Source organism: Salmo salar, chromosome ssa04 (genome assembly GCF_905237065.1).
Source record: "Salmo salar chromosome ssa04, Ssal_v3.1, whole genome shotgun sequence".
In the NCBI taxonomy this organism is placed as follows: Eukaryota; Metazoa; Chordata; class Actinopteri; order Salmoniformes; family Salmonidae; genus Salmo; species Salmo salar.
In genome coordinates this window covers 59,169,562-59,241,650 of record NC_059445.1, presented here as the reverse complement: position 1 = coordinate 59,241,650, position 72,089 = coordinate 59,169,562, and the positions used below count along the sequence as shown (strand labels likewise).

Below are 72,089 nucleotides of genomic sequence, written 5' to 3'. Positions count from 1 at the left end.
CAGTACACTGTTCGGATGCTGGCATTATTTTTGATGAACATGCAAAGGTAAGCTAGATTTTGAAGTGATTTGTTTGACAATCAGATTAAAACATCATGACTGGTTGTGTTCATGGCATATTAAAAGGTAATACATTTCTACAGTTAAATTCCATCTTTACAATAAATCCCATTAAAAAATGATTCTCACATCGGAGGTCCTGTGAAAAAACGTGCCCCCCTACGGAAATCAAATGGCTGTCTACACAAACACACACACAGAGCAGTGTCCATCTAATTACTCGTGCATCTAAGTACTCCCCATTCATTCCCGGCAGCACAGAGGCTCCCATCAGGGTGTGTGTGTGTGTGTGTGTGTGTGTGTGTGTGTGTGTGTGTGTGTGTGTGTGTGTGTGTGTGTGTGTGTGTGTGTGTGTGTGTGTGTGTGTGTGTGTGTGTGTGTGTGTGTGTGGACAAGCAGGAAGTGTCTAAGCCCTAGACAAGCCGTGCCTGTTAGAATGATGTGTCAGTGACATGCGCTAAGGTCACAATAATCTGTCAGGGTGAATGATTGCAGTGCTCTCTCTTCTTCTCACATAGTCCATCTGTTGTGTGTGTGTGTGTGTGTGTGTGTGTGTGTGTGTGTGTGTGTGTGTGTGTGTGTGTGTGTGTGTGTGTGTGTGTGTGTGTGTGTGTGAGACAAGCCCCTGCTGGAGGAAAATGGGGCCTTACTGCACAAAGCACGCTTTCAGAGCGGGGCACTCCGCTTCTTCAGCTCTGTCTCCCCTCTAGAACCTCCCCCTTCCCTTCTTCCCTCCTTCCTTCTCTCCCAATCCGGCGTGCCCTCCTCCTTCTCCTTAAGAGAGGGACGAGGTATATTTTCAGGGACGCCCTTGTGGAGGAAGAAGAGGGGGGTCTGGAAGGGGGGCGCCAGAAGAGTAAGATGTCTGAGTGTAATTTACAGGCCTAATAAATCCCCTCGCTTTACCCTCTAACCACTATATCTGCGAGGCAGCTCCCTAAAAACGTAATCACTCCCCAGCCGGCCCATTGGCCGTTGCCCTCGCAGCGCCGCAGCAGGGGCAGGATGGGAGCTCTGCGGCCATATTACTCCACTGTTAAAGCAAACGGGTTCCTCATTATCACCTACCCGGCCTGGACAGCCAGCCTGCCTTCCTCCATGGCCCGGGGCCACTGAGCCCACCCTGCAGCCACTAAACCTAAACCTCTGGAACCCTTATACATGGAAGCCCAGGCAAAACTCCAGAACAGTGTATAGCCCCATAAGCTTTACTCACAAGTCCCTAAACCCAGAGGCCCTGACAGAAGCCCAGCCACACTCCAGAGAACCAGTTCCAGAACTCCAGGAGAGCCCCTGAATCCAGAACCCATGGCCCACTTCAGACTGAGCTCCCAGCTCCAGCTCCAACCTCGGATCCCTTACTGCAGAGCCCCTAAAACATCAGCCACGCTCCACAGCCACCATCACCCTTACCCCAGCCCCATATCCAGACCCCGTCCCAAAGCCTCTACTATAGATCTAACCCTGGGCCCATAGCTCTTACTCCAACCCAGACCTCCGATGTAGTGAATACTCTAGCCCTAGCTCCAGACCCTTCTGCCCTGTTTGGCTGGCTGAAGTTTGTGACCACGAGATACATAATTATTACTCATTTCCAGGCTCACAACAACAATCGTAAACCAGGAAGACAGCCTTGTAGCTGGGCAGAGGAGAGAGGGACTCTGGGGCGCCTCTCCTCAGGTAGCCCCCACTGAACCGGCCCTGTTGCTCCTCTCTCCCCCTCCCTGGTTCTTTATCTGAGAGCTGTTAAGTGGAGAGGAAAGGTTTTAATTATGGTCTGAGCCATTGGCGCTCCAGAGGGAAGTCATAAAGGAAACACTCATTTAGGAGGGTGGGCCGTGGTGTGCTGCACATCTCGACTGACTCTGATGGTACTCAGGGACAGAGTCATCCTGACTGTCAGAGAAGATTTATACATCTTCCCCCAATAAAAAAGGGGGAATGGGATAATCTCTCTCTTTTTCTTTCTTTCTTTCTTTCTTTCTTTCTTTCTTTCTTTCTTTCTTTCTTTCTTTCTTTCTTTCTTTCTTTCTTTCTTTCTTTCTTTCTTTCTTTCTTTTTGTCTTTCTTTCTTTCTTTCTTTCTTTCTTTCTTTCTTTCTTTCTTTATCTCTCTCTCTATGACTCAAGCAACTAATTTGTTGATTTGATTTGATTTGTCCTAGTGTTAGTGTTAAATGTGCACTTGATTACAGCATAATGCATTTGGATCTATGCCCTGAATGTATTTTATTTTATTTCAGAAGCCTCTTAATAGAAGATGCACCAGGTGGTGGTATAAGAATAAGATGCATCACTTTGTCACAATGTAAGCTTGCGGGTCACTGGGTTTATGTTCAGAACAACCAAGGACAAAACCCACAAGACAAAGGCCAGCAATGGAGAACAGAGCAGGCCAGGGCAGTGGGGTTGGTTACTGGGAGACAGTCAGTCGTGGGGAAACCAACTCCAGCTGCAAAGACAAAAGATGAAGCAGAGGACATAAATCACTAGAAGACCAACATTCACACCCCTATTCTCAACACTTCAAGACAACCACGACTTTCCAAACAAGCCAGAGAGTGCAATTTAAAGTGTGGGCACAAAAAGGCGATTACTTTAACTTGACATTATGATTTTCATCTGACATTTACATTTAGAATGTCTCTGTGGTCTACAAGGCCTGTAATTGTTTTTGGAAAGAGGACCCAGGGAATTTACTTTAGTTGGACACCATTAAGTCTAAAGTGCGTCAATGGGCCATATGAGTGTAAAAGGAGCGCTTGTTCATTCAAACTCTACACTTTCCTTCAGTCTTTCCTTAATGACCGTAGTCCAAGGTGCAGTTCGAACCTCTGATGTTTAGGTGTTTCCTACTGTAATCTATGAGCTCTATAACACCCTCATGTACGTACTGTAAGCCCCACTCCTAACTCAAACTTCTAAGCCCCCACGTATCTAACTTTACAGTCTCCTTGCGTGTCTGTGTCTCACGGCAGCACCTCTTCCAGTCTCGTTAGCTCTGATAGGGGAACACTGGGGAAACGGCCTGTATCTGCTCTCCAGGCAGAGTGGAGATAGGATACAGGGAGACAGGCAGCACTCTGACTGGGCCTTATTCCCTCTACATCCTATCTCCTCTCATGGCAGTCATAAAAACGCTATGGGTCTGATACCACCATGCTACTGGTTTACACATCTATTCACTACTACACTACTACACAATTATACAGCCATTTTTTGCATTATCAACAGTGAAATACTCTAAAAAGTTTTACTGCAGCATACTGTAAATTATGGTAAATTATGGGAAAATGTTGTGGGCGGGGAAAAAATTGCTGTATTTTGAATGGTACTGTAATTCCACCCCACAGAATACAGTACAATACCGTGTCTTTGGAGCACCAAAAACCTTTTGATCATTAGTGTGTGCATGGCATTGTTGTTTCTGGTCTCATTAAGATATATTGAGGCTTGCCTTGTAAGAGGCTATTTTTGTTGCACCCATGAGTGAGAATGCTGTACCAATTTAACTCCTATGTTGTTAAAGTGCCCCACCAATTTAAGATGTATAGGGGACAGATTGGAGCCTTCAACCTTTTTTAAATTAACATTTTAAATGTAACCTTTATTTAACTAGGCAAGTCAGTTAAGAACAAATTCTTATTTACAATGATGGCCTACACCGGCCAAACCCGGACGACGCTGGGCCAATTGCGCGCCGCCTTATGGGACTCCCAATCACGGACGGTTGTGATACAGCCTGGATGGTTGAGCAATTTGCCATGTCCTTTTGGTCTGTTTTGCCCTGTAGTCACTGCCAGTTTGGAAGCCTTTGTTAAGGCCTGTAGATGTGCAAGTGATATAAAGCACAAAATATTCATTAATATGCTGTAATGTTTGTAAAACCTTTACCTTGCAGCCAACTTGCTTGCATCAGTCCCTTGTAATTACAAAAAAATACTGTGAAATACAACACCCTCCTCTCAACGAATTTCCCTAATTAATTTATCCATTCATTCATTCATTCATTCAGATTACGGTAGAATTAACTTTATTACAATATAATACAGTACGTTTTATGGTATTGTGCTGTGTGTCATTAAACAATACTTGGTTTGATATCGTATTTATATTACAGTAGGTGTACTGTAATATGATATACAACATTTTACTTAACACTGAGCTGCCTGTAAGCTACCGTCAAATTCACGGTAACCCCTTTACAGTGTAGTACTGCTACTACATACAGTAAGTAGTAGTTGTACTGCTGGACAAAAAAATAAGAAATAAAATACGGTTGGTTATTGTTTCTCTTTTTTCGAGTGTTTGGTCCTTCCTGTGGATTTGACCACCATAACATATTGAAATGTTAAAGCAAGAGTTTGACATACATATCATTGACTGAATGTACAGTAAAAAACATGTTCACAGAGCATGGTCAACCATCCAAGTCCTGAAGATGGTTTACAAAACATCTCCAAAAATGTCCTATGATTTATGGAAAATTGTATCTTTATCCCCTCCATTGCAATTACAGAGATCAGGGGTTGACTTGAAGGAGGTTAAGTAAAGACTTGGTGGTTTGGATGAACTTTACACTTCTCTAACCATCCTCTCATTTCTGAGATGCGGTCAAAACATATTGTTCTGCAGAAGCTATATTTTACAGAGCGAATAAAAGGATGAGGGAAGGAGCAAATAAAGATGGAAAGAGAGAGGAAGAGAGTGGCACCTTTGGACTATGCATCTTCCCTCACCTGTGAATTGCATTCGCAACGTCTACATGGGTATCATATAGGAGCTGTGTTCTCCCTGTGCCATACAGGGGCCTGTGTGTAGCCAAGCCTGTTCAGTACATCTGTAGGCCTACAACTCTGTGTGTGACAGTGTGTGCTGCATCTGGAGACTGTGTCATACAGTATGAGGCCTCATGGGGTTTGATGTTGTACTGGGCCCGGAGAGGGCTGTATCAGGGCCTGTGGTCGGGGTGTTCTCTCTGGGAGACAGCCTGACTGCGACCCTTTACATGTGGGATTTCCAAGTCAGATTCCTTCCCACTATAAAACTGACTCCACCACGGTAGCCGCCAGTACTCTCTCTCTCTCTCTCTCTCTCTCTCTCACTCTCTCTCTCTCTCTCTCTCGCTCTCTCTCTCTCTCCTTTCTTATTCATTCTCTCTCTCATTCCCTTGTTCTAATTCTCTTTCAGTCTCTCTTTCTCTCTCCTCCCCCCAATTCCCTCCCTCCCTTCCTCTGTGCCGAGGAGAGGAGAGGAGGATGAATGAAATGATCCATAACCCACAGACTGATTGAAGAGTAGGGCACAACCAGCACACCCTACCACTAGTGGTGTTCAGTACGTCAGAGGAGAGAGGAAAAGGAGGTCTGGACATTTTAACTCCTTTAACTAACACTCCCGTCTCACCCGTCTCCCTATACTTCTCTACCCTCTCAGTCTCAACTCAGATTCTGGTGCCAGCTGCCATCGCTCACCACTGTCAGCTAGCATTTGTAAAAAACCTATCTGCTTATTACTGTCAAACATAGTTGATTGCACTGCAAAATCTTTCTCTCCCTCTCCCTCTCCCCCAGTGGAGATGAATTAGATACCCAGAGTTGGATCTAACTCTGACTGTAGTGACCACAGGTTATTCCAGCCAGCCAGGCCTGATTGCTGTAACATTTACATTATAGTGGCTAAGACATGCATTGCCATTAGTTGGAAGACGGATTATTCTCCCACAATGTCATAATGGATGGTAGAAATGTCAAGCTATGTACCATTATATTTGATTTATTACAAGATTGAGGGTATACCGGGCAACTTTCATAAGTGAGTGTAAGAGAAAGAGTCGATATTAAAAACAATATCTACCATCCTTTGGATTGTCACTCTGGCCCTGGCCTAGTTTAACAACACAACCCAGATGCAGACACGGGAGGCAGATGGTTTGAGGGATAGACAAAAGGCAGGTCGGGGACAGGCAAGAGTTCATAGACAGGCAGAGTCCAAAACGGCACAGGGTGGCAGGCAAGCTCGAGGTCAGGGGCAGGCAGAGTGGTCAGGCAGGCGGGCTCAGAGTCAGGACAGGCAAGGGTCAAAACCAGGAGGACGAGAAAAAGAGAGACTGGGGAAAAACAGGAGCTGAGAGAAAAACGCTGGTTGACTTGGCAAACAAGATGAACTGGCACAAAAGACAGAAAACACAGGTATAAATACCCAGGGTATAATGGGGAAGATTGGCAACACCTGGAGGAGGGTTGAGACAAGCACAAGGACAGGTGAAACAGATCAGGGTGTGACAGTACCTCCCCTCTATGGGTGCCAACTGGCGTTCTACCTGGGCGCATACCTGGTTGACCGGGGTGCTGGCGGTGGAAGTCGGCAAAGAGGGCTGGGTCCAGGGTGTCTCTAGCAGAGACCCAGCACCTCTCCTCTGGGCCATAACCCTCCCAGTCAACCAGGTACTAGAAGCCCCTGCCCCGCAGTCGAACACTCAGGAGGCGTCTCACCTTGTACTCTGGATGGCCCTCGATGGCGGAGGGGTGGGCCTGGAAACAGAAGACAAAGGGCTGTGAGACAGGCTTAATCCTAGACACATGGAACGTTGGGTGAATACGGAGAGTACGGGGTAACAAAAGACGAATAGCAGTGGAACTAAGGATTCTAGAGATGGGGAAAGGGCCAAAGAAACAGGGGAAAGTTTGCTGTGTGGATAGCCATACCCTCTGCCCAATGCGATAGCGAGGAGCTGGAGTCCGGCGGCGGTCCGATTGTCGACGATATTTGTAGTTGGTCTTGAGAAGCGCTGCCCGAGCTCTTCTCCAGGTACGCCGACAGCGGCGGACGAACATCTGGGTCGAGGGTATGTTGACTTCCTGCTCTTGTTCTGGGAAGAGTGGAGGCTGATACCCCATGGAGCACTCAAAAGGGGAGAGTCCCATGGCCAAACAGGGAAGAGTGTTCCGGGCATACTCCACCCAGACCAGTTGTCGGCTCCAGGTAGTGGGGTTGGTCGAGACGAGGCATCTTAACCTGTCTGGGCTAGGGGACAGTATTTTCACGGCCGGATAAAAAAACGTACCCGATTTAAACTGGTTACTACTCTTGCCCAGAAACGAGAATATGCATATAATTAGTAGATTTGGATAGAAAACACTCTAAAGTTTCTAAAACTGATTGAATGGTGTCTGTGAGTATAACAGAACTCATATGGTAGGCAAAAACCTGAGAAGATTCCATGCAGGAAGTGGCCTGTCTGACAATTTGTAGTCCTTCTGTTGAATCTCTATCGAAATTACAGCATCTGTGCTGTTACATGACACTTTCTAAGGCTTCCATTGGCTCTCTAAAGCGTTCAGAAAGCGGAATGACGCGTCTCCTGTCTCTGGGCAAAGTACTGCAGCAGAGTTTGTAAGTGGACTGCCTGGGGACAGTGAGACTGAGATGCGCGTGCACGAGACATCGCCATTTTTTTATTTTCCTCTTTGAATGAATACAACGTTGTCCGGTTGGAATATTATCGCTATTTTATGAGAAAAATAGCATAAAAATTGATTTTAAACAGCGTTTGACATGCTTCTAAGTACGGTAAAGGAATATTTAGAAAGATTTTGTCACGAAATGCGCTCGCGCGTTACCCTTCGGATAGTGACCTGAACGCACGAACAAAACGGAGGTATTTGGATATAACTATGGATTATTTGGAACCAAAACAACATTTGTTGTTGAAGTAGAAGTCCTGGGAGTGCATTCTGACGAAGAACAGCAAAGGTAATCCAATTTTTCTAATAGTAAATCTGATTTTGGTGAGGGCCAAACTTGGTGGGTGTCAAATTAGCTAGCCGTGATGGCCGGGCTATCTACTCAGAATATTGCAAAATGTGCTTTCGCCGAAAAGCTATTTTAAAATCTGACACCGCGATTGCATAAAGGAGTTCTGTATCTATAATTCTTTAAATAATTGTTATGTATTTTGTGAATGTTAATCGTGAGTAATTAAGTAAATTCACCGGAAGTTTGCGGTGGGTATGCTAGTTCTGAACATCACATGCTAATGTAAAAAGCTGGTTTTTGATATAAATATGAACTTGATTGAACAAAACATGCATGTATTGTATAACATAATGTCCTAGGAGTGAACGTCCCACCTTGCCCAGGGAGGTTAACACTTAGAACTTCAATAATATTCCAACCGGACAATTCCATTGTCTAGAAAAATGTTTTTGGAACACAGCTAACTTTCACGTGAATGCGCGCCAATGAACTGATGTCCTTCCCTGGGTCACCAACTTCCCCACCTTCTTGTTCGCTCTCTGTTCATCATAGACGCCTCAAACAACTTTCTAAAGACTGTAGACATCTAGTGGAAGCCTTAGGAAGTGCAAAATTAACCTCTTACATCTAGATGTTCCGCTAGCGGAACACCTGCTCCAATATCCAATGATGGGCGTGGCGCGAAATACAAACTCCTCGAAAATCCGAAAACTTCCATTTTTCAAACATATGACTATTTTACAGCATTTTAAAGACAAGACTCTCCTTTATCTAACCACACTGTCCGATTTTAAAAAGGCTTTACAACAAAAGCAAAACATTAGATTATGTCAGCAGAGTACCCAGCCAGAAATAATCAGACACCCATTTTTCAAGCTAGCATATAATGTCACAAAAAACAAAACCACAGCTAAATGCAGCACTAACCTTTGATGAGCTTCATCAGATGACACTCCTAGGACATTATGTTATACAATACATGCATGTTTTGTTCAATCAAGTTCATATTTATATCAAAAAACAGCTTTTTACATTAGCATGTGACGTTCAGAACTAGCATTCCCACCGAACACTTCCGGTGAATTTATTAAATTACTCACGATAAACGTTCACAAAAAACATTACAATTATTTTAAGAATTATGGATACAGAACTCCTTTATGCAATCGCGGTGTCCGGTTTTAAAATAGCTTTTCGGTGAAAGCACATTTCGCAATATTCTGAGTAGATAGCTCGCCATCATGGGCTAGCTATTTTGACACCCACCGAGTTTGGTACTCACCAAACTCAGATTTACTATAAGAAAAATTGGATTACCTTTGCTGTTCTTCATCAGAATGCACTCCCAGGACTTCTACTTCAACAACAAATGTTGGTTTGGTTCCAAATAATCCATAGTTATATCCAAATAGCGGCGTTTTGTTCGTGCGTTCAAGACACTATCCGAAGGGTAACGCGGACGCGTATCGTGACAAAAAATGTCAAAATATTCCATTACCATACTTCGAAGCATGTCAAACGCTGTTTAAAATAAATTTTTATGCAATTTTTCTCGTAAAATAGCGATAATATTCCGACCGGGAGTCGTTGTTTTCGTTCAAAGACTGATAATCTAAAATGGACTCTTCACGTGCGCCCGTCTCATTGTTCTCAGATCGACCACTTACCAAATGCGCTACTGTTTTTCAGCCATGGGCTGCAAAGTCATCATTCAACGTTCTGGCGCCTTCTGAGAGCCTATGGGAGCCTTAGAAAATGTCACGTTACAGCAGAGATCCTTTGTTTTGGATAGAGATGACAAAGAAGGCCAAGAAATGGTCAGACAGGGTACTTCCTGTACAGAATCTTCTCAGGTTTTTGCTTGCCATATGAGTTCTGTTATACTCACAGACATCATTCAAACAGTTTTAGAAACTTTAGAGTGTTTTCTATCAAAATCAACTAATTATATGCATATTGTAGTTTCTGGGCAGGAGTAGTAACCAGATTAAATCGGGTACGTTTTTTATCCGGACGTAAAAATACTGCCCCCTATCCCAAACAGGTTAAACAGTGATAGACCATCACCAAAATGACATTCTGAAATCAACACCAACGAGCGATGGAGAGGAACCAGAATCACTGCCCGGCCATCCCGAATTCATCGGGCCAGTCAATTTCGCATTCCTGCAGTTTCTTTGAGCATGTCAAATTTGTGATGGGAAATGCCCATTGAAACATATTGCAAATGGACAGCCGTGCACCTGGTGATTGGAATGGGTTATCAGAAGCACTTAATTTTTTTTTTTTTATTCCTTTAGGGGGGAGCAAGGGGTCTACGGTTGGGTAGGGAGCACCCCCCCACCCATGCCCATCCAATAGGGGGCGCCCCTGGTCATTTTGGATGTTTTTCAAAAAATCATTAAAAAACAACAGAGTCCCACTTCTCCCTCATCATACATGACAAATAGACCATCTAGGTTGATTCATGGCTTAACCTCTATGGGCTAGGTGGGACGCTAGCGTGCCACCCGTGGTGCACTCCATCAACAGCAGGTGCATTTCAAGAGCGGCAAATTTGAATCCAAATAAATGTCAAAATTCAAATTTTTCAAACATACAACTATTTTACACCCTTTGAAAGATAAACATCTCCTTAATCTAACCACGTTTTACGATTTCAAAAAGGTTTTACGGCGAAAGCATAAATTTAGAGTATGTTAGGACAGTACATTTACAAGAGTTGTGTGTAATGTTTTGTCAAGTCAAAGACAGGGTCACCAAAACCATAAAACCAGCTAAAATGATGCACTAACCTTTTACAATCTCCATCAGATGACACTCCTAGGACATTATGTTAGACAATGCATGCATTTTTAGTTCTATCAAGTTCATATTTATATCCAAAAACAGCGTTTTACTATGGCATTGATGTTGAGGAAATCGTTTCCCTCCAATAACCGGCAGTCAAGTCAGCGTCACAAATTAAATAATTAAAATTAGAAAACATTAGTAAAATATTATATTGTCATTTAAAGAATTATAGATTTACATCTCTTGAACGCAATCAACTTGCCAGATTTAAAAATAACCTTACTGGGAAATCACACTTTGCAATAATCTGAGCACTGCGCCCAGAAAAATACGCGTTGCGATACAGACTAGACGTCATGTTGGGGAGATCTAAAATCGAAAATACTATGTAAATAATCCATTACCTTTGATTCTCTTCATCAGATGTCACTTCCAGGTATCACAGGTCCATAACGAATGTAGTTTTGTTCAAAAAAGCTCATCATTTATGTCCAAAAATCTCCGTCTTGTTAGCACATGATCTAAGCCAGCCGGACTTCTCGTCATGAACGAGGGGAAAAAATATATTTACGTTCGTTCAAACATGTCAAACGTTGTATAGCATAAATCATTAGGGCCTTTTTTAACCAGAACATGAATAATATTCAAGGTGGACGAATGCATACTCTTTTATAACGTATTGGAACGAGGGTACCCAACATGAACTCGCGCGCCAGGTGTCTAATGGGACATCATCGTTCCATGGCTCTTGTTCGGTCAGATCTCCCTCCAGAAGACTCAAAACACTTTGTAAAGGCTGGTGACATCTAGTGGAAGCAATAGGAAGTGCCAAAATATTCCTCAGCCCCTGTGTTTTTCAATGGGATAGGTTTAAAGTCAATACAACACATCAGGTATCCACTTCCTGTCAGAAAATGTCTCAGGGTTTTGCCTGCCAAATGAGTTCTGTTATACTCACAGACACCATTCAAACAGTTTTAGAAACTTTAGAGTGTTTTCTATCCATATATAATAAGTATATGCATATTCTAGTTACTGGGTAGGATTAGTAACCAGATTAAATCGGGTACATTTTTTTATCCAGACGTGCAAATGCTGCCCCCTAGCCCTAACAGGTTAACATAGGGCTATATATCATTTAGGCAGTATAAATGCCATTTAGACATGGTTCACTGACTTTTGGGTTTGGAAACCGACTTCCTATGATTGTACATGGCAAATGGACAAACATCCTGATTTGGCACATTCCATACTTTCATATTGCATTTGGACATTTCTTATGGCATTTGGCAAAAACAAAGAAAAAAAAGTGACTTTTGGCTTCGAAATTTTGACTTCCATTACGAAATCATATTGAAATCCATTACGAAACCATTATGAAATCATATTGCAAATGGACAAAACATATGCCTTATGGACAAGCAAAAAAATAAATAATAATTATGTCAATAAAATATGACAAAAGTATGTTCATACAGTTCTTATACATGTGTAATTGACCAAAGAAATTGAAAGAATTTAGAAAAACGGTCCAGAAAGCACTTTTTTAAGGGGGTGATAAGTTTTCAAAAAAAATCACATTTTCACATTTTTACTCTTGGGTCTTGACTTGTGTTACATTTGCAATACGAAAATTCATGGTGGAGCGCACTCGCCCTCTATTGGATTTCTGCTGTGTGACACTTGGCATTTGCCATATGACATTTGCAATATGTTTTGAATGAAACCGCGTCCAAATGAGTGGTATTGTACATCGTGTATATGTTTCGTACGGTGCCAATATGTTCCCATTCATTTTTGTCCATTTCATGGGGGTCTTCCCTTACTGGAGTTAAGGCGCTTGGCAGTGCGGAGATATTCCAAGTTCTTATGTTCGGTCCAAACCAAAAACAGTGTCTCCACTCCTCCAGTGTCATCTTGACCACCAGACGTTCTTGGTTACCTATGTCGTAGTTTCTTTCTGTGGAGAGACGATGGGACCGGAAGGCACAGGGATGGAGCTCTTGGTCCTGGGCGGATGGCTGGTACAGGATAGCCCCTACTCCAATGTCAGAAGCATCGACCTCAACCACAAACTGACGGTACGGGTCTGGATGGATGAGGATGGGGGTTGTAGTGAACCGATGCTTCAGGTCCACAAAGGCTCTGTCAACAGCTGGGGACCCTGTGAACAGTACCTTGGGAGACGGGGGGCGCCAGGGTGCTGTAGCCTCAAATGAAACGGCGGTAGAAATTGGCAAACCTCAGGAAACATTGTAGCTGCACCCTGGACATAGGTTGGGGCCAATCCTCTACTGCTTTCACCTTTTCCGGGTCCACCTGGACATTTCCTTCAGCGGTGACATATCCCAGAAAGGAGAGGGTAGAATGGTGGAACTCACACTTCTCCGCTTTCTCAAATAACTGATTCTCCAGGAGGCGCTGAAGGACTTGTCGAACATGGAGGACGTGTTCTTGGGCAGAATGGGAAAAAACAGGATGTTGTCAAGGTAGACGAACACGAAACGATTTAACATGTCCTGGAGCACATAATTTACCAGGGCCTGGAAGACAGCAGGGGCATTGGTGAGTCCAAACGGCATGACCAGGTACTCATAATGTCCACTGGCAGTGTTGAAGACTGTCTTCCACTCATCTCCTTCGCATATCCGAACCCGGTGGTAGGCATTCCAAAGGTCCAGCTTGGAGAAGATGGTAGACCCCTGGAGAGGTTCGAAAGCCGAGGGGAGGAGCGGTAGGGGGTAACGATTCTTGATCGTTATGTCATTAACCTCTATGGGCTAGGTGGGACGCTAGCGTCCCCCCCGTGGTGCACTCCATCAACAGCAGGTGCATTTCAAGAGCGGCAAATTTGAATCCAAATAAATGTCAAAATTCAAATTTTTCAAACATACAACTATTTTACACCCTTTGAAAGATAAACATCTCCTTAATCTAACCACGTTTTACGATTTCAAAAAGGTTTTACGGCGAAAGCATAAATTTAGAGTATGTTAGGACAGTACATTTACAAGAGTTGAGTGTAATGTTTTGTCAATTCAAAGACAGGGTCACCAAAACCATAAAACCAGCTAAAATGATGCACTAACCTTTTACAATCTCCATCAGATGACACTCCTAGGACATTATGTTAGACAATGCATGCATTTTTAGTTCTATCAAGTTCATATTTATATCCAAAAACAGCGTTTTACTATGGCATTGATGTTGAGGAAATCGTTTCCCTCCAATAACCGGCAGTCAAGTCAGCATCACAAATTAAATAATTAAAATTAGAAAACATTGGTAAAATATTATATTGTCATTTAAAGAATTATAGATTTACATCTCTTGAACGCAATCAACTTGCCAGATTTAAAAATAACCTTACTGGGAAATCACACTTTGCAATAATCTGAGCACTGCGCCCAGAAAAATACGCGTTGCGATACAGACTAGTCGTCATGTTGGGGAGATCTAAAATCGAAAATACTATGTAAATAATCCATTACCTTTGATTCTCTTCATCAGATGTCACTTCCAGGTATCACAGGTCCATAACGAATGTAGTTTTGTTCAAAAAAGCTCATCATTTATGTCCAAAAATCTCCGTCTTGATAGCACATGATCTAAGCCCGCCGGACTTCACTTCATGAACGAGGGGAAAAAATATATTTACGTTCGTTCAAACATGTCAAACGTTGTATAGCATAAATCATTAGGGCCTTTTTTAACCAGAACATTAATAATATTCAAGGTGGACGAATGCATACTCTTTTATAACGTATTGGAACGAGGGTACCCAACATGAACTTGTAATTTGAATGAATTCATTGAAATGAATTTGTAAGTCGCTCTGGATAAGAGCGTCTGCTAAATGACTTAAATGTAAATGTAAATGTAAATGTAAAATGAACTCGCGCGCCAGGTGTCTAATGGGCCATCATCGTTCCATGGCTCTTGTTCGGTCAGATCTCCCTCCAGAAGACTCAAAACACTTTGTAAAGGCTGGTGACATCTAGTGGAAGCAATAGGAAGTGCCAAAATATTCCTCAGCCCCTGTGTTTTTTCAATGGCATAGGTTTAAAGGTAATACAACACATCAGGTATCCACTTCCTGTCAGAAAATGTCTCAGGGTTTTGCCTGCCAAATGAGTTCTGTTATACTCACAGACACCATTCAACCAGTTTTAGAAACTTTAGAGTGTTTTCTATCCATATATAATAAGTATATGCATATTCTAGTTACTGGGTAGGATTAGTAACCAGATTTAATCGGGTACATTTTTTTTATCCAGCCGTGCAAATACTGCCCCCTAGCCCTAACAGGTTAAGACCCCGATAGTCAATGCACGGATGCAGAGTCTTGTCCTTCTTTTCCACAAAGAAAAACCGTGCGCCGGCAGGGGATGCAGAAGGATGGATGCCTCCAGCAGCCAGAGAGTCCTCAATATACACCTCCATGGCCTTGGTCTCCGGGCCGGATAGGGAATATAGTCGACCACGAGGCTGTGTGGTGCATGGGAGAAGGTCAATGGCACAATCATAGGGACGATAAGAGAAGAGAAGTAGCCCGTGCCTTGCTGAAGGCCTCCAGGTGGTCATGGTACTCTGCAGGAACGGCAGAGAAATCTGAGGCTTTACTTAAGCCCTGAGGAGGACGTCTCAGGGAAGGCTGCGCCTTTGAGGCAATGGAAATTACAGAACGGACTCCAACCCAGGATTGAACTCATGGTCCTGTCAATAACTGGGTTGTGTTTTTGGAGCCAAGAAAATCCAAAACAACAGGAACATGGGGGGAATCAATGAGGGAGGAGAAGTTGTATAGCCTCACTGTGATTTCCTGAAACCCGCAGATTAACCTCTCTAGGGTCGGCGGGACGAAATCGTCCCACCTACGTAACAGCCAGTGGAATCCTGTGGCGCGTTATTCAAATACCTTAGAAATGCTATTACTTCAATTTCTCAAACATATGACTATTTTACACCATTTTAAAGACAAGACTCTCGTTAATCTAACCACACTGTCCGATTTCAAAAAGGCTTTACAACGAAAGCAAAACATTAGATTATGTCAGCAGAGTACCCAGCCAGAAATAATCAGACACTCATTTTTCAAGCTAGCATATAATGTCACAAAAACCCAGAAGACAGCTAAATGCAGCACTAACCTTTGATGATCTTCATCAGATGACACACCTAGGACATTATGTTATACAATACATGCATGTTTTGTTCAATCAAGTTCATATTTATATCAAAAACCAGCTTTTTACATTAGCATGTGACGTTCAAGCATACTTCCGGTGAATTTACTAATAATTTACTAAATTACTCACGATAAACGTTCACAAAAAGCATAACAATTATTTTAAGAATTATAGACACAGAACTTCTCTATGCACTCGATATGTCCGATTTTAAAATAGCTTTTCGGTGAAAGCACATTTTGCAATATTCTAAGTAGATAGCCCGGCATCACAGGGCTAGCTATTTAGACACCCAGCAAGTTTAGCACTCACCAAAGTCAGATTTACTATAAGAAAAATTGGATTACCTTTGCTGTTCTTCGTCAGAATGCACTCCCAGGACTTCTACTTCAATAACAAATGTTGGTTTGGTCCCAAATAATCCATAGTTATATCCAAACAGCGGCGTTTTGTTCGTGCGTTCAAGACACTATCCGAAAGGGTAAAGAAGGGTGACGAGCACGACGCATTTCGTGACAAAAAATGTCTAAATATTCCATTACCGTACTTCGAAGCATGTCAACCGCTGTTTAAAATAAATTTTTATGCCATTTTTCACATAAAAAAGCGATAATATTCCGACCGGGAATCTGCGTTTAGGTAAAAAGACGAAAGAAAATAAAGCATTGGGTCGACTCGTGCACGCGCCTAAGCCCATTGTCCTCTGATCGGCCACTTGCCAAAAGCGCAAATGTGTTTCAGCCTGGGGCTGCCTCGATATCATTCAGCTTTTTCCCTGGCTCTGAGAGCCTATGGGAGCCGTAGGAAGTGTCACATTACAGCAAAGATCCTCAGTCTTCAATAAACAGAGACAAGAAGAACAAGATCTTGTCAGAGAGGGCACTTCCTGTAAGGAATCTTCTCAGGTTTTTGCCTGCCATATGAGTTCTGTTATACTCACAGACACCATTCAAACAGTTTTAGAAACTTTAGGGTGTTTTCTATCGAAAGCCAATAATTATATGCATATTCTAGTTACTGGGCAGGAGTAGTAACCAGATTAAATCGGGTACGTTTTTTATCCGGCCGTGTCAATACTGCCCCCTACCCCCAACAGGTTAACTGTGGGTAACTCTTCCAATGGAGCGGCTGTACAGTGCTCTTGTGTCCATGGGAACAGTAAGGAGTTGAGTGGGGATACCTAATTCAGAAACTAGGGGAGTGTTCATAAAACTCCCATCTGACCCAGAGTCTATGAGCACCCGGAGAGACTTAGACGGGTCTCCCCACAGCAGTATCACAAAAAAGGGAGTGCGGGTGATGGGAATTAGAGGATTCCCAGTCTTGCTCACCAGAGTACTTGTACCTACTAAAGAAATGGGTCTCTTAACCGGGCAGGTTAATGTCCTGCGACCCCACAGTTAGACAACAGTTGGAGCTCAGCCTACGGGAACATTCCCTAGGCGATAGTCCAGCTCTGCCCAGTTGCATAAGCTCAGGAGTAACCGACTCACTCATCGCCGATGATTCTCGAGGGAACTCGGGTGGCTTCGACTCTCCTCGGAAGTACACACTTCGGGGACTTCCAGATTCCTTCAGAGGTGAGCAAGCAGCAGAGGATGAATGAATATTCCTGAAACCCGACCTCCTCTCACTCCAGCATTCTTGTAGATGCCCATCAATCCTAATCGTGAGGGCATCGAAGTCCAATGGTAACTCCCGCGCTGCAAGCCCGTCTTTTATTTCCTCCGACAGTCCGTGATGGAAGAGAGCCTCCGGATTCTAGGCACTCTCGGCGGCCAATGTGTGAAAACTCTACCGCGTAGTCTGCCACACTACGGGAGTTCTGATGTACCTTCAGTAGTTTTCGGGCCACCTCTCTCCCGGGCACCGGAGAGTCGAATACCTTCCTCACCTCCGCCATGAAATCTTCCAGGTTATGGCAAACGGCGGAGTGTTGCTCCCAAATGGCCGTCGCCCAAGAGTGTGCCCTTCCGTACTTAGATACGCTATCTTCGATCGATCCGGAGGAAACGAGGATGGCTGTAGTTCAAAAATGATGGAGCACTGGGAAAGAAACGCCCGGCAGGTTCCAGGATCACCAGCATATCGTTGGAGGTAAGTGGGGTTCTCGGGGAGCCGGGGTAAGCTGGACAAACCCACCACTAGTAGGGAAGTTACTGAGTGGCTGGGAGATCTCAGATGTCGTGTGCTGCTTGCGAGCTAATTCACGGAATTGCTCCGTTAACGCCTTGAACGCCAGGTCGTGGCGTTCTGTCAGAGATCGGAACCCCTCCATCAGGTTCTGAAGTAGCTCCTCCTGTCTCTTAATGGTAGCTCCCTGCAGGGAGACAGCGTGATGGAGCGGGTCCAAGTCTGCTGGGTCAGTCATGGCCAGTTCGTACTATAACGACACAAGGCGAGACCCAGATGTAGACACTGGAGGCAGATGGTTTGAGCTCTGATATTTATTATAGTCCAAGGGATAGACAAAAGGCAGGTCAGGGACAGGCAAGAGTTCATAGCCAGGGCAGAGTCCAAAACGACACAGTGCGGCAGGCAGGCTCAAGGTCAGGGGCAGGCAGAGTGGTCAGGCTGGCGGCCTCAGAGTCAGGACAGGCAAGGGTCAATACCAGGAGGACGGGAAAAAGAGAGACTGTGGAAAAACAGGAGCTGAGAAAAAAAATGCTGGTTGACTTGGCAAACAAGACGAACTGGCACAGACAGACAGAAAACACAGGTATAAATACCCAGGGTATAACGGGGGAAATCGGCGACACCTGGAGAAGGACAGGTGAAACAGATCCGGGTATGAAACCTCGTGCACACAAAGCCAATAATGAATGTTTCACTAAGATCCTGAAGCTGAGTGGGTGTGTTGTGTTGGGGCGCTGTAGGGCGGTGGACCCCTGGGGTCAGGACGGGGCGACCAAATTAGATTATGTGCAGAACAAGGTTCAAATACATGCGTATTTGAGTATATGTTATTTTAAATACTTTTTCTGTGTATTTGAGTATTTCAAGTACACAGCCCAAAACAGGTGATTTTGCTTGAAGGGCTTTCTGTAAAAGCCAGGTGGTCTTCCAAGTTGTATTTGCAGGTTTTTTGTATGCCTGTTTCAATACCTTTTTCCGATGCCTGGGTTGAATGCATGGGAGTGCATTTGAGTCAGTGTATTTGAGTATTTCAAATACCTTCAAGGTGTAATTTCAGGTATATATTCAATTATTTGTCTTTTCAAGTGGAAGATGTCTGAATACTTGCTTTGAATTTATGTGAAAGTGGTTGGGATATTTGGAATAGTACTTGAACACAAGACTGTGTGGAAGTAAAGAGAGCTCTACATTATTATTAAATAGATTATATGGAGGCTGTGCTGTTGCTGTGTGTATATGTATATGTGGAGATGTACTGTATGTGTGTTTCTTAAAATTGTTGTTTCCAAACCTTTTTGGAACATAATTATTTCAAACCTTGCTTATGGTCACATATACACTACATAGCCAAAAGTATGTGGACACCTGCTCGTCGAACATCTCGTTCCAAAATCATGTGCATTAATATGGAGTTGGTCCCCCCTTTGCTGCTGTAACATCCTCCACTCTTCGGGGAAGGCTTCCACTAGATGTTGGAACATTGCTGCGGGGACTTGCTTCCATTCAGCCATAAGAGCATTAGTGAGGTCTGGCACTGATGCTGGTCGATTAGTCAGTGTTCCAATTTATCTCAAAGGTGTTCAATGGGGTTGAGGTCAGGGCTCTGTGCAGGCCAGTCAAGTTCTTCCACACTGATCTCGACAAACCATTTCTGTATGGACCTTGCTTTGTGCAAGGGGGCATTGTCATGCTGAAACCAGAAAAGGCCTTCCCCAAACTGCTGCCACAAAGTTGGAAGCACAGAATCATCTAGGATGTCATTGTATTTCACTCTACATCCTGCATCCTTCAGATTAACAAACACAGTATGCAGGTACTGTAGATCATCAAGGACCTCAGCCACCCAAGCCGCGGCCTGTTCACCCCTCTACCATCTAGAAGGCGGAGACAGTACAGGTGCATCAACGCTGGGACAGAAAGACTGAAAAACAGCTTCTATCTCCAGGCCATCAGACTGTTAAATAGTCACCATTAGCTGGCCTCCGCCCAGTACCCTGCCCTGAACGTTAGTCACTGTTACCAGCCGGCTACCACACGGTACTCTACCTTGCTGCCCTATGTACATAATCATTGAACACTGATCACTTTAATAATGTTTACATACTGTTTTACCCTCTTCCGATGTATATACTGTATTCTAGTCAAGGCTCATCCTATCAAGGACATTCAGAGACTTGTCCCGAAGCCACTCCTGCATTGTCTTGGATGTGTGCTTAGGGTCGTTGTCCTGTTGGAAGGTGAATCTTCACCCCAGTCTGATGTCCTGAGCACTCTGGAGCAGGTTTTTATCAAGGCTCGCTCTATACTTTGCTACGTTCATCTTTGCCTCGATCCTGCCTCGATTCTGACTTCATCTTTGCCTCGATTCCCTCCCAGTACCTGCCACTGAAAAACATCCCCAAATCACCATGCTTCACAATAGGGATGGAGCCAGGTTTGCTCCAGACGTGATGCTTGGCATTCAGGCTAAAGAGTTCAATCTTGGTTTCATCAGACCAGAGAATCTTGTTTCTCATGGTCTGAGTCTTTAGGTGCCCTTTGGCAAACTCCAAGTGGGCTGTCATGTGTCTTTTACTAAGGAGAGGCTTCCGTCTGGCCACTCTACCATAAAGGCCTGATTGGTGGAGTGCTGCAGAGATGGTTGTCCTTCTGGAAGGTTCTCCCATCTCCACAGAGGAACTCTAGAGCTCTGTCAGAGTGACCATTGGGTTCTTGGTCACCTCCCTGACCAAGGACCTTGTCCCCCGATTGCTCAGTTTGGCCGGGTAGCCAGCTCTAGGAAGAGTCTTGGTGGGTCCAAACTTCTTCCATCCACTTAAGAATGATGGAGGCCACTGTGTTTTTGGGTACCTTCAATGCTGCAGAAATGTTTTGGTACCCTATCCAAGATCTGTGCCTCGACACAATCCTGTCTCGAAGCTCTATGGACAATTCCTTTGACCTTATGGCTTGGTTTTTGCTCTGACATGCACTGTCAACTGTGGGCCGTTGTGTGCCTTTCCAAATCATGTCCAATCAATTGAATTTACCACAGGTGGACTCCAATCAAGTTGTAGAAACATCTCAAGGATGATAAGTGGAAACAGGACGCACCTGAGCTCAATTTCGAGTCTCATAGCAAAGGGTCTGAATATTTATGTAAATAAGGTATTTCTGTCAAGCAATCTGAATACACTGAATACACGAAGGCACTGTAACTACTGCAGTACACACCTTTTCTATTAATACACTGTCCGTAATGTCTATACACACCATCATATACACATATATTTATATTCCGGACATTGCTCGTTCTGATTTTTCTACATTTCTTAATTGCTTTCTTTAAATTCTTTGGATTTGCGTGTATTATGTTGTATTGTTAGCTAGTACTGCACTGTTGGAGCTAGGAACATAAGCATTTCTCTAAACCCACGATAACATTTGCAAAATAAAATTGGATTTTATTAGATGTGTGTGTTCGCCATAGGCACAAGGGCCTCTGTGTAGTGTCTCCACTTGGTGTGCCACTTGTCTAGAGCAACACCAAGTTTAACCATAATCGTGCCATAGAGACTCATTTGAATTCCCCACCAAGAGCTTAGGGGGAAAGGAAAACGAATTAAGAGTCTTAAATTAAGATTTTTACATTTACAAAAAGTACTTTTCAATTGACTGTACTGCACATTGTGAGAGCTTCTAGGTTGCGTGAGAGTGCGGCCCATTTCTGTTTTCGTTCCACTGATGTAAAGAATAATAACACATTCAAAGAAAGAACTCATTCAGGCTTTTATGACATTGTGTGAATAAATGAAAGTATTTTTATGGGTTCACTTTACAACATGAATACAAGCATTAAAAAGAGAGAGAGAGTGTGAGGAGGGTGTTGCCACAAACTGGGCTCTGCTGAGCACATGGAAAGAAAGAAAGAACAATATGATCCCCCATCCTTCATCCCTCCATCCCTCCCTCCATCCCTCAGCCATCCTTGGAATATGTAATTATGAGTATGTAATTATGAATTTACAATTATCCCCTTTCCCTTCCGTGGTTGTGTTTGTTTTCTCAGGCTCCCCAGAATGTGTTCTAGCCCTCTTCTCCCCACACATCCAGTTACCTCTAATCCCTGAGCCTTGCCTCATTTGACTCTGATGGTGAAATGACTCTGTAGAAACACATCACCGCCACAACCACCACACCCACACCCACAGAGAGAGACAACCCATTGCAAAACTCAATAGGCCACCACTGGGATGAAGAGTACAGATTGTTTATGACATTTTGCTCGCCACCCATACCTCCCGGAAAGCAAACCCAATGCTGGGACAACAGAATAGCCTGCCTCTGGGTTGACCACCGCAATGAACTGTAATTGACTCCGCCGTACCTCATCAAGGACACTTCCAAACATTGGACTGAAGTAACTCCAGAGTAATAACACTAAAGCACTGATAGTCTTTACACTTGCTTAGTGGAACAGGACTGCCATTTCATGATGTGCTGTTATCGTACTGTTATATAAGCAGAACATGCTGTGCAGGGATGGGACTGAGGCCCATGTTTGGAGGAGAAGCAGCCAGTCACTCCATCATGGTCATACCTCTGTCAGTCTGGCTGTGTATCCATTCCCCCTGGGTCGCCCTCCCCTCATGTCCGGCCATGACTCTTTCTTTCCTCTCCCCTCTCTCCTCTTTCCATTGCCCCTTCTCCTTTCCTATACCTTCTTTTGTTTTACTTTCCTGTCTGTTCTTCCTTCTGTTCTCTTCTCGTCTCTCCTCTCTGGTCAGATGGGCAGCATAGACCAATACGACAGGAAACCATCGCTGGGGACGCCCCTCTCACAATCACTATTCCACCGCTTGCTACTCACTACTCGCTACTCATAGCTCTGAGCTCTGCCTCCATCTACCCCACTCTAACTCTTCTGTCCCCCTCTAAACCCTGTTGCCCCACACCCTCTCTCTAAATCCTCACTACTATAGCTGTCCTCCTCTCCAGCCCTCTCTCAACTACTCCCCTCTCTCTATATCCTCACCACTATAACTGTCCTCCTCTCCAGCCCTCTCTCAACTACTCCCCTCTCTCTACATCCTCACCACTATAACTGTCCTCCTCTCCAGCCCTCTCTCAACTACTCCCCTCTCTCTACATCCTCACCACTATAACTGTCCTCCTCTCCAGCCCTCTCTCAACTACTCCCCTCTCTCTACATCCTCACCACTATAACTGTCCTCCTCTCCAGCCCTCTCTCAACTACTCCCCTCTCTCTACATCCTCACCACTATAACTGTCCTCCTCTCCAGCCCTCTCTCAACTACTCCCCTCTCTCTATATCCTCACCACTATAACTGTCCTCCTCTCAGCCCTCTCTCAACTACTCCCCCTCTCTCTACATCCTCACCACTATAACTGTCCTCCTCTCAGCCCTCTCTCAACTACTCCCCTCTCTCTACATCCTCACCACTATAACTGTCCTCCTCTCCAGCCCTCTCTCAACTACTCCCCTCTCTCTATATCCTCACCACTATAACTGTCCTCCTCTCCAGCCCTCTCTCAACTACTCCCCTCTCTCTACATCCTCACCACTATAACTGTCCTCCTCTCCAGCCCTCTCTCAACTACTCCCCTCTCTCTATATCCTCACCACTATAACTGTCCTCCTCTCCAGCCCTCTCTCAACTACTCCCCTCTCTCTACATCCTCACCACTATAACTGTCCTCCTCTCCAGCCCTCTCTCAACGACTCCCCTCTCTCTACATCCTCACCACTATAACTGTCCTCCTCTCAGCCCTCTCTCAACTACTCCCCTCTCTCTACATCTTCACCACTATAACTGTCCACCTCTCCAGCCCTCTCCCTACAAATCCCTACCCTCTAGCCCCCACACCACTACCACTACCCGACCCTAACTCTATAACCTTAAGCTGGCTAATGATTGAAAAGTAGAACCATTTTTCATTTCTGTATCTCTGTAATGTGTCTATCTATGTAACTGTATATGTATCTATGTAGAAAATAGGGACCACAATGTAAATTAGTCCCTGATATTTTGCAATTTCGGTCACATTTAAAAAATCTGTGAACTGTGTACATATGTATTTTTCTTAAACAAATAAAATGAATCAATCAACCAACTATATAGCCACCCTCCACCCCTGGCTCCCTCTCTCAGGGACTGTTAGGAGAAGCGCCTCTGGCTCGTACGGCACTGATGGACCCACCGGCCGTCAGACCAACCGACTGGGCCCCAGACCAGCCTGCCTGCCAGCCAGCCAGCCAGCCAGCTGAGGCTCCCAGTGACCCCAAAGTCTGTGGCTTTAAGTGTGCCCTATAAATAAGTGGACACTGTGGTGCCTCTCAGTCTGTGCTATCCACTACCCAACCATGGCGGCCAAGACCACTTTCCTTTACTGCTCAGACCATAACCATGTTATTGGGACTGGGGCTGGGAGGGGAGATAAAAACAGACAGACCCAGGAACCTACCGCTCATCTTCAGTATGTCTGTCACACAACAACCTCAAGTGACTGTCTGTGGGGAAAGGGGGAAAGAGCATCTAGGTCTAAGACATCCTCTATGCTTGCCCAACCATGACTTTTTGTTGACATTTGTAAGTACTGACAATGCACAATCTACTAACAATATGATTTGGCAGAGATCCCAAAATGACATAGCAGTAGTTATCTCCAATTATGCTGTTATACTTCTATTATAATTCTTCTTCCATATTCCAGTTAGCCAATATGTCTTCATTTCAGACAGAAAAATCTGTGTAACACTAACAATCACTCTGGAAAAATACGTCTTAATTCACAGATGAACCCCTTGACTTTTCCCACATTTTGTTGTGTTACAGCCTGAATTTAAAGTAGATTAAATTACGATTTTGTGTCACTGGCCTACACTACCCCATAATGTCAAAGTAGAATTATGTTTTTAGAAATGTTTACAAATTAATTAAAAATTAAAAGCTGAAATGTATTCAATCCGTTGTTATGGCAAGCTTAAATAAGTTCAGGTGTAAAAATGTGCTTGGGAGTATGGCTAGACTGTCCTTCTGTCCTTCTCTCAGCACATATCCAAGCTACAGGCTAAGGTTGAATCTAGACTTGGTTTCCTCTATCATAATCGCTCCTATTTCACCCCAGCTGCCAAACAAACCCTGATTCAGATGACCATCCTTCCCATGCTAGATTACGGAGACGTCATTTATAGATCGGCAGGTAAGGATGCTCTCGAGCGGCTAGATGTTCTTTACTATTCGCCATCAGATTTGCCACCAATGCTCCTTATAGGACACATCACTTTACTCTATACTCCTCTGTAAACTGGTCCTCTCTGTATACCCATTGGTTGATGCTTATTTTTAAAACCTTCTTAGGCCTCACTCCCCCCTATCTGAGATACCTACTGCAGCCCTCATCCTCCACATACAACACCCGTTCTGCCAGTCACATTCTGTTAAAGGTCCCCAAAGCACACACATCCCTGGGTCGCTCCTCTTTTCAGTTGCTGGAGCTAGCGACTGGAACGAGCAGCTAAAAAAACTCAAACTGGACAGTTCTATCTCCATCTCTTCATTCAAAGACACGCTTGCTGACACTTGTGGCTGCTTTTCGTGATGTATTGTTGTCTCTCCCTTCTTGCCTTTTGTGCTGTTGTCTGTGCCCAATAATGTTTGTACCATGTTTTGTGCTGCTACCATGTTGTGCTGCTGCCATGTTGTGTTGCTACCATGCTCTGTTGTCATGTGTTGCTGCCATGCTGTGTTATTGTCTTAGGTCTCTCTTTATGTAGTGTTGTGGTGTCTCTCTTGTCGTGATCTGTGTTTTGTCCTATATTTTTATTTTTAATCCAAGCCCCCGTCCCCGCAGGAGGCCTTTTGCCTTTTGGTAGGCCGTCATTGTAAATTAGAATTTGTTCTTAGCTGACTTGTCTAAACAAATCACATAATAAGTTGCATGGACTCACTCTGTGTGCAATAATATGATTTTTTAATCATCTCTGTACCCACACATACAATTATCAGTCGAGCAGCGAATTTCAAACACAGACTCAACCACAAAGACCTATGAGGTTTTCCAATGCCTCGCAAAGAAGGGCACCTACCGGTAGATGTGTAAACATTAAAAAGCAGACATTGAATATCCATTTGAGCATGGTGAAGTTATTAATTACACTTTGGATGATGTATCAATATACCCAATCACTACAACGATGCAGGTGTCTTTCCTAACTCAGTTGCCGGAGAGGAAGGAAAACGCTCAGGGATTTCACCATGAGGCCAATGGTGACTTTAAAACACTTACATTTTAACGGCTGTGATAGGAAAAAACTGCGTATGGATCAACAACATTGTAGTTACTCCACAATACTAACCTAAACTACAGAGTGAAAAGAAGGAAGCCTTTACAGAATAAAAATGTTCAAAAACACACATTCTGTTTGCCATAAGGCACTAAAGTAAAACTGCAAACAATGTGGCAAAGAAATTGACTTTATGTCCTGAATACAAAGCATTATGTTTGGGGCAAATCCAACGCAAAACACCACTGAGTTTTATTTATTTTATTTCACCTTTATTTAACCAGGTAGGCTAGTTGAGAAGAAGTTATCATTTGCAACTGCGACCTGGCCAAGATAAAGCATAGCAATTCGACACATACAACAACACAGAGTTACACATGGAATAAACAAAACATACAGTCAATAATACAGTAGAAAAAAAAACCAAAAAGTCTATATAAAGTGAGTGCAACTGAGGTAAGATAAGGGAGGTAAGGCAATAAATAGGCCATGGTGGCGAAGTAATTACAATATAGCAATTAAACATTGGAATGGTAGATGTGCAGAAGATGAATGTGCAAGTAGAGATACTGGGGTGAAAAGGAGCAGGATAAATAAATAAATACAGTATGGGGATGAGGTAGATAGATGGGCTGTTTACAGATGGGCTATGTATAGGTGCAGTGATCTGTGAGATGCTCTGACAGCTGGTGCTTAAAGGTAATGCAGAAGATGAATGTGCAAGTAGAGATACTGGGGTGAAAAGGAGCAGGATAAATAAATAAATACATAATTTTTGCAGTTCAGTACCACTCTTCATATTTTCAAGCATGGTGTTGGCTGCATCATGCTATTGATATGCTTGTCATCAGCAAGGACTAGGCAGTTTTTTGTTTGTTGATAAAAAATTAATGGAATAGAGCTAAACACAGGCAAAATCCTAGAGGAAAACCTGGTTTAGTCTGCTTTCCAACAGACAATGGGAGACAAATTCACCTTTCAACAGGACAATAACCTAAAACAAAAGGCGAAATATACAATGGAGTTGCTTACCATGACGACATTATATACTCCTGAGTGGCCAAGTTAAAGTGTTGACTTAAATGGGCTTGAAAATCTATGGCAAGACTTGAAAATGGCTGTCTAGCAAGGATCAACAACCAACTTGACAGAGCTTGAAGAATTTTTAAAAGAATAATGTACAAATATTGTACAATCCAGGTGTGCAAAGCTCTTAGAAACTTTCCAAGAAGGACCCACAGCTGTAATCGCTGCCAAAGGTGATTCTAACATGTATTGACTCAAGGGTGTGAATACGTATGTAAATGACATATTTCTGTATTTCATTTTCCGTACATTTGTGAAAATGTCTAAAAACATGTTTTCACTTTTTCATTATGGGGTATTGTGTGTAGATGGATGAGGGAAAACATCTATTTAATCCATTTTGAATTCAGGCTGTAACACAACAAAATGTGGAATAAGTCAAGGGGTATGAATATTTTCTGAAGGCACTGTAACAAGGTTATCCTCTGGATTCAGTGTTGGTTAGAGCATGAGGCAGCGGTGAAATGTTATTATCACCAGTCTCTGTGCCTCTCTCTTCCGTGTGGAGAGCATAGAGCAACAAGGAGAAGGAGAACAAAAATCACATTGATGGGAGCAGAGGGAGAGACAGATATCTCCTACCGTCCCTGCCGCTGGGATGGAAGCACCAAGAGGAAGTGGAATTAAATCAAGTGCCTTCAAGGTCAGTTTGAGATGAACGGAGCCTCCACCTGGTCCTTTCTCCTAGCAGAGGATGCATTCTTACACACAGAGAGCATGCTGGGAAAGACTGGGCTAGACTCACTCAGACGCAAACTTGCAAAGGCCTTGTGTTCACTATCCCCAAAGCAACCCCCACCATCTCATTCATCCAAGACCAATCCCTGTTTATACATCACTTCTATACACTCACACAGATCCATTCATTCATTCAAACCTGCAGCCCGATACGTTTTTATCTGTCCTATCTATACAGCCTCCTCACTTACCGCTATTCATTCAAATCTCACTCCTAATTTACAATGTCTTCTTTTGAGACAATTTTGACTTGCTGTGGGAGCAACCAACTCTCTGATGGGATTCAACATAACCGCAGGGGTTCCAGGATTATCTCCATCAACATAGCGAACTGCTTAAGAGACTGACAGTCTGTGTTTTGTAGCGCTCCAGTTCTCCCTGTCAAAATAAGCAACAAAGGACTTCGAAATCGTATTATATCCCAAAGAAATAGAAATGCAGTAAATGTAAGTAACCTAATCTATGTTCCTTTAACTGTTAGCTCCGACGGTATTATCTGCAATAATCATATGCACATAGAATTGAATTCCACTGTTTGCACCCAAACTGTTTGCCTTAGGAAGAAGCCCACTGTGGGCAGACCACTCAGTACTATTGACTCAAATGTTAATGTGACTGACATGTCTACCTCGATCAGCCTCTCAGAATAGCACTAAAAACATTCAAGCAACCAGAAAAGGAAAAAATAGCCCATATTAACATATGTATCCTGAGAAACAAGGTTCATGAAATTAACAACTTATTATTAATATCAGAAAACATTCATATTCTAGCCATCTGTCACACTCTGATCTGTTTCACCTGTCTTTGTGATTGTCTCCACCCCCCCTCCAGGTGTCGCCCATCTTCCCCATTATCCCCTGTGTATTTATACCTGTGTTCTCTGTTTGTCTGTTGCCAGTTCATCTTGTTTGTTCAAGCCTGCCAGTGTTGTTTGTATCAGTGCCTGCTTTTCCCCAGTCTCTATTTTCTCGTCCTCCTGGTTCTAACCCCTGCCTGGCCTGACGCTGAGCCCGCCCGCCTGTTCACTCTGCCTGACCCTGAGCCTCCCTGCTGTCCTGTACCTGTACCCCACCTCTGGATTACCTACCTCTGCCTGACCTGACCCTGAGCCTGCCTGCCGTCCTGTACTTTTGCCCCTGTTGCTCTAATAAACATTATATCTTCTACAGGGTCTGCATCTGGGTCTTACCTGATTCCTGATAGTGCAGACCCAGACCAGCTGCGCAACACCATCTTCTTGCAAGGAACCTCCATTGATAGGCACGTGGAATTGCTTCGTGGGCTGATGGAGGGGGTCCAAACGTTGGCTGAGCTCCATGACTGGGCGTTGGACCTACTGCAGGAGCAATTCCGCGGGTTGTCTGGAGATCAGCCTGCCACGGTTGTGACCCCACCGTCCCCCAGTAACTCGGCGGTTAGCAACGCCGCCCCACCGGCCACTCCACCTTCCTCTAGCCCCGTTTACCTCCCCCAGAACGCTTTAATGGAGAGCCGAGCACCTATCGGGCATTTTTAGCTCAGTGTGCCCTCATTTTCGAGCTTCAGCCGTCCTCCTTCACCTCGATTCGCAACAAAATAGCCTACCTCATCACGCTGATGTCTAGTAGGGCTATCACTTGGGCTACCACCATATGGGCTGGCCATATGTGTGAGCCTGGAGAGGTTCGTGGGAGAGGAGAGGAAGGTTTTCGATGCCCCGTTCTCCGGGTGAGAAGCTGACGGAAGCTAATCCAGCTCTGGCAGGATGCCCGCATCGCAGGCGACTATGCGGTGGATTTCCACACATTGGCAGCAGAGAGTGCATGGAACCCGGAAGCATTGTTCGACATGTCCCTGCACGGCATCTCGGAGGAGGTTAAGGACGAGCTTGCGGCTCGGGAGTTACCCACGGACTCCCTCATCGCTTTGACCATCTGCATCGATGGGCGATTGCGGGAACGACAGATGGAGAGGGAATTCGATGTCGCTCGCACGTCCAGGGATTCCACCAGGGATTCCACCTGGGCCACTCAAGGACATTCAGAGACTTGTCCCGAAGCCACTCCTGCATTGTCTTGGCTGTTTGCTTAGGGTTGTTGTCCTGTTGGAAGGTGAACCTTTACCCCAGTCTGAGGTCCTAAGTGCTCTGGAGCAGGTTTTCATCAAGGATCTCTCTGTACTTTGCTCTGTTCATCTTTCACTTGGTCCTGACTAGTTTCCCAGTCCATGCCACTGAAAAACAGTGATGATGGTTGTCCTTCTGGAAGGTTCTCCCATCTCCACAGAGGAACTCTGGAGCTCTGTCAGAGTGACCATTGGGTTCTTGGTCACCTCCCTGACCGAGGCCCTTGTCCCCCGATTGCTCAGTTTGGCCGGGCAGCCAGCTCTAGGAAGAGTCTTGGTGGTTCCAAACTTCTTCTATTTAAGAATGATGGAGGCCACTGTGAAAGCAAATTACAGACTCCTCTTTAAATCTGCGTATTCCTCCAAAGCTCCATTGTCCTGAGTCTGCACAACTCTGCCAGGACCTAGGATCAAGGGAGACACTAAAGTGTTTTAGTATTATATCTCTTGACACAATAATGAAAATAATCATGGCCTCTAAGCCTTCAAGCTGCATACTGGACCCTGCTTCCTGTGCTTGGCCCTCCTATGTTGAACATAATAAACGGCTCTCTATCCACCGGATGTGTACCAAACTCACTAAAAGTGGCAGTAATAAAGCCTCTCTTGAAAAAGCCAAATCTTGACCCAGAAAATATAAAAAAAACTATCGGCCTATATCGAATCTTCCATTCCTCTCCAAAAAAATTGAAAAAGCTGTTGCACAACTCACTGCCTTCCTGAGGACAAACAATGTATACGAAACGCTTCAGTCTGGTTTTAGACCCCATCATAGCTGTCACGTCCTGGCCAGTATAAGGTTAATTGTTATTGTAGTTTGGTCAGGACGTGGCAGAGGGTATTCGTTTTATGTGGTTCGGGGTGGTGTGTTTGTTGAAGGGAACATTTGATTTAAGCATTCCGGGGTTTTTGGGCACTGTTTGGTTTTCATGTATTCTATGTTTAGTCTAGTGTGTCTGTTTCTATGTTTTGGTTAATTGGGGTTGGGACTCTCAGTTGAAGGCAGGTGTTGTCTATTTGCCTTTGATTGAGAGTCCCATATATTAGGGTGTGTTTGTGTTTGTCATTTGTGGGGAATTGTTGTGAGCACTGCTTTTTTTGGTTTAGTCTGCTGCACTGTCATGTTGTGAGTCCTGTTCATGGTTTTGTTTTTGGTTTTCCAGTGGATACTTTACTTGTTTTGTTAATTAAAGAAACATGAGTGTCCACACTTCCGCTGCGCCTTGGTCCGTCTCTCTCATGTATGACATTTTCAACGATGAGTACGACTTATTTTATGACAATAGCACTGAGACTGCACTTGTGAAGGTGGTAAATTACCTTTTAATGGCATCAGACCGAGGCTCTGCATCTGTCCTCGTGCTCCTAGATCTTAGTGCTGCTTTTGATACCATCGATCACCACATTCTTTTGGAGAGATTGGAAACCCAAATTGGTCTACACGGACAAGTTCTGGCCTGGTTTAGAACTTATCTGTCGGAAAGATATCAGTTTGTCTCTGTGAATGGTTTGTCCTCTGACAAATCAACTGTAAATTTCGGTGTTCCTCAAGGTTACGTTTTAGGACCACTATTGTTTTCACTATATATTTTTCCTCTTGGGGATGTCATTTGAAAACATAATGTTAAATTTCACTGCTATGCGGATGACACACAGCTGTACATTTCAATGAAACATGGTGAAGCCCCAAAATTGCCCTCGCTAGAAGCCTGTGTGTCACGTCCTGACCAGTGAAAGAGGTCATTTGCCATAGTAGTATGGTCAGGGCGTGGCAGGGGGGTTTGTTTTGTATGTATTTTGGGTTTTCTGTTTCAATGTGGGTTTGTTCTAGTTGTCTATTTCTATGTGTTGGTTTACATGTTCGGCCGGGTATGGTTTCCAATCAGAGGCAGGTGTCTTTCGTTGTCTCTGATTGGAAGCCCTCCGGCTACCCAGATAAAGCACTAAATAAACTTCAGTTAGTGCTAAATACGGCTGCTAGAATCCTGACTAGAACCAAAAATGTTGATCATATTACTCCAGTGTTAGCCTCCCTACACTGGCTTCTTGTTAAGGCAAGGGCTGATTTCAAGGTTTTACTGCTATCCTACAAAGCATTACATGGGCTTGCTCCTACCTATCTTTCTGATTTGGTCCTGCTGTACATACCTACACGTACGCTACGGTCACAAGACGCAGGCCTCCTAATTGTCCCTAGAATTTCTAAGCAAACAGCTGGAGGCATGGCTTTCTCCTATAGAGCTAAATTTTTATGGAATGGTCTGCCTACCCATGTGAGAGACGCAGACTCGGTCTCAACCTTTAAGTCTTTACTGAAGACTAATTTCTTCAGTAGGTCCTATGATTGAGTGTAGTCTGGCCCAGGAGTGTGAAGGTGAATGGAAAGGCTCTGGAGCAACGAACCGCCCTTGCTGTCTCTGCCTGGCCGGTTCCCCTATCTCCACTGGGATTCTCTGCCTCTAACCCTATTACAGGGGCTGAGTCACTGGCTTACTGGTGTTCTTCCATGCCGTCCCTAGGAGGGGTGTGTCACTTGAGTGGGTTGAGTCACTGACGTGGTCTTCATCTCTGGGTTGGCGCCCCCCCTTGGGTTGTGCCGTGGCGGAGATCGTTCTGGGCTATACTCGGCCTTGTCTCAGGATGGTATGTTGGGGGTTGAAGGTATCCCTCTAGTGGTGTGGGGGCTGTGCTTTGGCAAAGTGGGTGGGGTTATATCCTGCCTGTTTGGCCCTGTCCGGGGGTATCATCGGATGGGGCCACAGTGTCTCCTGACCCCTCCTGCCTCAGCTTCTAGTATTTATGCTGCAGTAGTTTACGTGTCGGGGGGCTAGGGTCAGTCTGTTATATCTGGAGTATTTCTCCTGTCTTATCCGGTGTCCTGTGTGAATTTAAGTATGCTCTCTCTAATTCTCTCTCTCTTTCTCTCTTTCTTTCTTTCTCTCTCTCATAGGACCTGAGCCATGGGACCATGCCTCAGGACTACCTGGCATGATGACTCCTTGCTGTCCCCAGTCCACCTGGCTGTGCTGCTGCTCCAGTTTCAACTGTTCTGCCTGCGGCTATGGAACCCTGACCTGTTCAACCTGCATGTTAACCTCTCCTGGCCCATAGTTGAGGAGAGATTGACTGCATCACTATTGGTCTTCTTGCAAGGTATTGATCTGTTAAAGGTACCGAACTGTCTGTTCAAGCAGTTAGCACACAGTTCAGACACTCATCGGTACAACACAAGACATGCAACCAGAGGTCTCTTCACATTCCCCAGGTCCAGAACAGAGGCTGGGAAACGCACAGTATTAAACAGAGCCATGACGACATGGAACTCTCTGCCACCCCAGGTAACTCAAGCTAGCAATAAAACTAGATTTAAAAAAACAGATAAAAGAACACCTTACTGCACATAGGGGACTGTGAAGAGACACAGCCATTGTATATATATTGTATTGTAATTTGCACTGTAGTATGTATTAGACCTAGATATTGTGTGTATGTACTGATATGTAGGCCATGTGAGACATTTAAAATGTATGTATTTCAGTCTGACTAATATTGTTCTGTACTATGTATTATGTCATGTTTCATAATGATCCCAGGAAGAGCAGCTGATGCTTTTGCAGCGGCTAATAGGGATCCTAATAAATACCAATACCAGTCCCTCACACACCTCTCCACCTCATTCACACTCCCCAACCCCCATAGGCTCTTCACTCTCCCTGTTTTACCACTCACCATCAGCATCACTTATGCCCACCCCTGCCCTTAAAACCCCAACCCACACATACATCCACATAGACCCCCAAACACTGGGACATTTGAACCCCATTTACTCACACCCCCTCATCCCCATACCCCCCTGGCCCACATACACTCAAACACATTTCACCAGATTCATTCACACCTTTCAGTCAATATTTCACTCGGGCCAAGCATAGGACTACAAATAAATATCCCTTCACATCCATTACCACCCCAAACCAAGCTGGCAACTCGTCTCACTAACCCCAAGTCTCCCTCCACTCTCTCACCTCTTCCCTAGTCTCTCCTCTCCAACCCTCAGCCCTGTCCTTTCTCTCACTCCTCTCACCCCACTTCATTTGTTTCAGATCTTTCACCCACCCCCGTCATGTGATCCGGGTGGATCGACTGGAACAATCTGATTTGCCATTTAAAACAGGGAGGCCTCTCCTCTGCCATCACCCCAGCCACGAGCCCCGGACAGGTTTACTCCTGGACACATGTGCAGCTTTCCCTGGGTAAGTGAGTGGCTCCAAACCAAACACACTGCTGGCTGCCTCAACACATTAGCCTCGCTTGGCCTTTTCTCAACCAGTACCAGCAGTCATTTCACAGATAATTAATGTACATAATGACTCTTAATTGGAGGAAAAGGCGGGTGCATTGGGCATAAACACAAACAGCCATATGGGGACACACGCACAGGCCCACATACACACACACAAACACACACACACCCCTAATGAAAACGTAGGCAGCACCCAGTGCTTCTCTGGCACCAGGGAAGCAGTAAGGAGGCTGTGTTGACATTGATACAACATTATTGTACTGGGTTGTTGTGTTATTTAGATGCAAGTGGGGTCAGAGTCACACACATATGCATATGTGCGCATGGACACACACACAAAACATATGCATACATGCACTCACGCACACACTCTCTCACAAACATGCACGCGCACGCACACGCACACGCACACGCACACGCACACACACACACACACACACACACGCAGGAAAACACACACGCAGGCAAGCACACCAGCACAGACTCCCTGACTCCCCCCTGACTGTCTCGGGGTTGCTGCGACTGACTGGATTTGCGTCACAGCACAGAGAGAAGCCTGGAATCACTTATGTCGCCACGCATCCGTAAACCAACACAGAAAGACGTGTGGCACCCAGAACTACATGGTTCGTAGCTCAGGCAAGATCGCAAACTACCTCCATAAAATGTGCTACTCAAGGCAATTTCTGAGCCCACAATTAAAAAGATAAAGTGTGTGTGTGTGTGTGTGTGTGTTTGAGAGAGCGAGAGAGAGAGTGCATGTTTGAGGTGGGGGTAGGAGGAGGGTCCGGGTCATCCTTTTTGACATGAGTGAAAGGTCCTGCATCCGGCACCCTGCACACTCCCAGAGGGCCTGTTATCCAGCCTGCAGCTATGGGCCTGTCCGGCCTGTCAACAGCACATCACACGCACATCACACACACTCTCACCCTCTGTCAGTCAGTCAGGCCACACAGAGCAGGCTGGTAAACACACTTGTATACACTGAAAGCAGAATGAACCCCTGGCCCCGCCCAATCTGATTCCTGACCCTTGACCTGTCTCCCAGGACAGCTCACCTGGACATCTGACCACCTGCCCCTAGTTACGGCCTGTCCACAGCACTCAGAGAAAACCCACACAAACTCACAGAGACACACATAGAGGCACACGCAATGCACAAACACACACACACACAATTACATATGCGTACATCTGTCCTGCTCCCCGGACTCTGGCCTGTCTGACAGGTGAGTGAGCTGTGAGGGCAGGTAGAGAGGGGTCCCCGAGGATTACAGAGGTCAGATCTTGTCTTAATGAGCCGTTACATGACCTCACATGACCTTACATCCCTGAGCAACAAAATGTGTAATTACAGTGCATTACCTCCATTGTGGCCTCAACATACACTTGTCATTACACACACATTTACTATCCCTTTCTTTGTCACTGTCACTGGGTCTGACTCTGGCTCCGTAGTGTTTGTGTTTGTGTGTGCGTGTGTGCGCACGTGTGTGTGTGTGTGCGTGTGGGTGCGTGCGTGTGTGCGCGTGCGTACGTGTTTGTGTGTGTGTCTGTGTGTGTGTGTTGTTGTGAGAGTTTATGTGTGTGTTTGTCAAAGCCAGGGCCAAGCGGTGGGGCTGGGGGGGGGGCTCTAAATGAAGGTGTAGTGTGTGAGTCAGTCAGAGCCAGCCAGTGGAGCTGCTGCCATAAACCAGCGACAATATAGCAGTGCCTAATTGTTGAGTTTAACGCCTAGCGATTACAGGAGCTCATAAAATGTCCCCCCTTCCCCCCTGAGAGACAGGACCACACAGGAGACAGACCGTAGCCCATTTGACACCGTTTTCATTTTACAAGGCAGGGGGAGGAGAAGTAAATGCTCATATATCTAAGGAGACCTATAAAGACTCAGGATTTGAATTAATTAACCATTTAAATTAGGGTGACGAATTAGCCGTCTGCACTTGGTAAACTTTGGCACCTTTCTCTGATGAGGAACAGGCACCACTCTACTATTGTGCTGGACCAGGGATGTCAGGCTAGAAATACTTCTTCAAGTTTGTAGCACAGGAGGTTGGTGGCACCTTAATTGGGGAGGACGGGCTTGTGGTAATGGCTGTAGCGGAATAGGTGGAATGGTATCAAATACATCAAACACATGGTTTAAATGTGTTTGCAATTCCATTTGCTTCATTCCAGCCATTATTTTTGAGCCATCCTCCCCTTAGAAGCCTCCACTGGTTTGTAGTACGTTGGTAGCTATCTTAGTAAAATAAAATACATTGTGGAGAATTCAAGAATAGTAGTGTGCTGGAGTTTATTTTTTAAATATTGAGTTTCCTCCTCAATAGCTTTCTTGAGTGGAATCTAATGGTTAAAAAAATGTAGAAATGTATTTCTGGTTGAAATTCCAGTCTTGATAATAGTGACATTTACCTTCAACTTATACTTTCACCAAAGTGTCAGTTGACGGGAAAAAACAATGTAGTTTTGCTCCCTTTAAAAATAAATACATCTTGCTGTGTACTTCATGGTAGGATAAGAGGGGGCTGTAGACTTCACTCTGCTCAAGTCTGTAATCTTGAACTCAAGTAAAAAGGAGACGGGCAGTTTAGTTTAGATAGACAGCTCCCCTGTGATGCTCCCTGCTCTGTTAGCCCATACCAGCCAAACAAAAATGGCCTCTGTGTTTGTTCATCGCTGTCCAGCTGAGTCCACACACTCCACAAAGGTCCTGTCATTGTGGTCCTACCCCGACAGAGAACTGCACTATCCAGCATAGCTCCATCCTATGTTTACCAAGAATTATAGGAGCTACAGGTATAGGCCTAAATTAAATGGGTAAATGGTGTAACAGATGGGAAAGCCTCTAGCCAGGAGAGTTTTTTAAACTGAGAGTCAGAGCTGACATGCGAGTGAACAAACTGCGGGGGAATTGTGGGGCGGCTTTGTTTTTGCCTGGGTCCTTGAGCCCGGCTTGGAGGATGTTTCATTTAAGGAAAATACCACCAAAAAAATGTAACTAGACAACGTGTCACAGTATGATGCATCATACTGTGACACTTTTTCTATTTTGAAAGTTCTATATGTTGAAAACTTGTTTGCTGACATGCAAAACATTTTGGGACTGTATCAACAGTAGACTAATGAAACAAATACCAATAGATAAGGTGGCAGGTAGCCTAGTGGTTAAGTGTGTTGGGCCAGTAAACGAAAGGACTCTGGTTCAAATCCCTGTGAAGACTAGGTGAAAACTCTGTCGATATGCCCTTTGTTATGTAAAAATATTCCCAGTGTGAAATCGTTCCCAATCATTGTGAATGTTACGTCATGTTGTATAATTTCTCACAGCGTGAAAATACTCCCAGTTCTATACTTGAATGTGCCTTTCTTAATGTGGATGGCTGAGCTCCTGCGGATGTTTCACTCAAACCCTCTCTTGCCCTTGATTTAGTTAACTAACTAATACATGCACTGTCAATCAAAAAAGTAGCGCCCAAGTCCTTGCAATTGCAAAAAATCTACCCTCAGCACATTGATGTGCGAGTCCGGGTATTTATATGCTGACCTCATGCCTCAACAAGCTTCTGATTGGTCAGTGTCAATACTCCTAGCCACCATTGATTGGCAGATGTGTGAAGCATATGCGCGCGCCCACAGAATAGTTTTTCGAGGTCGAGGGAGGGTGTGAGAGGGAGGCATCCGCACAAGCTCAGCCATCCACATAAAGAGATGCACGTGCAATTATTAAAACTGGGAACATTTCCACTCTGGGAGAAATTTTACAGCATGACGTCACAATCAGAACACAATCAGAACGATCAGGAACTATTTCACGCTAGGACGACTTTTACATGACACCCTTGAGCAAGGCACTTAAATTGCTCCTGTAAGTGGCTTTGGAAAACGAGCGTCTAGTAAAATAGTTTTTGGGTGGAATTTTCCTTTAAGGTGGAAGGCGCTGAGCTTCATTGTTTTGTTAATCAAGCACAAATGTGGACACCCCAACTCCGTAAAATCATCCCGGAGTAGGGTTGAGGCGGACGCTTATTGAGTAATCCTTAGGGAGCCGTTGTAATTTTTTGGGACGGGATTCCTATCAAAATATAGATATCTGGAAATTGGATCAAGCATCTGCCTGTCAACACTGTGGGTATTCTAATAGAGTGATTATATTAGCATGAGAATGGAATAAATTACTTTTTTTTTTTATATGGAAGACTGGTGTTTTCCCGGCAGGGAATATGAGGTTTGGTTATTTATATTTAATAATTTAGCTGATGCTTATGGAGAGCATCTTACAATAAGTGCAACCCCCTTTCATGATCATTGCAAGTATAACCTTCTTTATAACTATCTTCTAAGGTAGCAACCATAGTGCCAGTTCAACACCAAGGGTTTTTCCCTCGCACAACACAGCTGATTCAAATAATCAACTCAATATCAAGCATTGATGATTTTAATCAGCTGTGTAGCCTAGTACTAGAACAAAAAACTAAATTTGCACCCTTTGGGGTCCCTAGGACTGAGTTTCGGAAGAAAAAAAACTCACCTTTATTTAACCAAGTCGGCTAGCTGAGAACAAGTTATCATTTGCAAATGCGACCTGGCCAAGATAAAGCAAAGCAGTTCGACACAAACAACAACACAGAGTTACACATGGAATAAACAAACATACAGTCAATAATACAGTATTTAAAGTCTATATACAGTATTTGCAAATGAAGTAGGATAAGGGAGGTAAGGCAATAAATAGGCCATGGTGGCGAAGTAATTACAATATAGCAATTAAACACTGGAATGGTAGATGTGCAGAAGATGAATGTGCAAGTAGAGATACTGGGGTGCAAAGGAGCAAGATAAATAAGTAAATAAATACAGTATGGGGATGAGGTAGTTGGATGGGCTATTTACAGATGGGCTATGTATAGGTACAGTGATCTGTGAGCTGCTCTGACAGCTGGTGCTTAAAGCTAGTGAGGGAGATAAGTGTTTCCAGTTACAGAGACTTTTGTAGTTCATTCCAGTCATTGGCAGCAGAGAACTGGAAGGAAAGGCGGCCAAAGGAAGAATTGGCTTTGGGGGTGACCAGTGAGATATACCTGCTGGAGCGCATGCTACGGGTGGGTGCTGCTATGGTGACCAGTGAGCTGAGATAAGGCGGGGCTTTACCTAGCAGAGACTTGTAGATAACCTGGAGCCAGTGGGTTTGGCTACGAGTATGAAGCGAGGGCCAGCCAACAAGAGCGTACAGGCCGCAGTGGTGGGTAGTATATGGGGCTTTGGTGACAAAACAGATGGCACTGTGATAGACTGCATCCAATTTATTGAGTAGGGTGTTGGAGGCTATTTTGTAAATGACATCGCTGAAGTCGAGGTTCGGTAGGATGGTCAGTTTTACGTGGGTATGTTTGGCAGCATGAGTGAAGGATGCTTTGTTGCGAAATAGGAAGCCGATTCTAGATTTAATTTTGGATTGGAGATGCTTAATGTGAGTCTGGAAGGAGAGTTTACAGTCTAACCTGACACCTAGGTATTTGTAGTTGTCCAAATATTCTAAGTCAGAACCGTCCAGAGTAGTGATGCTGGACGGGCGGGCAGGTGCGGGCAGCGATCGGTTGAAGAGCATGCATTTAGTTTTACTTGCATTAAAGAGCAGTTGGAGGCCACACAAGGAGAGTTGTATGGCATTGAAGCTCGTCTGGAGGTTAGTTAACACAGTGTCCAAAGAAGGGCCAGAGGTATACAGAATGGTGTCGTCTGCGTAGAGGTGGATCAGAGAATCACCAGCAGCAAGAGCGACATCATTGATGTATACAGAGAAGAGAGTCGGCTCGAGAATTGAACCCTGTGGCACCCCCATAGAGACTGCCAGAGGTCCGGACAACAGGCCCTCCGATTTAACACACTGAACTCTGTCAGAGAAGTAGTTGTTGAACCAGGCGAGGCAATCATTTGAGAAACTAAGGCTGTTGAGTCTGCCGATAAGAATGTGGTGATTGACAGAGTCAAAAGCCTTGGCCAGGTTGATGAGTACGGCTGCACAGTACTGTCTCTTATCAATGGCGGTTATGATGTCGTTTAGGACCTTGAGCGTGGCTGTGCAAGGTGAAAATGCCCAGTCCCAATGAACAGAGACCAACGGTGTAGCAAGTTCAACACCTCCTGACAGAGGAGATCCTATCCTCACCCATCCCCTGCCTCACCTTGTCTCCCTCCTCCCGCTGTGGGCCAGGTGGTTAGCCAGAGTGAGGTGCTTTAATAAATTGTGCGATTGAAGGTCTCTGATCCGTGCTGTCAGACACCTTGCACACCTGCTGACAGGGCCATAACAACACTAACTTGCCCTTCCCAAACACACACACACACCACACACACACACACACACACACACACACACACACACACACACACACACACACAATTTTTTTATTTTATTTAACCTTTATTTAACTAAGCAAGTCAGTTAAGAACAAATTCTTATTTACAATGATGGCCTACTCCGGCCAAACCCGGACAACGCTGGACCAATTGCGTGCCGCCCTGTGGGACTCCCAATCATGGCCAGATGTGATGCAGCATGGATCCAAACCAGGGACTGCAGTGCCGCCTCTTGCACTGAGATGCAGTGCCTTAGACTGCTGCGACACTTGGGAGCCCAAAACACACACACACATGCATGCATGCACATAAACACACACGCACATGCACACAGGCGTCATGGTTCATTTGAGAGACACCAAGTCAGTGTGTATACAAAATGACTCCCTTTTGAACTGAGCCCTGTTGGAAATCTTAAAATGCTTTGCATACCCAAATACAAAACTCCACATCTTGAAATACCTCCAATCATTTCAGCATGAACAACTTAATTAAGCATTTCTATTCATCGTGACATGAAAATACACTAAAGAGGGCTGAGAGTGTGGCAGAGATAGAGATGACAGAAGGGATTTAGTTTAATAATAGAAAGACTAGGATTAGGATTATCCCCCCAGGTGATGGATGAGACATGAAGGAATGGGAATAACCACGCTCGGATTAACTGGACCGTTTGCTTTTCCCACAATCTCCAGAATGCTCTGACAGTCGATTCAGTTCAATGTCTTTCTCTTGGAAAAAGATAGTTCCTCCGAGATTGGGTCCTTTTCCAAGCCACTTGCATTCCATATTCTGATAGTCATTGGGAATTTCTGTTTAACTGCACTGACACATTACCCCATCAGTCTGAAACTGCCTGGCCTATCAGGCCTGTCTTTTCTAAACACTATCTTAACTGTTGTCAGTGAATTTCTGCTTGCCAAGGAGTTTTGATTCAAACTCATTTAGGGTATATTGAGATGTTTCTTAATTCTCTTTTGTGACAGTTGGGATTCAAACCCTCTGAAGGGGAATTTCTCTAAAAGACAGACATTATTTCAGAAGGAAGAAGAAAGGCTCAGGATAAAACCTAATCTGACCACATCCTATTGTTTACACTTCAACCACCTTTAACAGAAGCCTCCTCAAGGTCCAGCAACAATGTAACCAATAAGACCCCCTGAAAAAGAAGAAAAGAAAGAAGAAAAGAAAGAAAGGAGAAACCTATAGGCTCAGCTCCATCTCTTCTTCTCTCCCTAAAGCCCTGGTACTCCCTGTGAGAAGCTCTTAATCAGGGGCCAAACAATGTGGCCCTAGATTTCTACTCTTTCACAGGGGTCTGATCTAATAAGCAGAGGGACTTGGGCCTGATCTGGGGAATTACTGCCAGAGATCCACCCTGGTTGGGAAGCCAGGGGGAGGATAAGAGGGGAGGGTTGGGGGCTAACGGGGGGAGGCAGGGTCCAGTGATTTAAAACAGGGGGCATCAGGCTTCTTTTGATGCCCCTTCCCCAACTTCAGAAGTGGTTAGATGGAGGGGGTTGTTCCATTAACAGAGGCTACTGTGACGTTCTAAACCCAGGACTTTGATGTCTTCATAGGACGGGAGGGCCTGGTGGGCTGGCCTGGTGGGCTAGCATGGTGAGGAGATGGTGGAAGCGTAGTCAGATACTGTCATATAATTAGAGACTAATGATGAAACGATATTAACTAACACTTCAAACTCTGACCAATGCGTCAAAAACAGGTCACCCAATCAGTTGGTTGGGGTCAATTCCATCAGGATACAAAAAATGTTATGTTATCAGTGATAACAGGCTGACAGAGATGGCCGCCTCGCTTTGCGTTCTTAGGAAACTATGCTGTATTTTGTTTTTTTATGTATTATTTCTTACACTGTTACCCCAGGAAATCTTACAACTTTCCCGAAGCGGATCCTCTGTTTGGTCCACCACCCAGGACAATGGATCGGATCCCAAATCAAATCAAATCAAATCAAATGTATTTATATAGCCCTTCTTACATCAGCTGATATCTCAAAGTGCTGTACAGAAACCCAGCCTAAAACCCCAAACAGCAAGCAATGCAGGTGTAGAAGCACGGTGGCTAGGAAAAACTCCCTAAAAAGGCCAAAACCTAGGAAAAAACCTAGAGAGGAACCAGGCTATGAGGGGTGGCCAGTCCTCTTCTGGCTGTGCCGGGTGGAGATTATAACAGCACATGGCCTAGATGTTCAAATGTTCATAAATGACCAGCATTGTCAAATAATAATAATCATAGTAGTTGTCGAGGGTGCAACAAGTCAGTAACACAAGAGTAAGTGTCAGTTGGCTTCTTCATAGCCGATCTTTGAGAGTATCTCTACCGCTCCTGCTGTCTCTAGAGAGTTGAAAACAGCAGGTCTGGGACAGGTAGCACGTCCGGTGAATAGGTCAGGGTTCCAGCAGGTCTGGGACAACAGGTCTGGGACAGGTAGCACGTCTGGTGAACAGGTCAGGGTTCCATAGCTGCAGGCAGAACAGTTGGAACTGGAGCAGCAGCATGGCCAGGTGAACTGGGGACAGCAAGGAGTCATCAAGCCAGGTAGTCCTGAGGCATGGTCCTAGGGCTCAGGTCCTCTGAGAGAGAGAAAAAAAGAAAGAGAAAGAGAGAATTAGATAGAGCATATTTAAATTCACACAGGACACCGGAAAAGACAAGAGAAATACTCCAGATGTGACAGACTGACCCTAGCCCCCCGACACATAAACTACGGCAGCATAAATACTGGAGGCTGAGACAGGAGGGGTCAGGAGACACTGTGGCCCCATCCGATGAAACCCCCGGACAGGGCCAAACAGGTAGGATATAACCCCACCCACTTTGCCAAAGCACAGCCTCCACACCACTGGAGGGATATCTCCAACCTCCAACCACCAGCAGGCGACCCAAAACAACAGCGCCGCAGAAGGGGCAGACGGAGCGGTCTTCTGGTCAGGCTCCGTAGACGGGCATATCGCCCACCACTCCCGAGTATACTACTAGCCAACGTCCAGTCTCTTGACAACAAGGTAGACGAAATCCGAGCAAGGGTTGCCTTCCAGAGAGACATCAGAGATTGTAACATTCTATGTTTCACGGAAACATGGCTCACTCGGGATATGTTATCAGAGTCGGTACAGCCACCTGGTTTCTTCACACATCGCGCCGACAGAAACAAACATCTCTCTGGTAAGAAGAAGGGCATTGGTGTTTGCCTTATGATTAATGAGTCGTGGTGTGATCATAACAACATACAGGAAATCAAGTCCTTTTGTCCACCTGACCTAGAATTCCTTACAATCAAATGCCGACCACATTATCTACCAAGAAAATTCTCTTCGATTCTAATCACAGTCGTGTACATCCCCCCCCCAAGCAGACACCTCGACGGCCCTGAAAGAACTTCATTGGACTCTATGTAAACTGGAAACCACATATCCTGAGGCTGCATTTATTGTAGCAGGGGATTTTAACAAGGCTAATCTGAAAACAAGGCTCCCTAAATTTTATTAGCATATTGAACACGACCCGGGCTGGGAAAATTCTGGATCATTGTTACTCTAACTTCCGCGATGCATACAATGCCATCCCTCGCCCTTCTTTCGGGCAAATCTGACCACGACTCCATTTTGTTGCTCCCAGCCAAAAGACAGAAACTAAAACAGGAAACACCCGTGCTCAGGTCTGTTCAACGCTGGTCCGACCAATCTGATTCCACGCTTCAAGATTGCTTCGATCACGTGGAATTGGAATATGTTCCGGATAGCACCGAACAACAACATTGATGTATACGCTGATTCGGTGAGCGAGTTTATTAGCAAGTGCATCAGTGATGTTGTACCAACAGCGACTATTAAAATTTTCCCCAACCAGAAACCGTGGATTGATGGCAGCATTCGCGCAAAACTGAAAGCGCGAACCACTGCTTTTAATCAGGGCAAGGCAACCGGAAACATGACCGGAAACATGACCGAATACAAACAGTGTAGTTATTCCCTCCGCAAGGCAATCAAACAAGCTATGCGTCAGTATAGAGACAAAGTAGAGACGCAATTCAACGGCTCAGACACGAGAGGAATGTTGCAGTCAATCACGGACTACAAAAAGAAAACCAGCCCCGTCGCGGACCCCGATGTCTTGCTCCCAGACAAACTAAAGAGCATGCGCAGACCAGCTGGCTGGTATGTTTATGGACATATTCAATCAATCCCTATCTCAGTCTGCTGTTCCCACATGCTTCAAGATGGCCACCATTGTTCCTGTTCCCAAGAAAGCTAAGGTAACTGAACTAAATGACTATCGCCCCATAGCACTCACTTCCGTCATCATGAAGTGCTTTGAGAGACTAGTCAAGGATCATATCACCTCCACCCTACCTGACACTCTAGACCCACTCCAATTTGCTTACCGCCCCAATAGGTCCACAGACGACGCAATCGCAATCACACTACACACTGCCCTAACCCATCTGGACAAGAGGAATACCTATGTGTAACGGCTGTCTTCAGAAATGGACCAAAATGCGGCGGAGTCAGGGTTCGTCATATTTAATCACACGAACACTTTACAATTTAAGAAAACAAGAAAACTGACAGCCAACACAGTCCTGTCAGGTGCAACCACTATGACAAGAACAATTACCCACGAAACACAAAGGAAACGTAGGCAACTTATGTGTGACTCCCAATCAACCACAACCCTCTACAGCTGTGCCTGATTGGAAGTCACACGGCCAAAATCAACGAAGCAATAAAAAACACACAGTCCCTTCTGCCACGTCCTGACCCAACTACACCCTCTACTGGTCAGGACGTGACAGTACCCCCCCCAACCCCCCCCCTCAAAGGTGTATACCCCGAAATGCACCTACACAAAACACGGAAGAAAAAATAAAAAATAAACGACAAGAAACAAAACAAAATCCCCTAAACAAAAAGAGAGGGAAGGGAGGGTGGCTGCCGTCAACGACGGCACAGTGCTAACCCTCCCTCCCCCAACCCACCTATCCTGGAGGTGGCTCAGGTGCGGGATGTAAACCTTGCTCCACCTTCGGCGTCGTCCACTTTGGTGGCGCCGATAGCTGCGCCGGGCAGACGGGCCACTCGAGCTGACCCTGGCAGACAGACCACTCGGGCTGGGCCGGAGGACAGGCGGGCCACTCGGGCTGGGCCGGAGGACAGGCGGGCCACTCGGGCTGGGCCGGAGGACAGGCGGGCCACTCGGGCTGGGCCGGAGGACAGGCGGGCCACTCGGGCTGGACCGGAGGACAGGCGGGCTACTCTGGCAGATCCGGCACGGCGGGCCACTCTGGCAGATCCGGCACGGCGAGCCACTCTGGCAGATCCGGCACAGCGGGCCACTCTGGCAGATCCGGCACGGCGGACCACTCTGGCAGATCCGGCACGGCGGGTCACTCTGGCAGATCCGGCTCAGGATTCACCAGGCTGGGGAGACAAGAAGGAGGCCTGGCTCTGGGCGCAGGCCCTGGACTCACCAGTCTGGGAAGACCCGCTGGAGGCCTGGTTTGAGGAGGTGGCACAGGAGAGACCAGGGTGGAGAGACCCACTGGAGGACTGGTCCGTGGAGGAGGCACGGGTTTGACCAGGATGGGGAGACCCACTGGAGGACTGGTCCGTGGAGGAGACACAGGCTTGACCAGGATAGGGAGACCCACTGGAGGACTGGTCCGTGGAGAAGGCACGGGTTTGACCAGGATGGGAAGACATGCAGGAGGCCTGGTTCTGGGCGCAGGCACAGTCTTTACCAGACAACCAGCACGCACCTCAGGATGAGTATGGAGAGCTGCCTCAGGTGACATCATTCCCACGACATGCTCATTAGGGCAAATGCCGTACTTTATGCACCACACTAGCAGCTCTCTCATCTCTCTCTCCTTTAATTTACCCATTAACTCTGTCACAGTCTCTGCCTCGTAATCCTCGCTCACCTCCCATGTCAGCCCGACTGGCTCTGGTTCCGACCTCCGCTCCACCGACTGTCCCGTGTGCCCCCCCCAAAAAAGTTATTGGGGCTGCCTCTCGCGCTTGTTGCGCTCTCTCTCCTCGTAATAGCGCCTCTCCGCTCTCGCCGCTTCAATCTCCCACTGTGGGAGGCGATAATCCCCAGCCTGAGTCCATGGTCCCTCTCCGTCCAGGATTTGTTCCCAAGTCCATTGGTCCATCACGCTGTACTCCTGCTGCTCCTTCCTCTTCAGCCGCTTGGTCCTGGTTTGGTGGGTAATTCTGTAACGGCTGTCTTCAGAAACACAAAGGAAACGTAGGCAACTTATGTGTGACTCCCAATCAACCACAACCCTCTACAGCTGTGCCTGATTGGAAGTCACACGGCCAAAATCAACGAACCAATAAAAAACACACAGTCCCTTCTGCCACGTCCTGACCCAACTACACCCTCTACTGGTCAGGACGTGACACTATGTAAGAATGCTGTTCATCGACTACAGCTCAGCATTTAACACCATAGAACCCTCCAAACACGTCATTAAGCTCGAGACCCTAGGTCTCAACCCCGCCCTGTGCAACTGGGTCCTGGACTTTCTGATGGGCCGCCCGCAGGTGGTGAGGGTAGGAAACAACATCTCCACCCCGCTGATCCTCAACACTGGGGCCCCACAAGGGTGCGTTCTCAGCCCTCTCCTGTACTACCTGTTCACCCATGACTGCGTGGCCATGCACGCCTCCAACTCAATCATCAAGTTTGCAGACGACATTACAGTGGTAGGCTTGATTACCAACAACGACGAGACGGCTTATAGGGAGGAGGTGAGGGCCCTCGGAGTGTGGCGTCAGGTCAACAACCTCACACTCAACGTCAACAAAACAAAGGAGATGATTGTGTACTTCAGGAAACAGCAGAGGGAGCACCCCCCATACACATCGACGGGATCATAGTGGAGAAGGTGGAAAGTTTTAAGTTCCTCGCCGTACACATCACGGACAAACTGAAATGGTCCACCCACACAGACAGCGTGGTGAAGAAGGCGTAACAGCACCTCTTCAACCTCAGGAGGCTGAAGAAATTTGGCTTGTCACCAAAAACACTCACAAACTTTTACAGATGCACAATCGCTAGCATCCTGTCAGGCTGTATCACCGCCTGGTACGGCAACTGCTCCGCCCACAACCACAAGGCTCTCCAGAGGGTAGTGAGGTCTGCACAACGCGTCACAGGGGGCAAACTACCTGCCCTCCAAGACACCTACACCATCCGATGTCACAGGAAGGCCAAAAAGATCATCAAGGACAACAACCACCCGAGCCACTGCCTGTTCACCCCGTTATAATCTAGAAGGCGAGGTCAGTACAGGTGCATCAAAGCTGGGACCGAGAGACTGAAAAACAGCTTCTATCTCGAGGCCATCAGACTGTTAAACAGCATAACTAACATTGAGTGGCTGCTGCCAACATACTGACTCAAATCTCTAGCCACTTTAATAATTAACAATTGGATGTAATAAATGGATCACTAGTCACTTTAAACAATGCCACTTTATATAATGTTTACATACCCTACATTACTCATCTCATATGTATATACTGTACTCTATACCATCTACTGCATCTTGCCTATGCCGTTCGGCCATCGCTCATCCATATATTTGTATGTACATATTCTTATTCATTCCTTTACACTTGTGTGTATAAGGTAGTTGTTGTGAAATTGTTAGATTACTTGTTAGATATTACTGCATGGTCGGAACTAGAAGCACAAGCACTTCGCTACACTTGCATTAACATCTGCTAACCATGTGTATGTGACCAATAAAATTTGATTTGATATTTGAACTGATTAATCAAACATTGGAAGAACATTCATTGATGAGCAGATATAGAGCCCGATCCCAAACAAAACTCTTGAACAGCAGGATATGGATACGAAGAAATCGCTCTGATGATCCATCCTTTCACTGATTTCTCCACTAGCACAATTACACCAGATAAAGTTACCCTCCATTTCTTAAGGCTTGATCCTCCAGGATGAATTTGAGGTCATTGCTTACACATTGCCGTTTTTCAACAACCCGCAAGTATCATGCAGTTTCCATGGAGATCGCTGCAACAATTTGACCTGATATCCAAGGGAGAAGAGGACAGATTACAAGCGCTCATGGTCAAGAGGAAAAGGCTGACCGCGACCTGGCTCATACCCTACTGTGTTTATTGAACTGCAATCATAGTAATACCCAAAAGTTACCAAATTTCCTCCAAAATATTCTGGCACAAGTCTCTACTTGCTCAACTCCTAGTGCTGAGGTTAACCAAAACATTTTCCTTCCTACATCCTGAGAATATCAGCTAGTGTGTTTAGAGATTCATAATCCCCTCTGTTGCCTGCCACATATCTGTGTAAACATACACACACACACGTACACTTAGTCACACATGCACAGACGAGCACACACACACACACCTGAGATGCTTTAGATCCCCTTTCATCCAACAGCTTAACCAAATGCGAGCTGTTACGGTGGGTGAAAAACAGCACATAACGACAGCGTTAACACCAGGACAATAGGGTGCTGTCTTAATGAGATGTTTCATTCACCTAATTCACTCCAATGCTGCTGAAACCTCACTGAATCATTAACTAAGAACTCCCCATGCTATCACGGCACAAGGCGAGACCCAAAGACACAGGAGGCAGATGGTTGGAGTCTTACAATGTTTACTAATCCAAAGGGGTAGGCAAGAGAATGGTCATGGACAGGGAAAAAGGTCAAAACCAGATCAGAGTCCAGGAGGTACAGAGTGGCAGACAGGCTCATGGTCAAGGCAGGCGGGTACAAAGTCCAGAAACAGGCAAGGGTCAAAACCAGGAGGACTAGAAAAAGGAGAACGCAAAAAGCAGGAGAATGGGAAAACCGCTGGTTGACTTGGAAACATACAAGACGAACTGGCACAGAGAGACAGGAAACACAGGGATAAATACACTGGGGAAAATAAGCGACCCCTGGAGGGGTTGGAGACAATCACAAGGACAGGTGAAACAGATCAGGGTGTGACACACGCTCCCCCGACAAAACACACACACTCAAAAAAGGGAGGTTCAGACAAGAGATGAGATACCCTCGTAAAACTTTCAACCTTGTCAAATAAATGTCCTAAAATTGGTCTTTGTGGGGGGGAAACATGAACTATTATGTTTAGGAGGGGGTAAAGAGAAAGTAGTATAACTGGATGATTTAAGTCTGTATCACAACAGTAACTGGAGATAAGTACCAGCCCACATATTTCAGGCGCTTATGTGTCCCCTTCAAAAAGATGGACACAGACAAACAAATAATTAACAAAGTGAGATTAATTAAAAGGGAAGAGTTCAGGGAAGGTTCAGCCTGCTGCTAGCTGGGGGACAGGAGGACTCCCCTGCTGGATGGAAAGAGAGAGCGGAAAGAAAGAATATCAAAGAAGAAAGGGAGAAGAAACGAGGAAAAACAGTGGCTGTCATGAAATCCATCTTTCTGAAAACAGCTGGGTGTGGGAGAGGCTGTGGGGACTCTTTCCCTCTCTTTCTCTCTCACCCTTTCTTTCTGATCATGTTGTGGCTTCAGTAGCCTCCTTGAATTACAGTAGTGGACTCTCAGTCACTCTATTGTCGGCGGACCAGAGCAGGTAATGATTAACACAAAGACAGAACAATAGCCCAGCACCAACAAGCATGGAGTTAATGAGCGACCAGCCCCACCTTGCATTCACACCCTGCCCCTACCCCACCTCATCCCCACCTCACCCCCCACACAGTCCATTCACTAACCCTGGTGATTATCATTTGCTCCAACATCGGCCCCCCCATACCATTATCTGCTATCAGTTCACGGACATCAGCTGGGATAATCTCATTAGCATAAGTATGCATACGATCAATACTATCAGGTGTGAAGGTGTGGGAGGCATCCAACATATCACTAATGTTATCAGATAAAGAGAGCTAGGGGGACAGGCCACGGGGCAGATGAATGGGTTTTAATGGGGTTGTGTGGGAACCACCTGGTGAAATAATCACAAGCTCGGATTTGAAAGAAAGAGAAAGAAATGAGAATTGCATGTAGATTAGATTGATCTGATGCGCTGGAATGTGTCATCATCAATATCTGCTGTTGTCTGTGTTGGCTTAGTGAAAGGGAGCAATAGTTTAAAGTTCAATTCTGCCAAAATGACCAAGACAAATATTAGGCCTACTACTGTATCTTTAAAAAACAATAGTTTGTTTTCTTTGGAAAGGCAGCCTCTCTTTGGAAAGGCAGCCTCTTGTTTGTCTTTAATTACTACTGATCATGATACAAATAAGAATCTACATCATTACACAAGCCTATACTTAATCATTAAATATTATACAACATTTACATCTTCAAAAATCCTCACAACTAAGAAAAGTAAAGTACACCTTAACTTTCCCCACACATAGGCCTACTTAGGCTTTCAACACCTGGAAAGAATAAACTCAATAGGAGAAAATTAATTTGAGCTTACATTTTTCATTAGCTGGTGTTTTAATCTTGTGCTACTATGTACACCTCTTACAGCAGACACAAAGGTTCTCTAGGCATGGGTCTCACTCCCAGCTATCTGGAGGTGGTGTAATAAGAAAGGAGAGGCGTAACTTTTTAAGACCTAAGGTTTGTGAATGCAATACTATAATCCAAGGCCTCCTCCCATCACACAAACACACGCTTGTGCTTAGCCTTCCCCGTTGCCCAAGCATTTCAAGAGAAGATCTGTGTGTGTTTGACTCTGACCCCACCTGCATCTATTTAACACAACAACCAGGTACAATTATGCTGTATCAACATCAACACAGTCTCCTTACTACTTCCCTGGTGCCAGAGAAGCACTGGGTGCTGCCTATGTTTTCTTTAGGGAGGGAAACTCGATCTCTGCTAGTTAAAGTCCTTGTTCATTGACCACAGATTCCTGCCATAGCTTAGGGTGATGTCAAATTATTGGGGTGTCTGTCCCTTGGTGTTAGGCCAGGGAACCCCCACATAGTGCAGGCATTACCACCGGTGTTATATTCTGTATGAATTCCATTTTACCTCCTTTATTTGTGTACTTTGGACTTTCGCTAAAGACGTCAAATCTGCCCCGTGTTAAAACCAGATGTCAGAAAACGGGACAGAAAGGTGAGCCAATCTAACAGAGTGAGAGATGAGTTACATGCTGTCACGTGTGCTCCCTCTCCGGCCTCTAGGTCACCAGCCTGCTCATTATGGCGCACACCTGTCACCATCGTTATGCGCACCTGCGCGTCATCAGACTCATCTGGACTCCATCACTTCCCTGATTACCTTCCTATATATGTCACTCCCTTTGGTTCCTTCCCCAGGCGTCATTGTTTCTGTTTCATGTCTGTGTGTTGTTCGTGTTACTTGTTGTATGTTGCGTTTATATATTTTCTGTCTAATAACATCAATGTCACCAAGGTTTAGTTTTGGTACTGGGATGTTTAATATGTATGTAAATTATATTGACAGTGTGGTTCAAAAGTGTAATTGTGCAGATGATGATGTGATCTGCCTGTGATCTTCAGATAGTTGTTGATACCATTCAGAGACGGCTTGTCATAACCTGAGGCTGGTTTAACATTTTGCAGGGCTTGTTCTTGGCATAGCTTTGATCTGAAGGGTGTACATGAGAAGATACTAATAGTGTATGTGAATGTACAATGTATTTCTAAAAGACGAACATGTTGATTTTACTAGTTTTCGAGCACAAAACAAGTGCAGACAAATATATATATATGATTAGACCTGGATGCTAGGTCGAGAGAAGGACAGAGAGAGAGGAGAGGAAGAAAACGAAAACCAGGGAGAGTCAGAGAGGGCCGGAAGAAATAAAGAGAGCGGGAGAAAGAGACACACAGAGGGAGAGAGAGATCAGTCTTTTTGAGAGGGGTGGTTAGGAGGGGATCTGCGGGGAAACAGAGGAGCTGCAGAAAATAGGCTTTAATGGGGCATTCACATTCAGCTGGCGGGCACAAAGGAGCGGCATTGGGATTTGGGAGCTGCGCTGATTGTTAGGCTGGTGTGCTTTAGTGCCGGCCGGGAGAACCCAGCTCTGACTGATTGTGGGGAAAGACTCATTGTTGAGTGGAATGTCAGCAGTTTTAAAGGAGGCCAGAGAGGACAAGGAGAGAGAAGGGTAAAGAGAGAGCATGAGGGAGATGAGAGAGACAGAGAGAGACAGAAGTGGGTTGGGAGGGGGTGACAGAAACACTCAGACAGAGCAAAGAAAGGAAGACAGAGGAAGCGGAGGGACAGAGGTGAAATGTGGAGAGAGGTTTGCTTTATTTATGGACCTTCAGGGGCCCAGTGCCCAAGCACCTCTCTCTCTCTCTCTCTCTCTCTCTCTCTCTCTCTCTCAATGCAAAGGGCTTTATTGGCATGGGAAACATATCTTAACATTGACAAAACAAGTGAAACAGATAATAAACAAAATAATAAACAATACAAAATTAACAGTAAACATTACACTCACAAAAGTTCCAAAGGAATAGAGACATTTCAAATGTCATATTATGGCTATATACAGTGTTGTAAGGATGTGCAAATAGTTAAAGTACAAAGGGGAAAATAAATAAACATAAATATGGGTTGAATTTACAATGGTGTTTGTTCTTCACTGGTTGCCCTTTTCTTGTGGCAACAGGTCTCTCTCTATCCTGCAGCATTTCTTTATAGCATGATGTCAGGCAACAGACAGGAAGGCCAATAGCGAGCAGGGAACGCTCACTGTGCCACATTAAGGGGCTCTGGCATGGGGACAGTATTATCCAGTCCTCAGTCAGTAGCGTGGCAGTAGAGCACAGTGGAGTGAAAATCAGCCTTTGATTAAACAGGATAGAAATATTAGGCTAGTTTCTGTCTTAAGCAGACTCCATTGGCATGGCATGAACTTGAGGTGTGTGTGTGTGTGTGTGTGTGTGTGTGTGTGTGTGTGTGTGTGTGTGTGTGTGTGTGTGTGTGTGTGTGTGTGTGTGTGTGTGTGTGTGTGTGTGTGTGTGTGTGTAGGTCTACGTGCGTGCATTGGATGGGGGCCACATTCTCTCACCATTGTGTCTGACATGAAAGAAGTTCGTGTTCCCCTCTCAAGCTGAAAATTGTTGGCAGAACGTTAGAGCTCTTGCCCACGAGAGTAGCCCAACCAGGGCTGGCGCACGGCCTGCGTGCTACGCTCTCTCTCTTCATCCTGTACCTGCAAAATGCAAAAATAAGAATAATTTAAGAATAAAAAGATTGCATTTTAATAAAAATAACTACTTGACTAAAACAAATGTTCTCAAGAGTATGTGAAGGTTTTAAGGAACTAAACTACATTTTAGCAGCTGACAGTGTGATTTGTTCAATTTCTAAATGAATTAAGCCTTGTGTTCTGGCTCTAACTGCAATTAAAGGGATTAGGCCTACCTTGGATTGCTTTATACCATAATGATGCAATTAAGCGGGTCAATTTGCAGCTATTGAATAGGCCTACAAAAACAAGTACCTTATAATTGCATGTGTTTCAAAGAACCTTTTATGCCCTATTTGTTTACACACCAATTTAACATGTAATAAATGAAGGAACAATATAAAGCTATGTCACAAAAACAACTTCATTTGCATACATTTGATGAAATGATTAATGAGAAGGACAATTATCCTACCTTTACAGTGATTTGCCAAATATGGGAAATAAATGGGTAAATAACAAATTGGCACATAAGTTAAACTTTTATTCAGGTTATGGTTTTGACTTATATCTCAAGACGAATATATTTAACTAATTTGTTTTTAAAAACCTAAAAGTCTAATAGCCTACGTTTAAAAATAATAATTAATAGTCAAGAGCTAAATCTGCCTGAAATGAGACATTAAACCTAATAGAGCAACAATCTAGAGAAACTGTTTTTTCAATTAAGATCTTGGATTTGGGGTAAATGGAGTGGAGGCGGCAGAGATCTTGGTTTATATTTGTCACCGAGGGGGCAGCCTCAGAGGGGATTTGTTTTGGGGGTGGGGGTTACAGAATCTTACCCCCTCCTCCCTCTTCTCGCTCGTTTTAGTCCATTGTTGTGACTCTTGCGCTCACAGAGCAGTGTAGTCGGATCGGCAGCGAGACGCAGCAGTAAGCTACCCCGCTACATTACCAGAGTGGCTAGCTAGCCTAATTGAGATTTAGCTCGCTTTTAAATGTACTGCGTTCTGTTGAGACCAACTAATTAATGCACGGACTCTGAGCTAGTGAAGCGCAAACCACGGTGCTCAAAGATTGACCAACATCTGCTCTATTATTGAAGCGCTGTAGCCGAATAATGTATCCACATTGACTGAGAAAGGAGCGATATAAGGGACTACACCGAGAACATCGGAGTTTTATCTGTTTCTATTTGCAGCAACCAACACGGATCTTGTTTCTTCCAATCGCAAGAGGGGAAATGTGAATTGAGCAGCAAGTTGCCCGACGTCTCTCCTTATGGATTTAGCACTTTCTGCCGCATGAACCCGAAATAAGGAGCCAGGCGCGCAAGCCTCATTCTGCTGTGAGAACACAATTGGGTCAGGGTGAAGTGGACTTTGCGCCCCAGTTCCAAGGATCAGCGCTAGCTCCTTCCCTGCCTGCTCCACACCGGTAGCTGTCCTTCATGTTATGGTTGTTTTGATGGATGTATAAGTGTCTCCAAGGTTTTCACCGGGACCCACATTAAAGCCAATCACCAAAAGACTTTAAAAGGAGAAAGAAACCGAAGCCCAATATTCATCTCGATCGAATGGAACTTGGATATTCTGGTGCCTAATAGACTTTATCAAGGATTGATTATTAAGAGCAAAGACCGACAAAAAAAGGTAATACGATTTCCTTGGACCCGCGAAGTTGCATAATTATTTCCTAGCTGTATGTTTCATTGCCAAATTGATTTCAACTCCACACATTGTACTAGTCCATGAATAACCTTTCTTGCAAAGAGTTCCATGGTTGGTTATGTTATTATTATATATTTTTTTAAACATTAGGCCTATATTAGCCTATATTAGACAATGTGATTCGGTTAGTCTAAAGCAAGAGATTTAATGAAATGCATGATAATACAGCTATACTTCTGTTCTTATAATGTATTTTTGACATTGCAAAATCCCCTTCAATTTCAGAGTTTGCTCACAAGTGAATGAGAGATTGCTGAATGTGGCAGTATCTGTGCAGTAAAAAGTTACATTGTTTTCACTGTCATATCGATTTGATTGACTTTGGGAGCGTGTGAAACAGACGCGCACAAACATGACATGATGTTGTTGTGTTTTCTCCCCCAATAGTTTATGCGATAAACCAACTGGACACTTTATATTGGTTATATCAGTTAGGCTACAAAGATAGGCTTATAGGCAATAATTGTAACGCGCCTTGAGAAACCGATTTAAGCTATAGCGAATTTCTCACGATGATCATCTAGTTAAAATGTTACAGAAATAGTTGTTGGAAGGTAAAGGAGCAGAAGACATCGTTTGATTTATGACAACAGCATTGTAACGGCTAAAGCGAATAAATGAACGCAAACAAATGAACCGGTTGTGTAGATCCTTCACGACATTGAAGGCATGTTTATCTTTCACTTGGTGCTTTTGTTATAAACACAGACAAGCCGCTGCGCAACTTTTACTAGTTTATTTCATGGCAAGATTAGCCTTCACGTGACCACATCGCGATGAACTCACCTTTCTCTTCGCTGAGGATAAACGCGCCGTAAATAAGACCGCATATAAAAATGCCCCCCCCTCCAGTTCTAAATGGAGAAAGAATAGGCTATAGTTCATTCACGGGATAGTTATTAAACTGTGTGCGCCATAGCGGCACGCACATGGTATGCATGGAACACTCCAGGACTGGCGCCTGTGCACAGTTGGCCCGGCTCGGTTCGGTTGGCGTCATGGCACCTGGACAAAAATAATCACGCAGCTCAGTCTTGTTCCTGTTGCCAACTGTGGTCCCCTGTCTCGCGATTATAAAAAATAAACATATTTCCATCAAATCAAAATGTTTTTTTTTGTACTCATAAGAACAGTCTGCTCTAAAAATAGCTTAATGTTGAATAAATCCTTACTAGATTATTTCAACCTGGACTCAGTGGCAGACGTAACATAGTAAAAATAGATCTGTCTCCCTCCATTTAGTATGATACAGTATGTTACATCTTGTATGGTATGAAGACTAGTAATTTGTGGATGTCCAGCATCCATTTCGTATGATATGAATTACAGTTTGTATGATGTAATACATATGATAGGTTACGAATTACAATTTGTTGTGGCTAACGTTAGCTAGGTGGCTGGCATTATCTAGGCTAGGGGTTAGGGAAAGGGTTAGCTAACATGCTAAGTAGATAAAATGCTAAAGTTATCCGTGATGTGATTCAAACACTCAACCTTTGGGTTGCTAGACCAACCTCCCTCCTTTAGTTATTGTTTTAAGTAACATTTTGTCTTATGTAACCATACCAAACTTAACATATCATACTCATTTGAGTGTCACATGTTTACTTTTACTATGTTATATAAATGTTATGCCTAGTCTTTGAGGCAGGCTGATTATTTAGGGGGCTCGGGGAAAAATAACATATGTAGGCTTATTTTTCTTCTCTGTTCTGGCCTGTCTGTTGTGTTGAGTGTGCCTGTGAATTTGCTATTGTTGCTCCCCGATAGCTTCCTGGCAAGTCTCAAGTGTTTTCATAGTAACGGCCCATTATCCAGACAGGCTGTGCACCTTTCTTCCAGCCGCACATTCACACCCTTTAGTTATTCATGATGCAGGGGACAATGTGCTTTAATGACTGGACAGTCAGGACACCAGTTTAATAAGAATACAAGGCCAGTCTAAAAGAGTCTCTTTCAATTACTACCTATTCACAAGGCTATATCCCACAAACAATTTCAGTGCTACTTACTGAAATCACATGCTACAATTTTAATTAATGACTGACTGACTGTCTGACTCTGTGTTGTCCTTCCAGGTCCGGTTTTTGGTGTGTGTGTTGAGTTTGCCAATGCCCGGAATCGGTGTGTGAGGACAGGGTTAGCCCCCCTTCATTATTTTGCTATCACACACACCTGCAAGATGGTGAATGTCTATACGGTTTGCATCGTCATACTCTGTCTGACTGTTGGACTCTTGACCAAAGCCATCGGGCCAGAAGACGGAAAAACAAAAGGTAGGTTTCTAAACATTGCCAAGACTGTTGTTCTTATATGTTATTTCTCCTATACTGATGAATGGTCCAAAGCCCTCTGGGGAATGATTTGCTGATGGACCACTGGTTGATTTCTCCCAGAGGGTGGTTTCTCAACTGTGCAGTTTCTTAAAACATCTCTCAAGTCTATACTTCACAGCTTAACGTTTCAAGTGAGGTTGCTCAGTTCTGCTCAGACAAGTAATAAATGAAACCACCAACAAAAGCTTTAAAAATAATAGAAAGGCCATTAAATGAACACTTCCCCCTCACATTTCCATTTTATTCACTGAAAGATCTCATTGAGGAAGGAAAAAAGTGCCCGTAGCTGTACAGTACAGTAACCCTTTGATTCGTTAGGCTGGTCTATTTATAGGAGAGCAGAGAGCCATAGGGAAGGTGTGATCCAGTCGAATTCAAGGTGACAGGAAGGAGAAAGGTTGTAATCATTTTTTTGGGGGGGGGATGAAAAAAACCTCCCAGTTATTTTGGTGCCGTAAACCATGCTACCCGATCCCTCCAAGACCCTGGGGCTCGGAAGTGTACATTTGTCTGGCCCTTGCCAGCCGAGGGGGTTGGAGGGTAGGAAGGAGAGGAGGAGGAGAGGATGAGGGGGGGGCTTCCATTGATGCTTTACAAACACACGCCTGTCTTCATTTATTACCTGCCACAGCCATCCATTTTGCTATAAGTATTGTTATGATGTGTGCAGATTGGCTACAGGCTCGGTAAATTGCAGCCCTCCAGGCTCACAGGAGCTGGGGTCTTTTTTAAGCCCCTATACTGATCGCTATCAGGAAAGGAGGAAGCTCTACTCTAGTCTAGGGTTTATTTACAAAACGTTGATAAACTTCCTTGCATTATTCACAGCTGTTTAGTGTCCAAGCACAGTAAATAACTTCCAAAAGATTCAAATACAATTCACTGATGAAAAAACCCTCGGCTACCACAGCAGTGTGAGTGGTAAGACAGAGAGAGGGGACTGTGTAAGGTGAACCCTGGTAGTTTTTCAATGGGCCTGTTTGTTAAGACTCCGTGGAAAAGCTGACTCCCGCCGTGGAGAATGCAGCACTACAATGCAGCACTAAATCCCTGCCAGAAAACATTTGACAAAGGTAATAATTCAGCACTGCAACACCATCCAGGAAAGTTCCTGTTACGAACCAGAAAAAAAAGAGAGAATGAGAGAGAGAGAACAGAGGTAGCCGTGAACTCTTTAAGTGTGGCTGCAGGATGAACTTTGTGATATTTTTCTGGCAGAGGAGGAGTGAAATGTATGCCACACACATAGTTCCGGAGCACAGGCATCAGTGTGCTAATGTAGAACAGAGCTGCTCACCCTCAGGCTTTGACTGGGATTTACTGAGGAATATATCCCCTCCAGATATGACATAGATCAAAATGAATTGGCATGTAGGATACTTTGCATTTTAACTGGTTAATCACTGGTCTGTCCTAATGTGTTGTAAGCAACGTGGGTACAATATTATCGCTCACTGTTCAGACAGAGTCAGTATATTACTGATAATATTGCATTATGGCAGTTGGTTCTCAGCATATACTTTGTGGTGAAAGGACACTAATGTAGAAGACTTACATTGCCAAATGTGCCACCCAGAAAATAAACAAACCATAGCATACCATAGATTCACCCCTAAAGGAACTCTAGTCATGAAAGAGGCGAGTGCATCTGATGGCCAAATGGTCAAACCCAGCGCAGTTCCCCCAGCCAGTCGAGTCACACCAGTCAAATGTTTTGTGTTGTGTTGTGTTTGTCCCCTCGACCCTAGGTGACTATTCACACTCAGCTGTGAGTTCAAATGAAGGCCACGGGCCTCTCCAAGTCCTCACAAGTTCATTAGCATGGCTCAGTGTACTTGGTGGGAAACGTTGCCTTTCCAGGCATAATAGAAAGCGGCACTTTTAAAGTTGCCACAGCTTTTTATACTATGCTGCAAAGTAAATTCACTGTGTGTGATGGGATGGTAAACGAATGGCTAGATGGGTCAATCTCATAGTCAAGTGAATGGGAGTTTTTTAATGGACAAGGACCATATAACATATACTTATTACAGTGTAATAGAACTGTATTTTTTGTTGTTGCTAATTTGAGTTGAATTCAACCAACCATACAAATGATGCGGATAAACGTGGCAATTCAAGAACACGTTTTTTTAAATCCAAAGCTCAAGTCTTGAGGTTTTAATAAGCGATACCTCTTAAAGCATAATCATGGTATTATGCATTGGCTCTCCAAATTGAGCATTACAGAGTGAACAGGGTCGTGTTGTTCTCTCACCATTAACTTGGTGGCCTAGCTCTCCCCTGTGTATTCCTCCTCCTCCTCTACCTCTGCATGGCTCGTGGAGCAGTTAGGGAGAGCAGCTCCTCAAGCAGGGGGAACAGATTGCCTTTTGACTGACTGAGGGGGCTGCAGGAAGTAATCACACAGAAAATTGGCCTGGAATTGCACTTTTCAGCGTTTTGACTGAGCGGGTACATCGTATATGGCTGAACGAGCGGAGGCCAGGGGAGCACTTATCGTGACACATTAGCCCCCAGTTTATCAGTGCACTCCATCACCCACCAACCAACCAACCCACATTCAAACACAAGCATGCTGAGAAATGCAAGAAACACATACTTCTATGGAAGCGTTTAGATGTAAACTGAAACCTAGGGAGTTTTTCTCTTTTTTTATTATTCTCACGATTCCTCTCCTCTCTCGTTCTCTCTGTACAGATCTGAGAGTGCCTCGGCCACTCATCCTGCCTCATTACCCGGAGAACGCTACAGCGGTTGTAGGGGGACAGGTGAAGCTGCTGTGTAAGGTCCACCGGCCGGCCTTCACCAAGGTTCAGTGGCTGAAGAGAGACGGTGATCGCCTGGGAGCCGAGGGCCAGCCACATCTTAGAGTTCTGACGGCACTCCAGAGCAACATATCCAAAGTGAACTCTCTGTCTCTGAGCAACGTTTCTCTGGAGGATACTGGGGAGTACATCTGTATGGCTGAGACCACCACACAAGCTGGACACCAGCTTCAGTCCATGCAGTCTGCCTGGCTACAGGTTCTACCAGGTAAACCAGAGTTTATTAATCAGGCTATGGGATGCTTCTCACATAGAATTAGGAATTAGAATACATAATTGAATAGGATCTCTAGGGCTTTCCATTCAGTGTAGCCTTGTGTTTTACAGTCAATTATATCCTGATAGTAATTGATGACTAACAACAATAACTAGTTGGAAGTCAATGTATATTCATCTCATACCTTGTCTTTCCTGTTAGGGACCCTGATCTCTCGTTCCCTGGACCAAAGTACGGCCATTGAAGTCCCAGCAGGTAATGGCCATTGAACTGCCTCTATCCCAGTGGGGTAGAGAGAACAGAGAGGAGTATGAATGAGGATGACAGGGGCCATCTGTGTTACTGAGAGGCTGTTTGGTGGGCTGAAACGGGGCTTTCTCTCCGAGCCTGCCTCTTAGACCGCCACTGAACCATTGCCACCCCATCGATTTGTTTGTGAAGGCCCATCCGGGTGTCACGCTACAACACGTTCATTAGCTTCATCCTTTTTATCTTTCTTTCTTTTCTCTTTTATTTTTTCGGGTAGCTAGCTTGCTCTCACTCCCACAATGATCTATGCTGAACAAAACAAGGAGCAGAGAGAGGTGGAGAGGCCTCCGGTCGCCATGGGAAAAAAAATGTTATATGTGTCGGGTGGGTCAGGGGGATAATGTGGGCGAGAATTGAAAGGTCATAATTGAGGGAATGGCCACTCTTTTTAAAACGAGATGTGCCCACTGATTGTAATGTGTGTGTACGTGTCTTTTAGCGTATGTCAATACTCACGTGTTTGTTTTGTCTCCCCATTGTCCCTGCAGTTGTCCTGGATGACCTTGGTGAGGAAACCAATGAGCACCTGCTCCTGGAACCGGGTGATGTCCTCAAGCTGCGCTGTGACACCAACCGACCAGGGGGCGTGTACTGGTACAAAGAGTGGACCCGGGTGCTGCACACCGCCCGCATCCAGATCCGCGGGGGCATTATGGAGATCACGGACGTGACGTACGAGGATTCTGGGGTGTATGTGTGTGTCCTCCGGGGAACCAAGGAGCCCCTGAGGAACTTCACCATCACTGTAGCAGGTGAGGTCTGGATCTAGAGAAATAAGATCTGAGCCTTAGAGATACATGTAGAATCCAATCTAGTTTTAGGTTCTATTGATCCATTTTTATGTTCTAAGTTCACCCTTTCTGAATGATCAGTTATGATAAAGTTATTAACTCTTTTCATGTCTTTACGCTACTCTCTCAGACTCACTGGGCTCAGGTAATGATGATGAGGACAATGGTCTAGAAGACACGTCAGCTGAGATAGATAATGACCAGGTCTACTTCACAAGAGGTCCCTACTGGACCCACACCCAGCGCATGGAGAAGAAGCTGTACGCAGTGCCGGCAGGGAACACGGTCAAGTTCCGCTGCCCAGCAATGGGCAGCCCTCTGCCCTTCATCCGCTGGCTGAAGAACGGACACGAGTTCAGGGGAGAGCACCGCATTGGAGGCATCAAGGTGAGATAGTGACCAACCTGGAAGCAAAGTCAGAAAGAGAGTGGCTAAGGTGGGGAAGAGAAGGAGGGTCAAGGAGGGAGGGGGAGAAAGACGGTGGATCGCGGTTTTCTTTATTAGTGTATAACCTCCACATACTTTGGCCTCAACCCTGGTACCTGACATTTAGTCTCAATAGGGAAGTAACACATTGTGAATCTATTTAAACTGGATCCATCAACAACAAGTTACCATAGAGACAGACAAGCACTTCCAAAGGACAAGCCCATATAACTTGTATCCATAGGAACGGTCCAACACACAACGTATAGACCACCCATTTCTAACGTGTCCGTTTTGTACATTTATAGTTGAGACACCAGCACTGGAGCCTGGTGATGGAGAGTGTGGTGCCTTCAGACCGTGGGAACTACACCTGTCTGGTGGAGAACAAATACGGCTCCATCACACACAGCTACCTTCTGGACGTGCTGGGTAAGAACACACACTCACCCACTTCACAACAAAAACCTCTCTTCACCTACCCAACAATAGTCTGCTGTTTGCTCATCTGACATTCAACTCCCAAAGCTGGGAGTGATAGTATGGGAAATTAGCAAAAGTAATTCCCTCCACCATCCTCTAATTCAACCAAATTCCGTCAAACTTAACACAAGCCCTTTCCGTCTGCCTCTCCATAATGACTGAAAGTAAAGTTGCCATAAACTCATTATAAAGTCTGCACAGCTAGTCAAAGCTCCATGGTGTGTGCAGTACTATACGGTATTGTCACCACCCTCCTACACCCATCACCACCCCACTCTAGACATCTAGACACAGGCCCGTCTCCCCGCGGAGCCACTGCCGACCCATGATACTTAGCACATGTCAGACCTAATTACTGTCACATCCCAGCTCTCTCCCCGCTCTGCCCCAGCGGCATCTCACTAGACACAGAAAAACACAGAGGTTCTAAAGCCCACCTCAGACAGAGGGAGGAAAGAGTCGAGGAGGGAGCCGCCAGAGAGGCTGGGCCCACGGGGGCGCCACGATTCAACCAGCACCCGCCCCGGGGCTTTAGAAGTCCACCGGGATGTTTTATGATAGAGAGAGAGACACAGAGGCAGTAAATATCGGGGGAAAAGAGGGGGGGTTGGCGTCAGCCGTGGCACGGAGAGGAGAGAGAGAGTCCCCCTGAACTGTGACTGGCCAGTTGGTTTCGCCGGCTTGGCAGTCCGGCGTGGGGTCAACTACCGTCTCCAGAAGCATGCGAGGGGGAAAAGAGCATGCACAGAGAGAGAGAGAGAGAGAGAGAGAGAGAGAGAGAGAGAGAGATAGAGAGAGAGATAGAGAGACTTCAAGGCTGGCCTGGCTAGAAAAGAAAGCTGCTAATGAAACCAATTAGTGAGACTGACTGAGTATGGCTGGCGTTGGTTGTGAGAGACGCTGCCTGCTTATCGGTCCCTTCCCCTTTGGCGATGCTGTGCTGCACTGCGATCAGTCAGATTAACACTGGTCATTACCACTGGCCTTTCTCTCCATGCCTCTGAAACGCCACATGTAGAAAACTAAAATACTGTTATTTTAGATTAGTATTTACTTCAATGGCTAGGGTATTTCAGACATTTCAGAGTACTTCTGGCAGTTCAGTCAGCGATGTGCTCCTTTGAACAGAGGAATTTCCCGCTCGCTGTCTCCCTGGCTGAACTTTGAACTCTTCCCCCAGTCAAGGGGAATCCTCAATGCCCTCTGAAGTCTAACACTTTCTCTCTGTATTTCACTCTCCCTCCCCCTACCTCGCTCTCTGTTTTCAGAGCGCTCCCCACACAGGCCTATCCTGCAAGCTGGTCTGCCAGCCAACACTACAGCGGTGGTGGGCACTGATGTCCAGTTCTTCTGTAAAGTCTACAGCGATGCCCAGCCTCACATCCAGTGGCTGAAACACATTGAGAGAAACGGCAGCCGCTACGGCCCAGACGGGACTCCTTACGTTCAGATACTGAAGACAGGCAGCCTAAACATGTCGGAGGTGGAAGTTCTCTACCTAACTAATGTGACCAGGGAGGATGCTGGAGAGTACACCTGTCTGGCTGGAAACTCCATCGGCTACTCCTACCAGTCTGCCTGGCTCACAGTCCTCTCAGGTACGTTTATTACTCAAATAATAGTATGGTAACATATGGCCAAAGGAAGGAATCTAGAAGAGTTCCGAAGAAATGGTCCCTTGTGTTTTGGGTCAACATACTACAGGTCTTTTTGTATCGTCAAAGGAGTTCAGAAGGAATTGTCACTTGAGCTTGAGACAGTCAGTCTCTAACCAATCCTCTTATTTCCTTCTCATTGTCTTCTTCTCACAGAAGAGGACGTGGCTGACGAGGTGGACTTAATGGAGACCAAGTACACTGACATCATCATCTACGCGTCTGGCTTCCTGGCTCTGGTCATGGCCATCGTGATTGTGGTGCTGTGTCGCATGCAGGTCAACCCAAGCAGAGAACCCTTCGATGTCCTCCCCGTCCAGAAACTCTCCAAGTTCCCCCTCCGCAGACAGTACTCTGTGGATTCCAACTCGTCAGGGAAGTCCAGTGCTTCTCTGATGAGAGTGGCCCGCCTGTCTTCCAGCTGCTCCCCCATGCTGGCTGGAGTCATGGAGTTTGAACTGCCCTACGACCCTGACTGGGAGTTTCACAGGGAGAAGTAAGTCCTGCTTTGACTTCCTCATTTGTTAGGGGTTTTGTTGAAGTTCCTTAATGGTCATTGAGTTCCTCCATCTTGAATGTGTGTTTTGGTTTCTGTTGAGTTCCATGTATCTTCACTGTACTGACCATCATTGTCCTTCCTCTTTCCAGTCTGACTTTAGGGAAGCCACTGGGTGAGGGCTGCTTCGGTCAGGTGGTCAGAGCTGAGGCATATGGGATCAACAAGGACCATCAGGAGAACATCTCCACTGTGGCCGTCAAGATGCTGAAAGGTATGAGCTAGGTACCGTCTTCTTAGGAGGAGACTGGACAATGACTAGTATTTACTATTAACTCTATTTCCAGATATGTTCATAAGACGTAAAATGTGTGTCCCTCTCGTTCCCCAGATGATGCCACAGACAAAGACCTGTCAGATCTCATATCTGAAATGGAGCTGATGAAGGTGATGGACAAGCACAAGAACATCATTAACCTCCTGGGGGTGTGCACACAAGAAGGTGAGTTCAGGACAAAAGTTCACAACAGATAATGACAGCCAAAAGTCAAAAGCTACTATCTCACTTTTGCTCCTCACTCATTTGACTCTAGCCCTGCTCATTGAAGTTGCCATTAATGGTGGCCCCATGCCTCCAGTCATCCTCAGTGAGGGTGGACTCAATCACAAACTTTCTCCTCTCCCCCATCAGGTCCTCTGTACGTGCTGGTAGAGTATGCGTCTAAAGGCAGCCTCAGGGAGTACCTGCGGGCCCGACGGCCCCCCGGCATGGACTATACCTTTGATGTGACCAAAGTGCCCGAGGAGCAGCTCACCTTCAAAGACCTCCTGTCCTGTGCCTACCAGGTGGCGCGTGGCATGGAGTACCTGGCCTCCAAAAGGGTGAGTACTATGTCCTAATGGGGTTTGGCCAGCAATTGGGCTTGTATACCCTACCTATATCCTTTGGCTTTCAAATGGATGACTTTGGCCTAAGGGGTTTAGTTATCTCCGTATGTATTCTATCAGGTTTAAAATGTGTACCTGGCCTTCTATAGAATGCCTTTGGCCTGAAGGGGTTTAGCCAACAAGCAAGAGCAAGTTGCAAACCCCTCCCTCCTTCCTTCCCTCCTACCCCCAACACACCCTTCCTCATTCACTATCCTGGTCTCTCTTATCAACACACCATCCTGTCATTCCACAGTGGAGTGGTGGTTGAGCCCTGTTTGCCCCTCCGTTCATCCATCCCTCCGTCCTGCCTGTCGCAGTGGGCTTTGTCCTTTATAGCACTGCCATAAATCTGTTAGCAAACAGGCGCAGAGCTGTGTCTGTGCCCCGGCATCGGGTTTCTGTCTCTGTGGCCTGCTAAGAATGCAGCAGTCTGAAACCACCCCACCATTACGGAGCCCCCGCAAAACCACGGCTTTCTCATTTCCACCAATCCCCAAATACCACGTCTATTTCAAATGAAAACCAAAATAAACTTAATGACATCCATTCAAATCTGGCAGACAGGGATTGTTTTTCGACGAAACCTCCAGATCTATATAAAGTCGACTTAATTTGGTGCGTCTGGTTAAAATTGGACGCTGCGTGTTGACTTAAGACCGGGTCTTTTCATTTTAGAAACTTACAGCGAATAATTTCTTTGTCAATCTTATCTGGTTATACCAGATGACTGCAGAAACAGACAACCGCAATGTAGACCTCGTCACGTAATTGCAATACTTTAATTGTAGGGTATCATTTCACAAGCACTTAACATGAAACTCAAAACAATGTATATCTTCATGTTCAATGACTTTACCCTGGTTTCTCCTCTCTATAGTGCATCCACAGAGACCTTGCTGCCAGAAACGTCCTCGTCACAGAAGACAACGTCATGAAAATCGCAGACTTCGGCCTTGCAAGAGGAGTGCACCAGATCGACTACTACAAGAAAACCACCAACGTGAGTTATCCTATCCTGCTATCCCCCTGACTGGTTCTGCAGCACCTTGTCCCTCTCCTAAACCCAGACATAAGTCCCTGTGCCAGGGCTGTGCTGTTGTGCGTCGTCTGGCTGGCCAGCTTTCAGAACAGCCCCTGCTGGTACATGTCGACACAGCACACTGTCTGCTCTCTGTCTAGTGTCACCCAGTCGGCTTGTGCCTGTTTGCAGCTTTAATGCTCTTAAAGACAGATGTTTGATGTGTGCCCACTGATTGGCAGCCAGCTTAATGGAAGATAATTAGAAAAAGGGGACAAGGAAGGGAAGAGGGGAGTGGGCGAAAGAAAGGGAGGAATGGGGGGAGTGGGCGAAAGAAACGGAGGAATGGGGGGAGTGGGGAAGACTGGATGAAAGGCTAGAACTGGAATGGTGCTTCGGCTCTGGCGTTGTGGCAACCGACTGACTCACTGACTGTCCACCGCTCACTAACCGTGGTTGTTCTGTTTTGCAGGGACGTCTGCCAGTGAAGTGGATGGCACCAGAGGCCTTGTTCGACCGAGTCTACACACACCAGAGTGACGTGTGGTCGTTTGGCGTGCTGATGTGGGAGATCTTCACCCTGGGGGGCTCACCGTACCCCGGTATCCCCGTGGAAGAGCTCTTCAAGTTGCTGAAGGAAGGCCACCGCATGGACAAACCCTCCAACTGCACACACGAACTGTGAGTAGACACACATAAGTGCATACCAAAACTTACCAAACACACACCACAGCGTTCTCCTCACCTAAGCCTTCAACTTGAAGTTGTACATTGATATTTATTACTGTGTTGTGAAAGAAAAAAACAGTGAGTGGACGTGTGCCTTACTTTAGAATATATATTTTGTGTCCTTTCTCCTGTGCTATATTTGGATGTGTGTAAATGTGAAAATGCTAACTAACTAGCCCTGTCTGTCTATGTGTATATACCCTGATACTAACTAGCCCTGTCTGTCTATGTGTATATACCCTGATACTAACTAGCCCTGTCTGTCTATGTGTATATACCCTGATACTAACTAGCCCTGTCTGTCTATGTGTATATACCCTGATACTAACTAGCCCTGTCTGTCTATGTGTATATGCCCTGATACTAACTAGCCCTGTCTGTCTATGTGTATATACCCTGGTACTAACTAGCCCTGTCTGTCTATGTGTATATGCCCTGGTACTAACTAGCCCTGTCTGTCTGTGTGTATATGCCCTGGTACTAACTAGCCCTGTCTGTCTATGTGTATATACCCTGGTACTAACTAGCCCTGTCTGTCTATGTGTATGTGTGCAGCTACATGAAGATGAGGGAGTGCTGGCATGCTGTGCCCACACAACGACCCACCTTCAAACAGCTGGTGGAGGAGCTAGACAGAGTGCTGCTGTCTATCTCTGACGAGGTGGGTGTCTGGATCCCCGTTCACACACAAGCATACGCACACACACACACACACACACACACACACACACACACACACACACACACACACACACACACACACACACACACACACACACACACACACACACACACACATACACACACACACAATCTGCTCGCCAGATGTCCTGTTGCAACAGACTGTTCCAGCTATAGTTTAGTTTATTACTGTAAGACACCCTGTAGTTCAAGATTAGAAACCAAATCTCTCGGAGTTTGTACACAGCACAGTCTCAGATAAAATGTCAAACCTACTATACATCACACAACACAAACGTCAAGCTTAAAAATACAATAAAATACACAACAACACAAATGCAAAGTGTTACCAAACTTAACTGTTTCTCTCCTACTTCTTTTTCTTAGTACTTGGACCTGTCGACACCCTTTGAACAGTACTCCCCGTCGTGCGAGGACACCTCCAGTTCTTGCTCCTCGGACAATGACTCTGTCTTTACCCACGATGCCCTGTCCACCGACCCCTGTCTGCTGGGTTACCACGACGTGCATTCTCGGGTAGACCTGAAAACGGCACTGCGGTAGACTGTGGCTCCAACGGGAGTCCTCTGGCTCAAAGGGCATTACCTGGAGAAGTTTGCATTAGAAAACAACCATGTTGCATCAAAAGTGGTACTTGGACTGTCTGCTCTGGGACTGTGCCTAAGAACAGTATCTCAAACCTTGGCACTACAGGACCCTGGTCATCTAAAATGGCTGCCTCTTCTTCTTCTTATCAGGTTTGGGATTTTATAGTAAAAGGACTCTCTTTTGTTTGGGTCTCTACAGAGAGGATCGACAATGGTCTTCTTGTACTCAAACTCATCCGATCTTGTCTCTGAACGTTATCCAAACTGGCCTTTTAAACCAGAAAAATATGTTTTAACAAAAAATATGTTAACACTTTATTTTAAGTGTCCATAATAAACCATTCATAAGGCATTATAAGGCATTTACAAACAGTTTGCTCACATTTTATTACTAATTATTCCTACATTTGTAAATGTTAGTAAGCAAGTTATTCACACATGTATATATATTTCCTTAAACATCCTGTGTTGAATGATTATTCTTTTACCAGGTACCGCTGGAATGTCTACCATCTTTTTGTGAGAAATTACACTGGTCACTCACAACATTTATAAAGTGTTTATAAAGTATAAATAGTGCACACTTTAGATTATGGACTGCAAAAAGACTTTACTCATGATTTGTAAATGGTTTCTAAATGCCTTATAAATGATTTATTGCAGACCCTTTAAAAAAGTGTTTCCAAAAATATTTATTTTGATATAAAAAAAACAGAGAAGCTGATTGTTAAATATAAATCTCTCTGTATATAAGATTATTTTACATTTTGCTATTTAAAATTGTCTTAAATCTCAGGATCTCTTGTATTAAAAAGTTGCTGTAGGGGCAGCAAAGTGCCTGAATTTTTGATTTCCTGTGAATATATTAAAATATACAAATATTTTATGTAAATATCACAAAAAAGACAATTACCTTTTATAAATTATTCTAAATGATACGAAAATGAAGGTGTTCAACTGAGGAGAAGAAAGAAATTATGTATTCAAGTTTTTTAATGGACAAAATGTCCTCGCGATTCTCATTCCATTTCATCAAAACAACCTCAGCCCCGTTTGTACTCTGCTCTGGCCTTCATATGGCATTGAGGCCAGTCGGTCAAAGCCCTCAGGACCCCCAATCCCTTATGCTTTCAATTGTTGCATACATAAACTAACTGTAAGAACAGTATGGTCTGGGCCTTGAAAGAGAAGAATACAATTCAACACAGGACACTGTGGGAATACAGGGGGAGCAGCCCAGCTTCTACTGTCAGTGCTGTATGAAAAGAAAAGGACTGGACCTGCATGTCTGAATGTGAAAGGCCCAGTGTGATTGATTTCAAATGGGAGAATCCTCCTCTTTTGTTTCCCCTCTAACCCTTTAACCAGGCCCAGTGTGTTTGCAGGGGTACAGGCTGAGGCCGGACCTGGACAATAGGCTCTTTGGCAATCCTGATGGGTGTGACTGTGGGGACACTGTGGGGACAGGGAGGGTAGGGTGATCCAGGGGTAGCCTCAGCCCCTCAGCCTGGGCCTGTGTGCAAATGAAGAGTCCCTTATTATGTTAATGCATGGCTCCCACTGATAGCCATCTTTATCCTGCTACCATCTTTAATATACAAATGCTAATTCTGATGCTCTGTTACCACTGGGAAGAACTCTAGAAATGTCCTCCAGGGAATGCAAAAACATTCACCTCAAATCCTATAGATAAGCCTTGCATGTTGCTGTTTCAACAACGCTTCACAATCTAACTGCCCTGGGTTTTTCATTCAGATGACTCAAAAGCATTTTCAGAATAAAGATTCTGATGTCAGTTGAAAGCAAAGCATAATGCTCATACAGTAAAAATAAATAAATAAGAAAAGCTATTCAGGTAGCAGGGCAGTGGGGATGGCTACCTTTTTGTGTACATTGATATCCTTACTGTTGAGGTGTGAGATTTATTTGGTGTGTCATCATTTTTATAAAACAAAACATTCAGCGAATTAGCTACATTTTTTCTTCCTGTAAGGCAGCTATACCAATGCATGACCTCCAACTGAAAACCAAACCATTAGCTTCAGAACAGCCTATTTGAATTTGACTTAGTCCTTCAACATCGACAGTTTTATCACATAGATCTTCAGTGTTGTTATTTTGATTCCCATACTACCCAACGTCAGGATCAACTGCATGACATTCCATTTATGTACTCCCAATACAATTGTAACACTCACAATGTTCTTTAAAAAAAATCCTCAAGATTATTATTTTAGAAATATCTAATTTATTTGTTTTATTGTTTTGTTTTTATATGAAATAAAGTATAATTTAAAATATCAACTTCGTCTCTTTCTGTGGCGATGTGTCATTCGTTTAGAAAGAAGGAGCGAGGAAGAGACAGGAGGCACAGAAAGAGAAAGAATGACAGCAGCTGAATACAGAGAAAGGAAAAGAGAAAATGAGAGCGGGAGACAGACAAGAGAAAGAGAGATGAGGGTTAGGGGTTAAGGGGTAGCGGGAGAGTGCACTCGTGATCACAGAGAACCAGTGCCTTTTAAGTGGCACGCTTAACCCCAGCACACGGCTGGCTTATCTCTCATGTGTAACAAATCATGGCCAGTCAGTCAGAGGAGGACCAGGCAGGGAGCCATCCGGCTTTGTCCTACCCAGGGCAGGGTTCTCTCTGCTGGGCCTGATAGCGGCCTGTGTCTGGGGTTAGAGGCCATCTGATCCAGCTGGGGACAGGGAGATAAGGCCAGAAGGCCAGATATCATTCTGGAGCTGATCTATCTCACCTCCTCACATCTCTACATGCTCAGGATGCCTGGATGAGGGGCGGTGTGTGATATGGGAACCTAAATTCATAAAAACCCAATACGCTTA

At 45.1% G+C, this 72,089-nt stretch overlaps 1 protein-coding gene across 1 annotated transcript; it reads left to right on the top strand.

Annotated features, from left to right (window-relative positions):
• The first annotated feature begins 54,902 nt into the window (after positions 1–54,902).
• On the top strand, positions 54,903–71,546 carry LOC106603480 (fibroblast growth factor receptor 4). The gene is made up of 16 exons (XM_014197230.2): positions 54,903–55,657; positions 57,814–58,011; positions 60,772–61,107; positions 61,318–61,371; positions 61,914–62,177; positions 62,347–62,603; positions 62,951–63,074; positions 64,394–64,723; positions 64,937–65,276; positions 65,429–65,550; positions 65,668–65,778; positions 65,968–66,158; positions 67,084–67,206; positions 67,697–67,905; positions 68,509–68,614; positions 69,022–71,546. The coding sequence occupies exons 2-16, from the start codon at positions 57,918–57,920 to the stop codon at positions 69,196–69,198; spliced, it is 2,838 nt and encodes a 945-aa protein (XP_014052705.1). The 5' UTR covers positions 54,903–55,657; positions 57,814–57,917; the 3' UTR covers positions 69,199–71,546.
• The last annotated feature ends 543 nt before the right edge of the window (positions 71,547–72,089 follow it).

What these genes read in the sequence shown, in the direction of transcription:
- LOC106603480 (XM_014197230.2), top strand. Translation starts at nt 57,918, where the DNA reads ATGGTGAATGTCTATACGGTTTGCATCGTCATACTCTGTCTGACTGTT. An exon ending in CTGGCTCACAGTCCTCTCAG is followed by an intron (nt 64,724 to 64,936) that starts GTACGTTTATTA and finishes TTCTTCTCACAG; the next exon opens with AAGAGGACGTGGCTGACGAG. An exon ending in TGGGAGTTTCACAGGGAGAA is followed by an intron (nt 65,277 to 65,428) that starts GTAAGTCCTGCT and finishes TCCTCTTTCCAG; the next exon opens with TCTGACTTTAGGGAAGCCAC.